This window comes from Centroberyx gerrardi, chromosome 20, assembly GCF_048128805.1.
Source record: "Centroberyx gerrardi isolate f3 chromosome 20, fCenGer3.hap1.cur.20231027, whole genome shotgun sequence".
Taxonomy (NCBI): domain Eukaryota; kingdom Metazoa; phylum Chordata; class Actinopteri; order Beryciformes; family Berycidae; genus Centroberyx; species Centroberyx gerrardi.
In genome coordinates this window covers 12909892-12965299 of record NC_136016.1, presented here as the reverse complement: position 1 = coordinate 12965299, position 55408 = coordinate 12909892, and the positions used below count along the sequence as shown (strand labels likewise).

General features: G+C 40.0%; 4 protein-coding genes across 4 annotated transcripts in view; 3 read left to right on the top strand and 1 right to left on the bottom strand.

Moving 5' to 3' along the window:
- The first annotated feature begins 7386 nt into the window (after positions 1 to 7386).
- Positions 7387 to 11389, top strand: ghrhr2 (growth hormone releasing hormone receptor 2). The gene is made up of 13 exons (XM_071925185.2): positions 7387 to 7471; positions 7772 to 7895; positions 8050 to 8157; positions 8529 to 8638; positions 8890 to 8987; positions 9239 to 9371; positions 9668 to 9821; positions 9906 to 9966; positions 10086 to 10152; positions 10542 to 10633; positions 10837 to 10966; positions 11165 to 11206; positions 11297 to 11389. Exons 1-13 carry the CDS (start codon positions 7418 to 7420, stop codon positions 11387 to 11389), a joined length of 1266 nt encoding a protein of 421 aa, XP_071781286.2. The 5' UTR covers positions 7387 to 7417.
- Positions 11390 to 25122: 13733 nt separating this feature from the next.
- Positions 25123 to 42447, top strand: scn4aa (sodium channel, voltage-gated, type IV, alpha, a). Its single transcript, XM_078290701.1, has 25 exons — positions 25123 to 25374; positions 25737 to 25855; positions 26039 to 26128; positions 26242 to 26370; positions 26512 to 26603; positions 26901 to 27182; positions 27274 to 27337; positions 27557 to 27698; positions 27858 to 28055; positions 28467 to 28644; positions 29298 to 29417; positions 30291 to 30529; positions 30635 to 30808; positions 30928 to 31284; positions 34359 to 34823; positions 37048 to 37183; positions 37398 to 37552; positions 37641 to 37814; positions 37974 to 38096; positions 38661 to 38942; positions 39068 to 39121; positions 40024 to 40161; positions 40318 to 40422; positions 40738 to 41008; positions 41147 to 42447. The coding sequence occupies exons 1-25, from the start codon at positions 25123 to 25125 to the stop codon at positions 42445 to 42447; spliced, it is 5640 nt and encodes a 1879-aa protein (XP_078146827.1).
- An 8436-nt stretch (positions 42448 to 50883) lies between these two features.
- cd79b (CD79b molecule, immunoglobulin-associated beta) lies at positions 50884 to 54558 on the top strand. Its single transcript, XM_071925189.2, has 5 exons — positions 50884 to 51024; positions 51505 to 51813; positions 52242 to 52360; positions 52927 to 52980; positions 53743 to 54558. Exons 1-5 carry the CDS (start codon positions 50907 to 50909, stop codon positions 53836 to 53838), a joined length of 696 nt encoding a protein of 231 aa, XP_071781290.2. The 5' UTR covers positions 50884 to 50906; the 3' UTR covers positions 53839 to 54558.
- Positions 54559 to 54851: 293 nt separating this feature from the next.
- Positions 54852 to 55408, bottom strand: part of ifnphi4 (interferon phi 4) — a 1719-nt gene continuing 1162 nt past the window's right edge. The window contains exons 4-5 of the mRNA XM_071925184.2: positions 55230 to 55301; positions 54852 to 54950 (exon numbers count right to left, since the gene is read on the bottom strand). Of these exons, the coding sequence (XP_071781285.1) occupies positions 54852 to 54950; positions 55230 to 55301 (171 nt within the window). The remainder of the gene's footprint in view (positions 54951 to 55229; positions 55302 to 55408) is intronic.

The following is a 55408-nucleotide window of genomic DNA, read 5'->3' as shown; positions in this document are numbered from 1 at the left end:
TGCATGGAGCACTAGATCCAGGTCATATTTCAGAAGGTTTAGGCCATGTCATTCAAGTTAATGACTAATAATAATAATACTAATAATTTTTCAATTCAAGGCTTGGGATATAGAGTTTATAGTAGCTGCTGCAAGTAAATCTTTCAGGATATAACTACACTTTATTCGAAATGACACCTGTGTGTTAAAATGTGGCCAGATTGTTTACTTGGCATGCCGATAAATTAACTCTGAACTATTAATTAATTCATTCTTTGTGAGGGAGGAACCCACCTCAGACCTCACTGGGTGTACATACCAATACATTCCAACTCATGCCAAAAGCACTGTAGAAACTTGTAGCTGTCTGTGTCTATCAAAACATCACCATATTTACAAAAAGATGTTGAGTTATTTCATTCCTTTCAATAAATGATCTGGTCGATTGGAATAGCTACCCCATGAGCTTTGAAAATACAACATGCCATTTCCCCTTGTTGCAAAAGATCAATGTAGCCCGTGGCGCACAAGGAAGGGCTTTCTGTGCAATCTTCTTCACACGAGGGTGGCAAAGAGGTGTGTCCGCGTGGCAAAGAAAAGGAGATCAGAGATGTGCGGTTCATTCCAACAAAACCATCCACTCCACCAAACCTGTCTAAACCCACAGGTAGCCTATTATTAGTGGCATACAACCAAATTATTACGCCCCATTGTTTTAATTTGGAAAGGTAGTCGGTGTGCGAAAAGGGGCCATGGCGAAGTGCTTTCATGCGCGCGTTGTTTTAATCATACACCTAGATTAGATCCTATCCACCGACCCCGAAACGGATTATTTAAACGCCCATATGTGTCAGATGAGCAACACTGGTTCAATGGCCGTCCTCTGACACACTGGGGGAGCTGCATTGCACGCGACTCCACGGACAGTCTCCAGTATTTATCAAATGAAAAATGGGCTTGGCATTTGCGCACAGGCGCCGCATCATTCGGATTCCCTATGTGGTCTTTAAATAATGTAAGACGAACATGGTAATTAGTATACATGCACATGCAAATTAATGCAATATAGGAATATGTTTTGCATTATAGCAGATATAGAATTTCGCATTTTGAGCCAAGGCTGTGCTGGAAACCCTGTAGGCCCTCGGATGCAAGAAAGAAGCGAAAGATCCAGAATAACGGGAGGGAAAAAAAGCAACGCTGAAAGCGGAGTCCTGTAGCCACCAATTCACACTCACTCACACTGCGCTGAAATCAGACGACACAAAGCGGAGAATAATTCGCCGGTCTTAAATTGGAGCAAATATCACTGAAATATCGTTGCATTATTGTCCTCCCCCGATCCCATAATAATGAGATTAGAAATATTCTGACGGATTAGTCTCGTTACAGTGTGCGCGGACAATGTCCATATGGTTAAACCAAGACCAGGACCTGTTCCGGAGATGATGGAGCTATTTCTGCTGGGAATGATGAACAAACATGCAATGCCATGTTCATGGGCAGCCTGGCTGCTTGTGTAGCGTCTACTGTTGGAGCAATGATGGCTGCAACAAAAACACGTTTCAGTGTTTATTGTTGCACAAGATGAAGAGCGCACACAACAAATGCCCGGCCATGACTGATTATTTTAATATCATACACGTGTGAAATAAAGCATTGCAGAAGGATCTGAGGATTTTGTTGCTACATAATGGCAGAAAATATCCTCCTTCATTCATGTGCACAATATTTCTATACATGTAACGCAGAGGCCCAACCTCTCCCACCTCATGCAAAAAATATAAGTGACATGACGAATGCCGATGGAGAATTACGACGCAGCATTTGACCCGCATCTCAGCCGTTCGCCCTCATGCTTTAATGTAATCACACTGACTTTGAATTGTCCTAATATCAGAAAGATCTCGGTTTTCTTACCTGAGTGCAGACAGCGGTGTTGTCTCTTCAGCGGCAGTCGCTCACCGGGCGCACAGCTTCTCCTTGCAGTTCACCAAGCTACCACAACGGGGCGCTGCGGAGCGGAGCAGAGCAGAGCTGTCAGGGTGTCTTGAAATGCAACCTGTCTGCACACTGGATTACTCTACTCAGTCCATCCTGTTTCTCAGTGGTCATGAGGTGTTTTTTCTTTGTTTTGTGACTTGACAGCTGGTAAAGACCTAAAAGCTCAAATGTGACTTCTGCAAGGATAGACTTTCTACTAGGCAATAACAGGCTGTTTTCGATGCACTCTATCACAATGCACACACACACACACACACACACAAGCTTCAAATCTTGCCATAACCCTATGTTCTACTTTCCTACTCTTTCCTTTTATTTTGAACCATATGGGGAAATACATTTGAAATATATTTGGCCAAAATTCATTTTGGATAGCCTATACAGTATTTGTTATATGTTGCCAGCAGAGCATAAGAAGACAATATAATTCTAGTGTCAAAAAACGTAATTGATTTGTATATCATCTACAAATGTACAAATACAATTATTGGCCATTTTTTGTATATTTTGAAACATATCTCTAAATATACTAGATCAGAATGGGAATGCGTTTTTTTTTTTTTGCAGTATAGGAATATTCCGTTAACAAAATGTACAAAAAGAGCCCTTTAAAAATACAATGATTGTGTGTGAGAGACGGGCAAATGAAGAGAAATCATTGTGAGAGACCAGTGTAGTCACACAAAGGTCGAGGCATGGCACATAAAACAGTGGAGGGCGCGGGTAATAAACAGTGCACCCTTGTGTCACTTCTCTTTCACTGGCCTCTCTGTGGCCCCTCACTGTCACACACTCGGTGCCAACTTTTACACTGAGTCGAGAAACCATTCAGCTCCGGAAAACAGCAGGGGAATTATTGACGGTCAGATCTCTATGGGAATGTTGAAGTGATGACGTCTTGGCAGCACAAGACTCTTTTCGCCTTCTTTCTTTCTCTCTCTCTCTCTCTCTATTTTGCTCTCTATCTCTTCCCCTCTCTTCCCTCTTGGAAATGTGCCCAGGACAACAGCTGCCACTAGTTGTCTGGCTGAAGATGATTTGGATTTATCCTGCGGTGGGAGTTCACTGTGGGCCAGGTGTCTACCGTGGGATCCTACTCAAGCTAAGAACATCAAGCCACCCTTCTAATCCTCATTTGCTCAGCAGTCTGACGCTGCCTTGAGGAACCACAGTGACTGGAGGACGCTTTTTTCTTGGTCATGCAGCACATTACAGGAGTGGAGCTTGAAGGGGGCTTAGATGAAACTTTCAAGTTGCACTAGGCAAGATTTTTATTTAAAAATGCATCCGTCTTATCAGCCTAAATCACAAAGTAGGGCTGCAATAGAGAATAGCGTCCGGTCCCCCCTCACAGATTCATCGTTTTTGCCCAAATGAAATTCTGGTGTTGGGTATTGGACACTTCTCCACTCACAGGAAGGTGACAAATCAAAACTTAAGAGTGAAATGCCAACTGTCTCCTGAACTGCAGCGAGCGAGCGCTCTGTTGAAGGAAAAGTGGAATCACCAACGTTAGATCTTTTGCCTCTGTCATCCCTTTGTTCTGGTTTGGTATAAAACGATCACAGAGGGTGCTGAGGCTGAGGGTGCTGTGTGCAGCTACATGATTTCTCAGTACTGAGGTTCAAATCTTTCAAACGCTGCCATTTGTAGCTGCTAACATGCAAAGTTGCCTGGTGCATCTTTAATGGTCAATGTGGGGAAATTGAGTAATGCTACCAAAAGTGACATAAATTGTTTAAAAGTACACATTTTCCTAAAACTTCCATAGCTTTTCTAAGTCCTTTTCCATAATTCTAGATGTTTAAATTAAGTACAGGCAAATGACTGTTCATACAATTTTCTTTCAACCTTCTCAGACAATTTGACGACATCATAGGATTGCATTTTCCTTGATTGGAAGAACTTATGCTTAAAAGTTATAAAACAACAGAGAAAAGCTTGATGTTTATGGAAAAATGTCTTGTAATTCAGAATAACATCCTTAAAGTAAAATTTGTTGGAGGTCCTCTGTAGTATTTCTGTTTAGAAGCTTATTATTGTAGTATAATGATGCTGCATGGCAAACGTTTGATGGGTCATTTCATCCTTGACCACAACAGCCATGTTTGGTCACTGACACCAGCGGTGGCTGTTGTGTATCTACTGGCCATTGTCCTTGCTGCTGGAGCGGTGCCGGAGTGAAGTATTGTTGCACACCAATAGGTGGCTTGAGAGTTTGGGTTTGGAATGTGACAGTTGATTCATATCACTGTCAACTGAAGAAAGTATATTTATGACGATGAGTTTAAGCATCTCTTTTTGGAAAATACTTGTTAAGTATGTGAAGACTGACTGACCATCTGTTCCACACTGTGAAAAAAAAAGTTGTGTAACACTGCTTTATCCAAATCAATTGAACAAGTTGTTAATTCCTGGCTTACTGTTAAATTACTCTCTCTCTCTCTCTATCGCTCCCCCTCTCCATCAGGGATATGTTTTCATGACATAATCCAGTTGGTAAAAGATTTGAGGCTGGTCTCAAATATCAGTTATCTTCAGATCCAACTTTAAGTTGACATGAGCATTTTTCAACTACATGAAAAGTACACTGTTAAAAGATATATAAAATCATACAACTTTCAAACACATCTTATTCAAATGTAACATAATGATGCTGCATGATTTGTCAACCAAACATGAGGTAGTTTACAAATGATGGAGAATGTAAATGATAAATTGGCTGAATTGATGGTAGAGGAACCAAACTAGGCCCAAACACTAGAGGGAGATATTGAGTATCATCAATCTCCTCACCTTCATAGTTGAAGGTGAGGAGATCCATAAGCGACAGATCCACGTCTTCCTCAGACAGCCCCAGTCCTGCATGAAATCATTCTTTTGTTAATAAATAAACACTGGCCATACTGGTACTAGGGTATCAATGCAGGAGCTGCACAACATATCATTAAAAAAATCTAAAAGTCACAATTTTTCTGTTGCTGAGACTGCATTTGTCGGACAAAAGCTGTCAGATAGCTTCCAAAAAGATAATCTGGTGCTTTGCAGAGCCCCTGGTCAACAAAATCAAGGTGCATATTGGAAATACTATGTCCATTATATTGAGGGAAAATACTAAGTATTGGCATCTAATCCTCCCAGGCCCAATTTCTGGATTTGTTCTAAGTGCTGATAAGGAAATTGTGTACAAAAAAGCCATGTCCACAATATCAATATCATCCATCGCGCAAGCATTTTTTCATTTCATTTTATTAAATGACTGCTGTCAGCTGTCCACAGGCCTTTATTCTGTTTGCTGATAGCAGAGTCACTGTTGTTGTCTCATTTAATTGATACACATACAACACCCAGTGGAAAGTACAGGACAGAGCTCTGCTTCTGTCTTCATATTGAATAAATTAAAGATAATGTCTGAGATTCATTTTTGGTAAAAGACAACTAAAAAACCCACAGACTAAATGCATGCAAGTGCTATATTTACACTTAATATAAATATATGCTACAGTGGACTTGCTACAGCAAAGATTATGCTGTAAAGCTAGCAATGACACAGAGTGAGTAATGCTTAATTAAGACCTTTACAAGCTTTAACAGGAGCCATTTTTAGCCCTAGACAAGGCATCTGTTGTCATTGGCTGCTGAACCGGCAACACAGACAACACTGACATCAGTTATATTCTATTCTATCACACTGTGGAATGCTCCTTTTCACACAGCTGTAAGTCCTCTGCCCTCTAGAAGAAAAGTAGAGTCTGGAGATTGCACTTCCCAGTTTGATGACCTTTGAATTTGACCTTTGCTGTCAACACATCAACTTGTTGGTATGAAACTGAAAAATGAGCCACTACTTATAGTGGCACGTTTAAAAAGTAATAGGTGCAGTGTGGATGTCATGTTGATTTTTGCCGTTCATGTGAAATTGAAATTTAGAATGTACAACTGATATACTTGGGTTTGATACTTTAAGCTGTTATATTAGTCAGCTACACAGACAAAACAGGCAGCGAGCTTGAAACTAGCATAGTTTTCATGTTTAGTTTCTTTACACACTTTGCTGCAAATTCAACTGTTAAAATATACTCCTATGTTGGCAATCAAATAAAGAAATATTGTGGGGTTGGAGAACATATCCCCCTATTTGTTCTGCTTGTGCTTTGTTGGCACCATTTCTCTCGACAGATGTGGACTATGTCCTCAGGGATTGGAGGCTGTTGTACCACACCTTGGTTCTATTTTGGTCTTGTTACTGCTATATGTCTGTACGTATCATATATATACACTGTAAATCTGAAACATTTCACCACCTCTGCTCATGGTAACGAGAGGTATAGTAGAACAATAATGAAAATGTAAAGCTTCATCATACACAGACACACACTTTATGAAGCATGAAACCATATGTGGTCCACCTTCTGCCCCCCCAACATGCCACTGCACCCTGGGGACAGATATAGTAGTGTGCTGCACCATACATCCATGCATGATCAATGAAGGTAGAGACTCCTATGACCAAGTTTGGACAGCCAACTACGGGGAAGGATACTGCAGGGCCGGAGTGGAAGACATGCCATAGTGGTGGCAGTTTTAGGACTTTCCTCAATACGTTTAAATGAAAGAAAATGTTTTCCTCTATGTTACGACAAAGCTCAACAATTCAAAGCTCATGTATCTATGCAATACCTATTACTAGCCTCCACTTGTGCTCTTCGAACGGTATGAATCAGGACTAGTAGGTATGCCTTCTGTTTACCTTCCCTTTATTTGATTTCCACCTTCTTAGCATTTTGTTGAATATTGCATGATTATTCCAACACTGGGAAGACTTGCCCTTTTTCAATTATAGATAGACTACAAACCATGTCCTGTAGCTCAGATTACAAAGATAAAAAAATAAAAATAAAAAATAAAAAATACACTGCACTTAGTGCACATCTTTAACATGACACTTGGAAACCACATAGTTCCATTATGGTTACCATGTCTTTTGTTCTAAAACAGTCCACAATTACGCCTACAGTATATGCCATAAATTATGCATTGCATAAAAGTTGTTTTCTGTTTGCGTTTGTGTCATTTCAAGTTGGTTTGAATACTTCCCAGGTGATGTCATGCTTTTATGACAGAGATGTAAGTTCAGTCATGCCATGCATGATTTGAGGTCTGCAAAAAGCCCCACATCAGTTCACCTGCACGGAGAAAGCAGGTGAACAAATTCTGAAGAGGAAACATTTGAAAGCCATATCTTGAACCATAGAGTATTTTTTAAAGTGCAGGAATATGGTCAGCCATTTAAGAAAAATGGCCATACAACAGAAATGCGGCTATCCCATTTGGGATGTTGCCATGGATTTGTATCCTTTTGTTTGACAGATGGTGAAGACAACCACCTCAGAGACTGAGTGGAAAGTTGTTTAGTGTTTTATCACTGGAAACCATGGACATCAGGTTGGCTGCTGTCATTTACATGCTAATAAATGCAAGATACATGGTAAGTCACTTAACTTTTCAGAGGAATTCTTGTAACCAGTGTGCCATAAATAATGTTAACTGTGCATAACAAATATTAAGGTTGAGCTAGTGATTTTTGTTTAAAATTTGATCTCTACATGGTCAGCTTTCTTGCAGAAATATGCATCATTGTAATGGTTAATGGTTCATCAACCAGCATGATGCGCTGTAACTATCCCTTGTGCAATATGTAAACTAAGGTGTGCCTCCACGGAAATAATGGGCAGATTGAATAAATAACAAATTAATCTGTGGTTTTGTGACTGTGTTTCTCTGTCAGGTTAATTCAACTCATCCAGAATGTTCCATTGTTCACCATCTCCTGGAGAAAGAAAACAAATGTAAACTCAAGATGCAGACCACTAGTAAAGCATCACTGCGATCAACCGATAATAAAACTGCAGGTACATGTTCCTCTGGACTACAGAAAATGTCATAAATTAGCTGAAAGAAAAGAGGATGACTGACATATGTTCAAAACCGCAAAATGAATACAATCCTTTCTGTGTCAGTCCCAGCAGACATATGTAGACGTTTACTAATTTATTTGAGTGTTAGGTTGTGCGATGGAGTGGGATGGAGTGAGTTGTTGGCCGGCCGCCTCCCAAGGGGAAAGCATCTCCGTCCACTGTCCTCTCCCCCTGCTGAAGCCTGACACTCCTCCAGGTAAACATTACATCATCCATGGCTCCTCAAAACAACCAGGATGCTTAAAAAGTGTACTGATACAGAGATGGGTGGAGGTGCAATGAAGGAAATAAGTCAGTGGTATTTTCATTTAACTAAAGAGCGGTAAGCTTATAGACTGTATAATATAGATAGCAGTGGTGATGGTGTTCAATAGTATACTGTTGTCTTTTGATATTTACTCGCCATTCATTGTCAAATTTGCTGTTTAAGAACGATCCAGACCAGCTTAATTACTGAGGGAGTACCTGAAAATGAAATTAGACCTAAAGACTGTATTGCACTCGATGAATTGTACAAGTCTGAATACTGGCAGGGTCCCACTATGTCTTCAAATGTTTTATTTACAGTTCTCATCACAAGGAATTGTACAGTCCAAGGATGGAGTCAGCCAAGCATGCCATATTACATAGCCTGTTATTATGAGGGTTATGTGGAAGAAGAGGATACAGGGAAAGAGGTAGATACAAAATGGAGGGATTACTGTATACTTAAAATTTTAATTTCATCACTAAATACTGTGTGCTTCATTCTGTCAAATTTACTGGCTGCTTTTTTGAGTTCACTAATGCATGCAATCTCTGTGCCCAGCTGATCCCTTTTCACCAAAGGGGTTTCAACAAAATCAAAAGCACATCCTGTTCACACTTTTGCCAACAGGGGACCCATGACTTAGGTTCTGCCTGCTAAATATTTCATCTTTTGTTCCAGCAAAATTACTTTGATACTCTGAAGCTGATCTACAGTGTTGGATATGGAGTTTCTCTGGCTGCTCTCTTCATTGCCATTCTGGTTTTCTGCTTCTTCAGGTTGGCTTTGACATCTGAAAACTATTCCTTACATGGATAAGTAGAATCAGAAAATGATGATCAGGGTGTTTACTAGACTTTTAACATAAAATGATAGTGATCCACTTTAAATGAAATGGTTGAATTTAGTACAAGGCTAGAGGAAATGAAGTCAGAAAGATATTCTGTACCACCTCCTGATATTCTATCCATGTTTGTGTATGAAATTCACAGTCTTTGTATTTCTCATCCTTTTATACATTATATCACAGGACATTGCTGTGTACGCGCACCTACATCCACCTCAACCTGTTCTCAACCTTCATGCTCCGAAGCCTGGCTGTATTTATCAAAGATGCAGTGTTGTTTGCAGACAAGAGCATGGACCACTGTACAGTTTCCACAGTAAGGTTGGGGCCTATACGTGATTCTTGGGCCTGATACCGATATAATAGTGAATAATATAAACTATAAATCGTTGTGTGTAAATATCATGATTTTGTGCTAACCTTAATGTATATTTTTGATATATTACTGATACTGATATATTGGTGAAAGGTCAATACATCAATCAAGCCTTAAAACAAACCTAAAATGATCACAATTGGAAATGCTGTAAGCCTGTATTTACAATTTAGAGTTTAACTGTACTGTGACCTTCAATGCAAGAAACTCCATCTGTGTCCTTTGTTTCCCATCAGCTGAAGTGTAAAGCAGCAGTGACGTTCTTCCAGTATTGTGTTTTGGCTAATTTCTTCTGGCTGCTGGTGGAGGGCCTCTACCTGCAGACCCTGCTGCTCTTCACCTTCAGTCAGAAGAGGAAGCTCTTTTGGGTCTACACCATCACAGGTTGGGGTAAGCTGTGTATGTACATGTTCTTGTGTCTGTCTGTGCATCTGTGTTTGCCTTTACTTTAGCGTGTCTGATGGTTTTTTTTAGGTACTCCGTCAGTAACCATTGTAATCTGGGCCCTGCTAAAAAGCCAGTTTGATAATGAGGGGTAAGTAAAAGTCAACAGACAAATGTTCTATATACAATTGGACACACCGTATATACTACTATATTTAGACAATCTATTTCATTTGATGTTACTGCATGATATTGTTTCTGTATACGCAGATGCTGGGATAACCTGGATAGTGGTTTGTGGTGGATAATCAAGACTCCCATCCTACTCTCTATCTTTGTAAGACTTGTAGCCTACACTCCTTCATTCATTTCTTTATCTTTAGACTTGCTGAACTATATAAGGAGGAATGCGAAGCACAAACTAGAAAGAGAGAAAATAAGGTATTTCCCATCAGTCTAAATCACAAAGTGGGGCTACAACAGAAAAGATAATTCAACCCCGTGGATTGAGCCTAGTAAGGCTTTAAGTACAGTTTGGGGATTATTTTCATTTTTCATATTTCATAGCAAATATCCTTCCTATTACCTCTCTACATTCGTCTAGCATGCACAGTGACTAGTTACTTTGAAGGAAAAGGTTTCATGCAGAAAACATGCAAACAGAATTTGAAGCCTTCTCCCACCACAGGATACAGTTCTTTGGTATTATTGTTATGTGGTCTACAGATAAACCTTCTGATCTTCATGAACATCATCAGGATTGTTGTTCAGAAGACAAAGGCTACACATTTGAACCAAAGTGAAAGACCACCATACAAGTAAGACTGGATGTTTTAAGTGTGAATGCCAATCTGCTCATTGCCCCATTTTAGTTTATTCATTATTCTCACAAATTAAATTATTCGCTCTGATCCATTGAAAAAAAAGAAAAACACAACTGAATATTTTTTCTCCTATTCAATCTCTCGCTCTCCCTTTCAGTCTATAACACTCCTTTCCTGTTGTCTGCTGCCCTCTGCAGGAGGCTAGTTCGGTCCACTCTGCTGCTCATCCCTCTATTTGGCATACACTATGTGGTCTTTGCCCTGTTCCCGGAGCATGTTGGCATAGGGCCCCGACTCTACCTGGAATTGGTCTTAGGCTCCTTCCAGGTACCGGATCCTTCAACCTACCAATGACTCAATAGATACTGTAACTAGATGAGTTACTAATATATGATCCAAAGTCTTCACGATTCACTGTTTATTACAGGAGTTACTGTATGCTGAAACACGGTTTTTGATAAAGACTGTATTATTGACAATCTAATTACATTACTTACATAACTTGCATTTTTCATTTTGTTACAGGGGTTTATTGTTGCCTTGTTGTACTGCTTTTTAAATGGAGAGGTACGCTAAGGTAGCACAATACAGTACTATTTCATCAATGCCAAGTTTGTCAAAATGAACCAGCATTAAGAAATGTTTATTTTCTTTCAGGTCCAAAATGAAATTCAGAAGATGATGAGAGGATGCTGGCCTGAGACTAAAACCAATGTCATCAATCTGCCAACCCAAGAATATGTCCCCTAACCTCAAGATGAAGATGATGAAGTGGATTATTTTTTTTTTCACACTTGTAGCTTTGCACTTGTTCATTCTCTTTAAATGAGTTTACTCTCTTTCCTGACCATTACTTTTAATGTAGTTTCAATGTAACGTAGGGAATGTAAGTTATAACAGGTCAGGTACACAAGTTTACTTTAAAGGGGTTTACTCATTAAGTTTTTAGTTATTCCTTGACAACTATGGCTCAGTAAATTTAATTATTCTCTCACTATGTACCATTTATTACAGTAATGCTTTCTCTAGCAACACTTGGCAGGTAGCCTACAGGCCTTAACGCCCACCCCTTACAGCCATTAAGGAAGGGTACTGAGGCCTTTAGGCTTCAATGCAATCCTGTGAAGTGTGTAGTAATCCTGTGTAGTGCACCTGTCTTTATGTACCAGAGGATGGCACTAGTTAACCATAGAAAAAAAGAGATCAATAGTTAAGTTAGCAATGTATAAAACAAGCCAGATTTGTTGTGTACAGCACATGAAGCTACTCTCTAACTAATTCTTCTATTCTTCATTGAAAAGTAAAGTGTATATACGTGACTAGATTATTTATTCATCAGTTAAAATGCCATAGACTATTTGTGCAAAGTATAGGCCTCATGTCTAGAAGCAGTCCCACAAGGTAGTGCCACTGTGCTCATCAGTCCAACCCTTCCAATACACGCCTGTTCATTTTGTGTCAGTACTGCAACATTGTCATCATGGAGCAAGAGAGTCTAGGATTAGATTTCTGTTCAGCTGTTTTATCTAAATCAACACAGGAGGAAGACAGCAAATGGAAAGAGGACAGATGAGGTTGAGAGGAGGTGGCGTCTGTTAGTTGGAAAGTCATCCTTTATAAATAAGATATTTTTTTAGATATTTCTTTGATATTATGCCATGTTTCATACTGTAAATTATAGTCTCACTGACAACATTATTATTATTAGTCTGACCAACAGTCTTTTAAGAATCTCATAAAATTGCTGTGTAAACAAAGTTGTAAACAAAGTTGGCATGAATCTAAGAATCAGTTTTACGTTTCTGATGAGTTGTGAATGGATTAACAGCACCTTCTGTAATTTTATGTGCAATCCTTAACTGGACAGTTTGCACGCATGGAGAGACAAATATGGGAAAATTGCAGCAGGCTCTGTTTCCAAGAAACTGATGACACCCAGTTAAACGTTTGTAATCACAGATATCATTTTCCTTGTATAATCATGCTACACACCTTTCAGCCAAATATAGCCTTCACATCGACTGGGTTCCGCACCCAATCAAACTGTATGAAGCGCACTGACGCAATCCCCTCCCCTTTCACTGAGCATATAGTGGTTGTTTTATCAAGTCCAATCAAAAATGTTGGTCCCTTTTTCTGCCTATCGGCCCATGCGCAGCAGGAGTTGATTTAAACTGACCCAAGTCTACAGAGGTGTACTTGTAGTTGTGAATGTGTAAAAAAGATTTGCAAAAATAAAGCCAAATCCATAACCTGATTTTCATAAATGTTTATGTTGTTGTATATATCACCATTTTTGAATGAGTTAGGGATTGTAGTTGTACACAAAGAAAAAATACACACAACTCAAATCTACACGTGACATGCTGTCTACAAATTCTACATGTACTGAAACATACATGGAATTTTGACAGAACTTTCACACTTCCATGTGACGAGCCAATGGGGTCACTGGATTTTACGTAATTTTTGTCTATCCAAGCGATGTGGTCTGAGTAGAGTGCATGGTTGCAAGTTCTACCAATTAAAAGCTGAATTTGGCTTGTGTTTTTATAAGCCTTGAAAATGTACTGTAAAGTGACAACCAATGCTTTTTTGTTGTTGCTGAGCAGGTCCATATTCATTTTCAAATACAAAATTAATTTTCCTTAACAATTAGCTGGATGAATTGTAGTAGCACAGTTTCTTTGAAAAGATTAAATACTGTAGATGATATACAATAAATTTCATTGCAATAAAATACCTTGCATGCAGTGAGAGAGTAAAGGTCCAAGATCAGCCTTATGTTTATGCTCTTCTTGGGTACCAGGAAATAAGGAGAGTTCAGGCTCTGGTCTCTCTGGTCCTCCAACACAATATTGTCCTACTTCTGGTAGTTTTGCTATCGCCAGAGATATGGCTTCTTCATCTAGAATAGAATACAATAGAATACAAAAGATCTTTATTGTCCAACCTAGGCTGGAAATTTGCCTTCAGGCTCACCTCAGACACAGTAAAAACATCAATTTAAAGTACACACATATACAACAACAGTACCGATGCAGGGCAGACACAAACCAATTCAGTACAGTGCAGTTGCAATAGTTCATCTTGTTGAGGATGCTGACTGCCTTAGGGACAAACGACCTTACAGAGGTTGGACAACGACAACGCGCCAGGCTGAACGTTGGATCTCAAACTCATGGTGGAGGAGGTGACTTGGGTTATTTTCAGACTTGTTGTGTACAGTTGAGTTGTACTCATCCAGTTGCTTTTGCTGTCTGCCTATTATTTTTCCAGCTGTAGCCTATTGAGAATCCTGTTTCATTTACTTATCATTTTAATTTAATACTCCTTTAATACACACTCTCTAAAGGCAATCAGTTAAAAAGTCTTTAATCCAGTGTATGAGCCCCCCATTCAGACCCAAGTCGAGAAGTCGCTGCAGAAGTATATGAATTTGTATTGTATTAAAAGCTGAACTAAAATCACTAAAGAGAATCTGTGCATAGGCCTTGGCTTGTTGTAAGTGCTTGGCAACTAACTATGTATATTGACCATGATGAGAGTTGCACCCCCAGTCCTCCTGTTTGCTTTGTAGGCAAATTTTAAGAGGTCTGCTGTGGATGAGGTCAGATGGTTATTCACAACACAACTTTCTCTTAGGCAACATAGAGGTCAAAGCACCCCGGCGAATGTTAATGTTGATACTGGTATTTTCAACTATTTTTCCACAGGCAAAGGAGTGTGTGGTAGAATTGAAGGGTATAAGGTTTCTATCACTGTACCCAGATGTCTCTCTACGCCCTGTCTTTCTTATTTCAAACAGAAATGATCAGTTTCAAGCTTTAATTTTCTATATTTTCCTTCAAAATGGTTTTTAAACTACACAAAAACCATACTACATACAGTACATAGCTAAGCTGTTATCACATAAATAAACCAATAAAACTTCAGATTGTTGCTACCAGTCAAGCATGACTCGAATTCATCTCTCGCTTGCACGTGAACCACAAATGTCACCGGATGTGCTCGAAAATATTGGGTCACTACCACGCTCTGCAGTAATATTTTGAAACCGCGTTACCATAGATGGGTCGCTCTATTTTGACTGACTGTAGACGGGGCAAGAGCCCCAGATTGCATCTATGTAGCGGTCTCCTCAAGCTACAAAGTTTTGAACAGGTAAAACATGCATTTTTCGCTGCTCTATTATTATTATTGCCTTTTATAACAGCACGTGGTTATAATGAGTTAACATCAACAAAGCTAAAGCACTAATTAGGTAGCATCAATCAAAACTAAACAGAAAAAGACTCAATAACATTATTTCAGAGCTTACAATGAACCTCCACGATGGATTCAACCATTCTCCAAGCACTGTTTTGGTCCTTCAAATAAAAGTTGTTGAGAAGTGGGAAGCTTTGATAGCTGTGAGGAATTCTCGTCCATTTTGCATTTGCCGGCAAAGCTAGCTAACCTATATCGGTATGAAGACAAGGAAGTGCGGAACTTTGATTGGCTGTTGACAGCCAATGACCGCGCCTAGCTAGTTGGCTATTTGGCTAATATATTAACTGAGCTAACTTGTTTTGGTGAATTTGAGCACGTTGCTAACTCACATTTGCCAAAACAGCAGAAGTAACATCACTGATTTAAAAAAAAGTAAAGTAAATTGAATTAGTTATTCATTCCCATTTCCTAAACTCACCTGCCCTCAGAAGGGAGAAGTGGAGTTAGACAGAAAACAGCACTGGAAAGCAAGTTCAAGTCTGGTATGCTGTTGAGAGTAAAACAAGGTTATCAAATTATTTTCACGACAGTTACCTCGGGTGCTTAATGTCGGCCCTATAATATAAAACATATCAATTAAGCAAACTAACCTTTTCACTCTCGCTACTGAAGTATACACAGATGTAGCTAGATACTCTGAATCACCGTTTCCATGACAACAGTAACCGTTATGGTGGCTTCATGACTGATGGAAATATGGTAATTACAAATTCAATTAACTGAAAAGTGGGAAAATAAATAGTAGTTATGAATAGACAACCCAGGGGTATTTTTTATGGGCAGGGGCGAGGCTATACCCACCTAAACTCAGTTTACCCAACTCTTTATTTGCAAAATAGAGTTGTTTTCTGAAACAAATCTGTAGCACACATCATAGTATCAAACTGATGTATGCTATATGAAGATGTGGTATTTTAAGAAACAATGGAAAGTGCATATTAATGCTGTAGATGCAAATGCTTTTGTTTATATTGGTGCTTTATGATGATCAGTGATTGGAGGTCATAGCTTACCCACCTTTTTGTTTATGACTACATCACTGTATAAACATTCGCTGATTCACAACTGACAGGAGCACTACAGAATAAATCTTATTTTGGTAGTAGAAAAACACAAAAAACTTTCTGTGTGTCCAACAAGTCAGTCTCCAATTCAGGAGCAATAATCTATTTCAGACTGCTGATCCAGCAATGCACTGCAAACCATACAGAGAGGATATGCCAAGTGATTGGCCTTCTTTGTGCTCTCTGACATTGAGTCAAGTAATGGTTCCCAAAATGAAGGACAAATGAACAATTGACTGCACTGAGAGAAAGTGAAATCTGAGCATGGCCATCCTCTGCTACATCATCAAGTAGAAAGTTTTTTTCAGATGTGCATCTGCTGGCCAAAACCTTCTCAGATCTGAGTCCCTAGACAAATATCTATTTGAGGTCCTATGAACACTTTGGGAGCTGCTGTCAGTCTCCTGTTTATTCTAAGAAGGTGTATGGAGTTAAAAAATGTAATGTTGTGTCCATAATTTTTTCAAGACATGTAGGCCTATCTTTTGCTTTGAACAAGGGGATTGGGGAGAATGGGTAAGTCCATCAACAAAACATGGGACTGTCAAGGGAATTGAAAGCCACCATGCTGCCCTCTGGTGGTTGTGTTCACCGCTCAGCAACAAGGAACTGACTGCTCCATCTTTGTTATAATCAGAGTACAGACAAATCCATACAAATCAATTCATTTATTAACTGTAAGTAGGCGTGGGCTTCTTTTACAATTATTACTGCAATAATCTATATGATATAGCTAATTATATAGAAATTGTTCTGGTACAGTTCAGGAAGATAATTGTTTATGACAAATTTGTTTGTATAAATCGAAAAACCGAATCTAGAATCCCTCAGGAACTGACAGACCCAGCATTGGTTGTCAGTCACTCTTCCTCCAATTTTCCATTTAATTTTCCTCCGTTACTCTCTGAAAACATTCATCTTGTAATAAGAACAACTGGCAACCTGCTCAAACCACATCACTCCCCAGTGGGATAGTCAGAAATGATGTAAAATCCTGCGTCCCCATTGGCTCATCATGTGGAAGCATCAAATAGGCCTATCTGCCAAAAAAATACTACTTGTAAAATTGGGCTGTCTGTGTATTTTTATGTGCGCAAAAGTTTTTGTGCTATTAGCCTACAAATCTTTTTTGCACATTCACAAATATTATACAATAATAATACAATAATATACAACTACATGTTGCTAAACGTACGGTTTATTTTTGCAAATCTTCCTATTCAAATGTAGGTCCTACAAGTTGCAAAGTTCAACAACAAAAACGTGTGGATACATTATGAAAATGATAAATTATTTAATTAAGTGCATGTACAATAGGCGAGGGCGCAGTAAATTACGATCTTTCAGATGCATTTCCTTCACCTCATCTGAAGAAAGGCAATAGATTTATTTTTATTCTGTACCATCCTACATCTAGCAGCCTCATCTTTTCATGCAACTGCAACTGAACAGAAACACGCACTCGGTGGCAGCAGACTCACTATCCCACGTCGCAATCGGCAATTCAGAGAATACTTGATGACAAGAAAACTGTCATTCCTTACGACACACCTCTGTTCCGTTTAGGTGTTGACTGTAACCCAAATAAAAGAAAAGCCGACAGAAGTGCGTCGAGGAGCGACCAGCTGTGTGAGAACCTGTTTCGCAGTTGAAGTGTCAGAAGGTCCGGACGCGTTGATCCTACCTGGAGCAACTCTCAGGTTTCACTAAGACACCACTGCGTCAGCAACAGCTGTCCTGCAGCCCGCACTGGCTGCCAGAAGGGCAGAATTACGACCTCAGTAAAAAGGCTTGACGGAAGACTTGATATTTTTTTTTTCAGAAGTTTCCTAAATTCTGTGGAAATATTTATTTTGCAAGGTAAACCGCCACCTGCCCTCTTTGGTGTTGCATGGGTTGTGGAGTCTGAAGATGAGTCCTGCATGTATCTCAGAATATGAACATGTCCTGTCTGGTTGAAGGGGTTTAACTTACAAGTTTCGAGTAGCTTTGCTCGATTGTTTACCTTTTAGTGCTATTTTTAAATGTCTTCCGTGGTCGATAGATATCCGGCTTTTATATTTATGTTTCTCCTTCCTGGCTTGAGATGGCTTAATTTTGCATCATCTTAACTTTAAGGTAGTATGGTGAAAATAGAGAATGATTTTGAGTAATGGTTTGGTTTTCCTCCTAGTCTCATTGGACTGTGGTGAAAGTTACTTGGCTGCTCAGCTAAGTTAGTTGAGCAATAGTGAATTATTTGGCTATTGTTTCTGAAAGAGCAGTTGTCAATTAGAAGACAGAATTACATTTTATATTTTCTTATTGTATACCCTAGCAAATCTTTTGTTGTCTTGGCACACAAAATAATTAGTTGACCACAGGCAATGTCGAAGAAATGAAAGGCAAAAACACCTTTTAATATAACCACCTTTATTCTAATAATAAACATGGACATGTAATTGAGCTTAGCTCAAATTTTGGATTGGTAGATTTATGGCTTCTCGACAGTGTTTTCAAACGTGTGTATGTGCCAGTTTAGTCACATTTGTATACGTGCATGTGTGCATGCAGCGGTATGGGGCATATACTGTATGTGGTGTCCCAGTAGGTTGCCACACTGTTCCCACCATAGGGGATATTGCACATGAGCATCACAACAAGCCCACGTCTTCACCTGCCAGGTGAATGTCTCATCCAACGCACATGTAAGGTGCGAAGGTCCTTTGGCCAGTGCGGGCGATTTCAACCTTCTCAATCCCCACCATGCCTCCTCCCATGAGGGAAAAGTTTTATTTTTAGCCCGTGTCTTCATGGCAGATGGGCAAGATACTGTGATGCTGTGGATGCTCATACCCCACCATTTCTCTGCCGCTAATCCATGTTGCCCAAATCAGACGTGTGGGACTATGGAGACAGCCAGGCCCCAGGCGAAGCGGATCCCTGGACACCCTGGAAGACGTGGAGATTGGTGGTAGCCTCCTGTTCATATTAGATCCTGTCAGCAGTGCACCAAGTGTTATGTAACAGGATGGGTCCCTACAATGGAGCCCTAACAACAGGGCCCATGCAGATTTCAAGATGGATGGGGATCATCAGGTGGTGTTTTAACTTTCCTTTGTGCAAGTGGGTTTTGTTTGCACATTGTATTATTTTAGTCTTAAATGTTTTTCTGCTTATTATTATTTGGGTTGAATCTTCTCTAAACTGCATTCTCCACTAAAAATCATACTTTTATCAACAAACATACAATAGATGGCAGAAAATACACAATTTCTCGTAGGTTTCAACACTATATGATAGGTGCTACATGCATTTCTGTTTAAAGATGTAGCAGTGGTCTTCCTCTGCCTGAGTGTGTGTGTGTGTGTGTGTGTCTCGCATCACATGTTCTTGGACGCAGAAGGTGTTGGTTTTGAGTTTCTTTCACCAAGTGAACCCATGTGACTGCTTGGCTAGGCCTCCATATTTTCCAGAGTAGTCAAAGGGTGAAATAAGGTTAAAGATAAGGAAACCATTTTTCCTCTCGAAATTTACTGTCTCAGTTGCTGAGCTTTCCAGTTCATCATAGTTCTCTTCCATCCATGGTTTTGATTGATCCCATGAGAAAATTGTATGCCACATGATACATGAATAATATTTTGTACATGAGTGTTGAACTGTCTCTGATAACCTAGTCTGTTTCCTTTTAAACTGTATAGCAATCATAACAGGCCATCATATCGTCATGTTTGGTTGGTTCAGGTTTTACGAGCAGGTCTCTGGCCTTTGGCTTGACTTGTTGTAATACATAAGCAGCCACTTTCCAGACACCAGTGCCTTTCAAAGGACTTGATTGGTGTAATGAATATGATAATAGCTCCCCCTGGTCTCTCACAAGCTGGATGGAATATTCCCCGTATCACTTGGCCCTATCTAGTCTTCTCAGACTTCTGTGCTGTCAGTGCAAAGGGCCAAATGGGTCAATTTGAGATACAAGAAATCTATTTGGATTGTTGTATTAGATTTGTGTTGACATGTTTATACCAAAGCAGCTTAATTTCTAGCTTATTTATTTGATATGGCTAGTCATATACAAATTTAGATCCTAGACCATGTTATTTTAGTACCCTAACGATAAAAGCTCAGGTTCTGTTGGTAACATTTTATTAATATGCTCTCATTATCCACTGATGTTGCTGTTCTTCCATTTTTGCTCTGTACAGGGAACGTTTTGATCAAAGGCTTAACCAATAAATGGGTGTTTTTTCGCATAACGGTGTTATGATGAGATGAGATTCTGGTCACCAAGCTGGGAAACATTGGACTGTAGGACTACATGTTCTCTATCAAAAAGGAGAGTAGGCAGCAGTGCAGAGAGAGAACAGCAAAGGATGTACCACTCTCAAACCCATGCATTACATGGACCATATTCAATAATTATAGGCCTACAGCTGTCTTTCTAGCATGATCTAGGCTATTTGAAATAATTAGATTAAGAGAAAATGGTTGTGGTGAAACATTTAAGTCCGTAGTCAGCCAAACACACACATTGATGGCTCTGTACTCCAATTAAAGTCTGGATTTAATATTCAGTAGGCCTATATGTGTTTGATAGCCATCTGCTGTCTGCAGCAGGGAGATTACTCCGGGTCTTCACAGCTCCTCGGCATGCAGCGACAGAGGCATACCATGAATGACAGCAGCTGTCCTCTCAGCATGGACATAATGCATGTGAGAATACCATACTTGCTATTCCTACTGAGCCTACTGTGCACTACACCCATTTCTGCTAAAGATGAGTAGTAGCGAATAGTAAAAAACTCCAGGGGCATGTGATTCTTGACCCCATGAATAAGTTCATCATTTTCAGTCTCAGCATAACTCCTAGTTTGGCATAACGTGCAGCTATGATAGTTTTGAAGTATGTACCGTGCCTCCCACTGTATGTAGCAGCAACATACAATGCCACGGTAGGAAGTAGTAACAGGTGGAGACGTCTGTTAATGTGGCCCCCTATAGGGTTTGAAATACAAGGTTAACTGGTGGGTGACAGGGTGTTGAAGAGAGCAGGGAGAGAGCGAACTAGTGTTGCGATTTGACCCCGTGAGAAAATAGGGGAACAGGGGCACTGCAAATGTCAAAGGACGTGTGGATAAAAGCCCTTGTTTGCTCTGTAGATCTTTCGTTTACAACTTAGCCACATTCCAGGCATGGTAAGTGCTGTAAAGCTGTGGATTGAGATGTGTAAAGTTCAATGTTGGCATTTGACATGCCTGTACTTGCACTAAATTCCAGGCATCTTAGGGAAACCAGAATTAAGCTAACATGGCATTAATATTTTAGGTACATAAACCACCTATGGTATCACAATGCATAAAGCACTCAACACTTATCAGTTAAAATCACAGCTATCCTAGTAAAGAACAGCGAAGAAGAATTGCGACTCATCTCTCAAGATGAACCAGGAAGTAGTCTAGATTTTGAGGCAATATTTTTTTATACTTGTATGTTTGGAGTTCCAAAAGAAGCGCAGCGAGTAATTTTCTGTTCTCACATTTCACTGATGACATTTGGTAATTTGACTACTTAACACCCAAGACACAGAAAACCAATGAAATGAAGTTTGTCACATGTTGACGGGTATATAGCACATCATCTCTTGCTGTATGAACTCATGCTGCCCTTTTGACAAAAGCCCAAAGCTGGTTCAGTTAGTTTCCGGATAGGAATATTGGCATTCACATTCCGCAGCCGGCTAGTGTAACGAAGGGGTGTCTACATTACACCGTCTATATCCTCAACGGGAATGTCACATGTCACATGGCAGCATGGCCTTCACTGACATGCAAGGTGACATATATATTACTGTCCGAGGGAGCTTCAGAAATCTTGAATTCCCTCTCTCTTCCGCAGCTTGCCACCTGTCCATATAGTATTGGTCTCTGGGATTTCTCCCAGAGACCAAAGGAGCATTGTCATGAAACTGTCTTCAGTCAGACGCTGTAGATCATTTAATGACATTTAATATGTACTTCAAGTCGTTTGCTTCTGCTTATATCAGATGAAATTCAGACAGGACTATATTTTCTGGGCATTAGCACTTAATGTTGTAGTTAAATATATTTAATGATGAGTATGAGCCTGATATACAGAATCTATTTTGACTGATATTGAATATCCTTCTTTTCTAACTTTAGGCCCTTACCCTTGGCTCTTCAGTGTGGAGAAATGTACACTTACAGACGTAGCTACAAATGTTAACATGGTGCCAAAACGTATTATTTACTTAATTGACACGGGAGACAAGGCAGTACTGGCTCAAGTCCACACCAGCTATATCATCGCCTTTCAGCAAAGAGCTTTCTTTTTTTTTTTTTACCAGGCTTTCAACAAAGGCACCTGGATTTTTAAAGGATGACTTTTGATGGCCTCACTGTTAATGATGTGACATAATGTGATCAGGAAATGTTTCCCATAAGCCACGGAGAAACAAATCCATTCTCAGGATGTGTATTTTAAGGCTGGCCCACGGTCCAAGGCAGCGGGGCCCATGACTCCCAGAATGGGGGTCTTGAAATGGGATGATGAGGGGGAGGCTAGGTCGTGAGAAGGGGAGGGAGGGAACAGAAGAAGGAGATGGATGGCCCAGGATGCCTCGTTCACAAGTGACCGCAGTGGCACTGTGCGACCCGGCCGATATCGGTAATAAATCCAAAGGGTTGATTTGGGCAGGAAAAAGGAAATACAATCTGGAGTAGTGGTTTGTTTAAGGAGAACAGAGAGTGTCTATTTTGTGTGTGTGTGTGTGTGTGTGTGTGTGTGTGTGTGTGCGTGAGTGTGTGTGTGTGTGCATGAGTGTGTGTGTGTGAGAAAGAGAGTGTGGGAATTGGAAAGGGGGCGTTGCTGATGGGAGCCTGAGTGATGGGGCTTAGGAGGAATGATGGATGTTTGAGTAGTATGAAAGGTGTCATGTAGCAAGGGGTGGGGGGGGTGGATGGGTGTAAGTGGGGGTAAGGGTGTGGAGGCGGAAGCTCAGTGGGTTTGGGGCCCCGTGTAAAATAGAAGGTGGTGGAGCGAGGAGTTAGCCTGGTAAGTTAAGTTGGCACGCCGTCCTGTTTATCGGAGGGATGTGAGGCAGAGAGCGACGGCTCAGCCAGGAAGGAATGAGCAGAGTCATCGGGCTTCTGTAACATGACGCTCCGTCTTGATTGCCTGTAGCAGCTGGGCAGCCACCGTATCTGTGTGAGTGTGTGCGTGTCCTTGTGTGTGTGTGAATGCGTGATTTTCTGTTTAAGTGAGCTTGTGTGAGTGTGTATGCATGTATGCTTCATCAGTGGCTATCGCAGTGCATCAGTCTGTGTATTTCTTGTTGCCATGTTCATAGCCCAGTCTGCCCTCTGTATCTTATGTGTGAACTCAGGGACTCTACCCTCTACAGTCTATAGAGTCTGTTACCGGCTCCTTTATCTGTTTTAGTGTCTATATTGTTATCTATATAATCTCTGGTCCTTCTTGTTTTTTTTAATTAATACAATCTGTATCTCAGTTTCAGAAAACTCATACATTCAACTTTCATTTAATAGATATTACTGAAAGTGGTGATGTCACAAGGTGACAGCCAAAAATGTGATGCTATATGAATTTGAGTTGCTTTTATAAATGATTTGTGCTTTTAGAGGGCATTTGTTATACTACTGAGCATGTGCATAAGTACCCGCAAATCCATTTCCTTCTAAGGAATACGTCAAGTTTTAGCAAGATCATATTGTGTTTTGTCATTAAAATACATTTTGAAGTGTAATGTTCAAATGAACATCTTCATTAAAGCAAAATCATTTGTAATACATTTTTGCATAGCGATATTGTTACTAACTTGCAAATAGTTTTACACAATTCATTTAGTTCAGACACCTTCATACATAGTTCTTTATTGATAAAATAACACCTTCAGGTTAAATGTATATTATTACATAACAGTGAAGAACTAATATTGATACGATAAAAGTGATGTCTTTTGTTTTATATCGCAGTGTCCATTCTATGTTGACAGTATGGTTTCACCGTTCAGCTGCACATTTCAGTAGATTCCATACAAGGATTAGAAAATTGAGCATTGTATTATGATTCTGATAGCAGGAGCCTAACCTTAGCTGCTCCTGAGGAAACCAAATGGTCTCGACTGGTTGCTAAACACGTCAAGGATGTAAGCAAAGCCACTTGGCCAGGATACGGAGCGTCTGCTAAACGAATAAGTAATTTGATGTACACAAGTAATGTCAGGGTTTCTTTGGTACTGTGGGAAAGTATCGTGTCAAAGCCCTAACTGCCCGTCCTGAGCGCGACTCGTCACTTTGTCATTACCTTGACACTTTTACATGGGCCACCTTCCATCCTGCTCGTGGCGTAGTGGGGGGATGGGTGCAGGGTTAGGGATGTAGGGCATAGGATGGATAGGGTGGAGGGTAGGAATGGGGTGGGGCGGGGGGGGAGGCGGGTTGGACGTAGATCAAGGCGACTAGGCCAGTGATCGTTACCAGCACACACGGAGACATAAACCATAAGCACAGAAACACACACACACACACACACACACACACACACAATGCTACCTTTCACACATGCTCCTGCATTACAATCTTTATATCATGAAGACCACAATGGAAATAAATTGTTCTTAATGGTTCATGTTTTTTAAGTTGTCAGATGAATTAAATCAAATCAAATCAAAATGTTACGCCGCATTGCACACAAGCTTTAAAAGAACCAATTACTCAGCTTTTTGCAATACCCGATTAATACACTTTACAAAGTCTTTAATATGGTCTGCATTTGGTCTATTGTTTGAGGTTTGTGTCAAACTTGATGTGGTTTATTTACTGTATGTAAATGATATGTTGTGTAACATGATGTCATCTACTGTCATAAAGAATGTTTTGCTCAATTGTATTTTTGTGTCACATTTCTACAATATTAGCTGAGCTCTCTCTGTTGTGTATATACAGTACGTTTGGTGACCATATCATATCAGAGAAAATTATGGAACTGCTATCGGTAATGTTCTGTGGGTGACAGGGTATGACAGGGTATGACAGGGTGACTACTGTGCTCTCTGTATTCACCACTCCCCCTCTCTCCAGCTCCCTCTAGAGAGACCCCGGTGTGGTGGTATCCCTTCGCGATGCGAAGATGGCCCTGCTCCCTCACCAAGGCACCCATGCGTTCCACCTCTTCACCCCAGAATCGCTGGCGGAGATCGAGAGGCTCGTGGAGGAAAGGAAAAGGGCCGCAGAAGTAGACGGCCATGAGGAGGACGGGCCAACAGCCCCGAACACTGATCTGGAGGCGGGCAAGAGTTTGCCCATGATCTACGGAGACCCTCCGCCAGAGCTGCTCAACACCCCTCTGGAGGATTTGGACCCCTTCTACAAAGCGCAGAAAGTCAGTCCCGGCACACCCAGGCCCAGCTGATAGCAGTGAAAGCCCAGCTGAAACGCACAGCCACAGTGCACACTTTGGTGTTTAATGAGCTTGACTCCCATTCTATATTTACTGCCTTCCTTACATACCCTTGTAATGTGGCAGGATGTATCACTTGACATATATTTCCATTAGTTATTACAGCTGCAAACAATATCCCTCATGCAATGCATACGTCTACATAACTGGTATGCATGATTTACAGTTGAATCTTAGTGTATTATTTCAAGACTGTCATCACTTATTTATTTATTTTGCTGTTATTTTAGAAGTTGGAATATATGTGTGCAGCCATATACAAAATGTCTCTTTGTGTTTTTCAGACATTCATTGTAATCACCAAAGGAAACACAATCTTCAGGTTCAATGCTGAATCGGCTTGCTACATTCTGAGCCCCTTTAGTATTGTTAGGAGAGGAGCCATCAAAATTCTCATACATTCATATCCTTTCTGCTGCTCTTTCCAGTGTTTGCAAGTTATTTAGTGTGTTTAAGTTTGAACCAAATGTGAAGTGCTGTGGGTGGTGAATGATGAATGAAAGATGAAGTTAGGAGACAATTCTGCTTATATACAGTATACAGTATATATGTAATATCCAAGTCAGTTTCCTTAACTCTGAATCAAATTATTTAGCATGTTCATCATGATTACCATTCTGTCGAATTGTGTATTCATGACCATGAGCAACCCACCAGCATGGAGTAAAACTGTTGAGTGAGTATATTACTGTTGTATTTTTGCTGTCAGTTATGTTTGTATTAAATTTACTACAACTTGTACATGATGTTTTGTTCTTTAGAAACTTATGGTGCACACTTTCCTTCCAGGTATGTTTTTACTGGTATTTATACCTTCGAGGCAACAACCAAAGTGTTGTCTAGAGGTTTCTGTGTTGGATCTTTTACATTCCTTCGAGATCCATGGAATTGGTTGGATTTCATGGTGATCAGCATGGCGTAAGTATCTGAGCGCACATTTATCTAACCAAATTATTTTATTCAGTTCAGATATTTCAGTGCAGAATAGGACTATGAACAGGAATATATCGGGTTTCCTCTGGCTAATGACTTTGATTCATTGTGTCTGTCTCTCCTCAGATACATCACTGAGTTTGTTGACCTTGGCAATGTGTCAGCCCTCAGGACATTTCGTGTACTTCGAGCCCTTAAAACAATTACTGTGATTCCTGGTACATTTTTCCTTTATGTATTAAACGCTTGGTTGTTAAGCTGTTTTTTATGTTCTAAAGAAGTGGGAGATGTTTATTGAGTGTGAGTCAGTATATAAGTGAGTATATAGCTTCATATATGGAGTGAGTATATAACTTCGCCATTTCATCATTTGATTCTCATTTTTTCATTGAAATTTGCAGTCCTTATTTAGTGTGTACTATACAGTTTATTAATAATTTGTTATATTTGTGAGCATATGTTTTTGTTTTCAAGCTGTTTGGACGTTCGTTGACATGTCCCTTGTATTTCGTCAGGTTTGAAAACCATTGTGGGTGCCTTGATCCAGTCAGTGAAGAAAATGGTGGATGTGATGATTCTTACTGTCTTTGCCCTTGCTGTTTTTGCCCTTATTGGCCTTCAACTTTTCATGGGAAATCTGCGTCATAAATGTGTGCGATGGCCCATCCAAACAAATGAAACATTTTTCAACTCCACTATATTCAACGACACCCTGTCTTTCAATAATACCATGGATTTCAATAATACGGCATATTCCAACAGTACTTTCGACTTCATGGAATATATTGTTAATACTGGTAGGTTTAGCGCAAGTCATCTCTGCTATTTTAAGCATTTTGTCCTCAGTGGAATGGATTTGATTCTGTTTCTTTTCTGATTTGGTTATAGAGAATCAGTATTTTTTGGAAGGCAGCCCAGATGCTCTTATTTGTGGAAACAGCTCTGATGCTGGGTATGTTACTTTATATCATCCATGCTACCATGCTAATTTTGTCTGGTCAATTTTTAAAGCTTACATTTAAGCGATGCTTTTATGTATGTTATGTTAGTATGTCTGGGCCTTGGCTACTTACACATTTTTAAAGAGATGGAAGGGTGGAGGGTGGGGGATGGTTCAGAGGCAGGGAGGGATTCATAGCAAACTGACTCTTTACCACTATCCCATTGACAGAAAGTGCCCAGAAGGATTCACATGCATGAAGGCTGGGAGGAACCCCAACTTTGGCTACACCAGCTTTGACTCCTTTGGCTGGGCCTTCCTGGCTCTCTTCAGACTAATGACTCAGGACTACTGGGAGAACCTTTTCCAGCTGGTTGGCACTTCTTTCATTTGTAACAAATTCATTAAAGACTTCTGTGGGCATACATTATGAAACCTCACATCATTTTCATTTTAAAATCTAAACTTAGAACCTGAAATGATTTAAAATTGTGTCCTTAGTTCTCGTAGCTTCTTTTTGTTCCATATACAGATTCTACGGGCAGCTGGAAAGACGTACATGCTGTTCTTTGTGGTGATTATCTTTCTGGGCTCCTTCTACCTCATCAACCTCATCCTGGCTGTGGTAGCCATGGCTTATGATGAACAAAATGAGGCAACTCAGAGAGAGGCCAGAGAGAAAGAGGAGGAGTTCCAGCGGCTTCTAGAGCAACTCAAGAATCAAGAGCAGGTAGCTATCACAAGCAACGGTGGGACAGCTAACCACACAGCTAATCATATGTCTCTATTTAGTCTGACATCTGTTTACAGCCTCAACACTTGTGGCCTGTGTGAGCTACCATAATCAAAGCAAGCTAGCTAGTCGCCAACCTCCATGGTAAATTAACTAATTAAGCTTACTGCTAATTAAACTGGATGGTTGCCAGCTGAGGTTGCTGCCACCTGCTTGCCCAGCCAAAAATATGGAAATTATTTTTTTGTCCCCTGCACAAAATTACAATAAAATGGCTATGCTTATGCTTTTAGTTTGATTAAGAAGTAGTTGCAGTTGTGAGCTTGATACCAAGAGTGTTGAAAATGCTAAAAGGTGGAACCTGAAGTGTCCATTGTTGCGAAATGAGAAGTGTCTGTTACCTAGCAGGTCCATCTTGGTGGGAGCCAGGCAACTCTAACCAGTAGGAAGTCGCTCAGTCTTCACACAACGTCTGAGTTGGCGGATGACGAACGGAGCCTTGGAGACACTGAAGTTGTCAAGGATTGTAATGGGAGACTCGTTCCCCGTCTGATCATCAACCGAGTGCCCACCCTGGATGAGGTTAGTCTCTCACCATCCTGCCATAGTTTACTTGGTTAGGTTAAAATTTCAAAGGCAAGAATTTGGCTAGGTGCAAGTGAAAATGCAGGTGGCTTTATTTTACTCATGTATTGTTTTTAGAATGCAGCATAATTGGTCTAGTGGATTTGGGTGTTTCAAAAAGCCTTTGATCCATTTACCTTTACTTTAAAGGTCCAGTGCAATGAGAATTACATTTCTAAATTTCATTATATAATTTAACAAAGGACCTGTTAATGTAAAGTCACCCAAATTATTGTAACTGTCAGCACTGTGGAAATTTGACTCTGGCTTTCAACAGAATCAAACAGATTTAAAATTCAAATGTACTTCCTGGTGTAAGTGATGTCACCTACACCCAGCTTTTATTGAATGCTCTGATTGGTCGTATGCATAATTAAGGTGTCAGGTGTCCCATAGTCTGTCAGACAATTGCCAGCCAGCTACTTGCCAAACCAACCAAAATCTCTGTGTCTCCAGAGATTTTGACAAGTTTGGCAAGTAGCTTTATTGAGCTGACTTTGATTTCTGACTATGAGGTTCTCTGGGGCTATGAAGTTAGTGGTGAGCTCATGGGCTAGTAACTGACAAGTTTAGATGAATTCTGAGTTTATCAACGTATCTTACAGTCCACTACAGAGGGTGAACGCAGGAAGAAGTCATTAGGCTCTGTGCACAGCAAGCTGCATCTGGATGAACCAGGCCTGAAACAGAGAACTGCTAGTGCTTTGACTGTGCTGACCGCAGCAGCCATGGAAGGTACAGTACCACTGGAGAAAGAAACTTGGCATTGTGACTAATCAGGAATCATTTTACATATACTAATCATAAAGCATAGTTAATTGTCATACAGTATCTCTATATAGTTGAAAATCTTTTGCTCTACTAAGACTTACATTTTTGAAGATTTTATAGGCTTGATGGGCTTGATCACACTAAAATATCTATATTATCATACCACATTGTCTATTTCAAGGCACTGTTTTGTGGCTAAGCAACAGAGCATAAGTATGTAGGAGAAGTGTCAAGTCCCTTAGCGGACTGTAGATGGGGCTTAGTTCTGAGTTCATACAGGCAATGCTCTAATGTGAGCTGTAATTGCTTAGATTATCATGCAGTTGTTAACATTGTGCACTCCGTTATCCAAGGCCAATTCAGTAGCATTGTCTAGAGTTTGCCACATAGTTGTGTTAATCACATTGTGTGGGGGAGAGATTCCTGTCAACATTCAGTGACATGCCCTCAAGGCGTTAAGCCTGGGCTATTTCAGCCTAACTATGACTTGGCACAGACAAGACATTAATTTTAATGTCACTCATCATTGCATTCTGTTTCAGAGCCTTAACTGTATCCTGCATACCACCAAGGGATAAACCATACACTTATAAAGAATTGATGGTAGCCTACCTAAAATATCCAGTATGCTCAATAATCTGTCACTTATCAAGAGTTCATAGTGACCTGCAAAAATAATATTGCTTTACTAAATGCTGGTCAATCACCCATATCCCTCCTGGGGGCTTTTGAATCTACACTTACTGTTCCCTTGTTGATAATCCCTCTCGTTTATCCTGTTTTACAGAAATAATGAAACTACACACCTTTTTTTTCTCTCTGTCTGTCTTCGTCTAGAGCTGGAGGAGGCTCAGAGGCCTTGTCCACCTCGCTGGTACAAGTTCGCTGACACCTTCCTGAAGTGGGACTGCTGTGTGCATTGGGTGGTCTTTAAAAAGTGGGTGCACTTTGTGGTGATGGACCCTTTTGTCGACCTGGCCATTACCATCTGCATCGTGCTCAACACCCTCTTCATGGCCATGGAGCACTATCCCATGACCCCACAGTTTGACAACATGCTCTCAGTGGGGAATCTGGTGAATATGTACCACTTGAAATTTAATGTCGTATTGCAGAAAAGATCCAACGTCTCTGACTTTATTTTGTCAGTCCATGTAAAAGAACATTTATCCCCCTTTTAGGTTTTCACTGGGATCTTCACAGCAGAAATGGTCTTTAAGCTTATCGCCATGGACCCGTATTACTACTTCCAAGTCGGCTGGAACATTTTCGACAGCATCATTGTCTCACTCAGTCTGGTGGAGTTAGGGCTGGCTAATGTCCAGGGCCTTTCCGTTCTCAGGTCCTTCCGTTTGGTAAGACACACTGTTTGAATTTCTTAATAACCATTTACCACATTGACATTACTTCCCATGAATATTCACTGTCTTTCTTGTCACTCTGCTTGTTTACATCTGTCCTGTGTTGGAGGTAGCTTCGTGTCTTCAAACTGGCCAAGTCCTGGCCCACGCTCAACATGCTGATCAAGATCATCGGCAACTCGGTTGGAGCTTTAGGAAACCTGACTTTGGTGCTGGCCATCATCGTCTTCATCTTTGCGGTGGTGGGCATGCAACTCTTCGGCAAGAGCTACAAGGACTGCGTGTGCAAGATTGCCACGGACTGTGAGTTGCCACGCTGGCACATGAACGACTTCTTCCACTCTTTCCTCATTGTCTTCCGCATTCTCTGCGGCGAGTGGATCGAGACCATGTGGGACTGCATGGAGGTGGCCGGAGCTGGGATGTGCCTAGTCGTCTTCATGATGGTCATGGTCATCGGAAATCTGGTGGTAAGTGCAACAATGCTCATTCACTACTAATCACTGTCCTAACCCTTAAACCTGAATTCTCAGTCTGACCTGTATATTAGTGAACAGAAAGGACTGAAGTTCTGGTAGGCAATTCAATTTCTTTTGACAGAAATATTTGCTCCTTTAGGATATAATAAGAGTCAAATAAAATTAATTATTCATGTCTTGTGGCTGTATTGAAGCAGAATTAAAGTTAAGACTATGGTGCTCTGAGGTTCATGAATGGCAGTATAAATATATAGTCAGTGCTTATTCAAGATAAATCCTTTAAGTAGATGGTCATTCCATACACTGCCTTTCAACAACACATGCAATACCTAAACTCTGAACAACTGTCACTACTGTCAAGTTGTAAAGCTGGCAAACTGTATTCTAAAATCTCTCTAAATCTAACAGTTATCATATTATAATGCCAGGAGATTTTGTGGTCAGCAAGTCTCAGCAGTCTATTGTTAACCCCGCAGCCGCGGGATGCCAAGGACAGACGGGCAGCTGGGGGATAAAACTGTTTCCACTGGGGGGCATTACAGCATTATAATAAAGTACAGTATGAGCACAGCATATCCATGACAGAATCTCATCACACAAGAGAGATTTTTTGCCAGGTAATCAGAAACAGTAATGTAATTGACACTGCAAAATTACAGTGTGCTAAAAGAAAATGACCTGAGTTATACAGTATATGGACCCAGTTAACGCAGATATTATGAGGATATACTGTATATATAAAAGAATATTAACACCTATCATTCAGATAAATAGATAATAACTGATTGATTGAAATCAGTTGAATCAAGCTGTTCGGTTCACACAGTGTGTGGGTGAGTTGGCATGAAGAAACAGCAAAACTCATATGGTGCAAAGTAAAGAATTCACAATGTCTGGAGCATGCAAGAACTGTCCCTGACATTATATCTTGGCCTCACAGAAGGACATGCAGACGATCACATACAGGCATCATATCAAGCATCATATTTAATGACAAGAGCCCAAAGCATTTCCTGTTGGGTTATTCATAGAAATGAAAAGGAAATGTCTCATCGCCATGAGCTAACAAAAGCATTGCACCGCACTGTGCCAAAACTATCATGGCTTTTTTGTGTCTCATACTCATACCCCCCATCGCCCCCCACCATCGAACCCTACACCCATACTTGAAAGTTAAGCATAAATGCACACTGTCTGCACTGCCCCAAAGACAAATTACATACTTACACAGTTAACGGGAGAGGGTTTCTATTTAAATCAAATGACATGAGCCAGCAAACAGTGGTTTTGACCTTGAGTAAGTGCTAAGATCCAGCTCAAGTAAGCATGCCGCCACAGAGGGAACAAACATAGACAGCTGAGCGAGCAGAGTCAGGGGGCAGGGGACTGGCTGTTGGGGAAAAGCCATGCGATAGCAGATTGAACTCTAATTGATGGAGAGGTAATCGCGTTGCCTCATCAATGCTGCAGCATATTGAGCACAGTGGATTTACTCTCATTTTCATGGTCAACATACTGGTCATATTGTGCTGTTTGCTGTTATCTTTCTTGTTCCAAAACCATTCCTGAAACCCCAAGATCTCATCTCTATTCTTAATTTCGGCATCTGTTACATTACTATACTTTATCGGCTTTATGCCTGCCCCACTCCCCCAATTCCTCTTCTTTAAGTGGAAAACCACTCCATTTTAGAATTGCTATATGTAATTCCTAAGGTATAAAACAGTCCAATCATCATTTACGGACATAAGGAACTCTCTTTCAACACTAGAAACCTGAAAATGAAGACTCAGCCTCTGATGCTATCAGGCATGCTGGAACTGCTCCAAGCAGAATGATATTAAAGGCAACTGGGAAAGCACCCGGGGGAATCTTCTGGGAATCAGGGTACATTATCTGGTGACAACACTATAAAAAAAAGTAAAGCTTCTTCACGTATACACACAAACATTCCATGGATCCACAAAGTCAGTCCTCCATTCGTTGTCTGAAGTTGTTCATGATCATAAATATTGAACGGCTGTCCTAGACTATAGCGATAACATATATAAATTCTTTAATTGATGGATGTTCACCTTTAAGCTGTCCTTCTGCTCTCTTAGATACAACTGACGTTTTTCCCCAAAATTCCTCATCTCTGTTCCCACTCCCCTTCCAGCTCCTCCCTTCCTCGCTGTGGGGCTTGTGTTTTGTCCAGCTCAGCCTTTCCCTCAGCCCCCTTACTGATTCACAGCTCCTACACTGGAATGCAAGAGATCAGCCTGCCCCCGGCCCGTGTAACCATGATCTCCCGCTAAACCTGGGAAATAGGAAGCGAGAAATTGACTAACAGGTTTTAGACACTAAAGATAGCTGCCTCTGCAACAGGCGGCAGACAACATAATATTTATCGATGTGCCATCACAAGGCCAACTTGATACGCGATGTGTATTTGAGCCACAGAGTTTTGTGTTTAGGTCAGTGTTGTAGGCACAGTTTGGCCAAAGCGACCGATCAGTGATTAAAAACATCAGCATGTATCAATACTCAGTAAGTAAAGTGATTCCATGATACATTCTCTGTTTTCACTTGCAATTTGACTATCACATTTCCAGCAGGAATTCTTATAGGACCAAAACACTGCAAAAATGGAGTTGGTATGCACTGACTCTTAATTATAGAAAAATTTATCACATTTAGGAAAATTAAATTCTCAATCACTGACTACACACATAAGCAGATAAATTCTAGCTATTTGCTATAAATAGACCAACATACTAAAGAAAGACCATGCATATCCTGCATGGGAAAGTTTTTCTTTTCCAACTTTTCATGGTCCATCAGGTAACAATCAACTTTTCCGCTCATCTTTTGAAGGTACAAGAGGAACAGGCCTGATAGCATGAGCATCGTTGCTTCATGAGGCATTACTTAATGCAGCGTTTTGAATTTGTTTCTGTTCTGTAACTGTCTTTTGTTTGAAAATCTAACTTTATGCTTCCAATGTCAACTTTAAATTTTCAAGTGCATATTTCTCGATTCCTCCATCCCTCCTTCACATGTCCAGGCCACATCTTTGTCCTCAGGTGCTGAACCTCTTCCTGGCCTTGCTGCTCAGTTCGTTCAGCGGAGACAACCTCTCAGCAGGGGACGACGACGGAGAGATGAACAACCTCCAGATAGCCATTGGCAGGATCACACGGGGCATCGACTGGATCAAAGCCTTCATCGTTGGATTAGTCCTACAGATACTGGGCAGAAAGCCCAAGGAGCCTGAAGAGGGCCAGCCGGATGAAACGGACGATAAAATGGAGGACATTGAAATGAACCACTTGGACACCAGTCAGAGTTTGAAAATGGCAGATGGGATAACTAATTGTTTAGTTGAAGGCCGGCCTTCTGGATTCATAGTGGATGGAGAGCTCAGTCTCAATGTGCCGATTGCCCAGGGAGAGTCAGACTTTGAAAACCTTGGGGAGGATGATGAAGATGACAAGAATGATGATGACGCCTCTGAGATTTCAGATGAGGAAAATAACCAGCGGCACATGGTAGGAAAAATAGATGTAAGGAAGTCTGTCTGTCTATCTATCTATCTATCTATCTATCTATCTATCTATCTGTCTATCTATCTATCTATCGATCTATCTATCTAACTATCTATCTATCTATCTATCTATGATGGTGAGCTTGATAATTTCCCTCTATGGCATAGTACATCCTAAAATTAACAAATCAATCATCAGAAATAGAATTATTGCTGGCAATAAATCATGTTTCCTTATTCCTTTCTGTAGGTGGAGTAAAGACAAAGTGTGCAATATCATTTCAGGGTTTAAGATTGTACAGTCTAACTTTTAAGTGGCTGTGGATGCTTGAATTAACCTGGAATTTCTTGTCTTAAATATTTCTAGCATTTCTCTGCTGTACTTATCAGAATATAATTAATCAGAGTGGTCATATAGAAAGGCATTAAACCAAAATATATGTTTATGTGTCCCCCTGAATCATAATTTGCTTAGACAGTTCAGTTTGTGATTAGATTCATCAGCCATATTGGTGTTTTAGCTCATTTGGTAGGTCAGTGGACTTTCATGCAGGAGTCCATTCTAATACCTGGCTTGGCAAATTAGGCTTTTGTATTGGGATTCACAGAGCTAAATAGGTTGCAACTTATCACAAATTACATGCTTGATCTCTTCTTGGTTGTATAAGAAGAAGTGCCAATTTTTGATTTGCGTGTCCCTATTTGTATTACCTCCTGATATGAACGCTTCCATGATGATGTATCAGCATGGTGAGGACAGCCTAGACCGCCCATCATGTGTTGACAGCTGAACATGGCTGATGAAAACATCACACCAACAGCCAGGAGTTCAAACTCTTAGCAACCAAAGGAAAAATGTCTGAAAGCTGTTGCAGCGGCTTAAGTCTTTGAATTAAATGTCAATGGGGAACTTGCAAGGTGACACCATTGAAAATGTTTGTCACTTCTATGTTTAGTTTCTGTCAGTAGATTTTGATGTTCACTGGGCTGAAATTTGCAGTGGACACACAGCAGAAATGGAGAAACAGGACAGCTTCTTCCTGTTAGCAATATAATATCTCTAACAATGGAGGGTGTGCTCTTGTACCAACACTGATTATGAGCTTTGCTGTCCTTGTAATACTAACAGCTATGAACCATAAGATGGCAACATGCCAGTATCCCTGTAAACGTAACCTGGGTGCTGCTGTTACTGCATCCATAAAGTTGGCCTCCCATTCACTGTCAATGGAGCGGCTCCAGGATTTATCTCTTGATGACACCATCATCTTGAGTCTTGGCTCTCGTGTTTCTAGCTTTGGGAGAAATTCATTCATGTTCACAGATCAGGACTGATCATTGGATTTATATGTGAATTCTAATTTCGGCTAGATTTTCCCCATAAAATTTGAAAGTCTACATTAGGGCTGAAACTATGTATTTGTCTTGTGTAATAGCTGGGATTGTTAAAAAATATCAGTATGGCATTATCCCCTTATTCCCAGTTGCTATTTGTACAGACTGAATGTTCTCCAATCTCGGCCCTGGTCCTTTCTGTGTGGAGTTTGCGTGTTCTCCCCATGTTTGCGTGGGTTTCCTCCCACAGTATAAAAACATGCAAGATAGGTGAATTGTTGTCTCTAAATTGCCCCTAGGTGTGAGTTTTTGTGTGTCAGTGTGTTTGCCCTGTGATGGACTGGCAACCTGTTAAAGGCGTTTCCCTGCATTCAGCCCAATGCATGCTGGGATAGGCTCTTGATCCTCAATAGGAATAAACGGGTATATATTTTGAGGTTAAATATTTAAAATTATAGAAAGTTATTCTCTCAGAAACTTCATTTCAGCTTATAAAGTTCTATTTCCCATCCAGCCACGTCCTGTAAGAGGCTAGTTAATGTAGCCTTATTAATGCAGGAGGAAAAACATGTTTGAGTATTCCTCATTTGTTGCCTTGCTGCTCATGAACACTCATTAAAAACAGTTCCTTTCCTGCTCCTGTGCTTTTTCAGGAAATGTTACAAGCTGCACATCATTTACCAGGATTTGTCAAAGTGAGTAACTCTGTAGATGAACTCAAAATTATCTTGAGTGTCTCTACATTTATGACCAAAAGCAACCCTGCTACCATCAGATCCATGTGAAGATGATTAAACAGATTTCTGCTTGGGAAAAAAAAACATGGAAATAGTAATTATGTTTCATTTTGCTGGTGGCTTAGTAACTCAGCCCCTCTTTTGTCTCTTGGCTAGCTGATGGGTGTGCTGGATGATGATGGGGATTCTTCAGTGTGCAGCACAGTGGATTACCGACCACCTGAGCCTGAACCAGAGGTGGAGGAAGAGGAAGAGCCTGAGCCAGTGGAACCAGAGGCCTGCTTCACTGACGGTATGATAAACACACTGTATTTTGTTCATAGCAGTGCTTGTGTTTGTGCCCTCATAGACAAAAATGCAGAAATTGCTCTGAAATATAGCAAATCATTTGGCTGCAGGTATTAGTACCAGTGCTCACCTTTTAGACATCCAATCTGGCATCTTTTGGACTAATCATGGATATGACACTAGACAAAGAGTTAATTTTGATATCCCTCTCCCTTCAGACTGTGTGAGGCGCTGGCCATGTCTAACTGTTGACATCACACAAGGTAAAGGCAAGAGCTGGTGGAACCTCCGCAGGACCTGCTTCACCATCGTGGAGCATGACTGGTTTGAGACCTTCATCATCTTTATGATCCTCCTCAGTAGTGGAGCTCTGGTGAGTGTTGTCATCAGTGCAACAAATTTAGAAAAAGTTTTATGATACTGTCAAGACTTTAAGTGTCTCATGTATCTACTTTTGGCAGGCCTTTGAAGACATACACATAGAAAGACGCCGAACCGTCAAAATTATTCTCGAGTATGCCGATAAAGTGTTCACCTATGTCTTTATCATTGAGATGCTCCTTAAATGGGTGGCATATGGCTTCAAGACCTACTTCACCAACGCTTGGTGTTGGTTGGACTTTTTCATCGTAGATGTGAGTTTTGAAATCTTGTTTTAATGCTGGCCTGTGTGTGTAAATTCAACAGTGTTTTACTCTTCATTAGTTGAAAATTTTCAGTTTGGCATGGAACAGGTTTTTTCAGATAAACTCAGTGGTAACACTTGAATAGGAAATGTTTCGATTCTGCCACAGGTTTCCCTCATTAGTTTAGGTGCCAACTGGTTGGGCTACTCTGATCTTGGACCAATCAAATCTCTCAGAACACTCAGGGCCCTAAGGCCTCTTCGGGCACTGTCAAGATTTGAAGGGATGAGGGTGAGTTATTGGATATTGATCCTCATTTCATGTTGAAACTTATGCACATAGTATACCTGAGTACTGTATGACAAAGTTTGAATGATCTGCATGCCTAGCATTGATGTACAAGATGCCAAACATATGATGTTTAATGCACTCTTATACTAACTTGACTGGCTTTCCCTTACCATGTTTGTTGACTGCATGCTTACACCATGGGTGCTGTAACAGAGTTGACTGAGGTAAGCCTACCAGTGTGACTTTGATGGCATTGAATGAGCATAGTAATGGCTCATAGCAAGTTTGTTACTTACTCTTGCAAACAAAACTCTTTGGGGAATTAAATCTAACCAAAAATGTCATAAAGTTCCCTGACTTTTGACATATGTTGGCATACATAATCTATTATTATTGTGTGAATATTTTGAGATGAATATGCTACCTGTTGTGAAAGTACCTCATGGATAAACATGCATGATTGTTGTTCATATTGGTGTAATACAGTTGACTGATATTGTTTTAGAGTGTTGTTTTCACTGCAGTAACTGCTTACATTGAAACAACATCCTCTCTGCTGGGCAGGTGGTGGTGAATGCTCTAGTTGGAGCCATTCCCTCCATCTTCAATGTGCTGCTGGTGTGTCTGATCTTCTGGCTCATCTTCAGCATCATGGGGGTCAACCTGTTTGCTGGAAAGTTCTACCGCTGCGTCAACACCACCACAGAGGAGCTTTTCCCCATGACTGAGGTCAACAACTTCAGCGACTGCATGGCCATCAAAGAAGCCACGCAGGAGGCCCGCTGGGTCAACGTCAAGGTCAACTTTGACAATGTTGGACTGGGCTATCTGTCCCTGCTTCAAGTGGTGAGCAAGACTGGTTCAATGATATGCACAAAAAAAAGGTTGTTGTGGTTTGAACACACTGCTGGTACGATAGACTGTGAAACAGATCTATACATTTTCCTTGAAACAATGCTTTCTGTTTGCAGGCAACATTTAAAGGTTGGATGGACATCATGTATGCTGCAGTTGACTCAAGAGAGGTAGTTATTGTTTACAATTTCAATATTTTACTGTATTGAACATTCAGTTTGTTGGTAACTTCCTTTTACAGTCTTCCTAAGTACTAAGCCTTGAATGAAGCATTGTTTGTTCCCAGGATATTACCAGGTTCCTAACTCTTTTTTTTATGTCATTATTTGGAATTTCTTTTGTCTGTCTACATTACCCCCGTTTCATCAAATTGTGTCACTCTATATACTTTGCTTTTGGTGTGTTAGAAAATGACTTAATAGTATTAAGAATAGCCCTTGCAGCAATTATAGTACCTTTTTAAATAAAGGCAATTTATCTCAAAAAAGGTTGTTGCGCTTGAATGCAAGTATTTTCATTTTATTAATTCACAAAGAAAATCAGATTTTTCTCTACTTCTCTACTTTAAAATAATTCAGTAATTATCCAAGAATGGAGTAATTAAATCCCCAAATAACTGTATTTTGAAATGATTTTATAGAACAAGAAAATAAAGGGCAGTAAATAGTCTTCAGTGGCAAAGACAGTAAGTACATTAAGTCAATTTTTTTCTGGCCATATAAAAAAATTCTTGGAGTGCAGCCAAAAAATAAATCCTGCTGCTTAGCTAGGGGGTTCATATACGTTCCCTCCCCTTCGCCTTCTCTTGCCACTCTGCATTCTGACATAATTGGATATGTACATGATCAGACCTTGTAGTGCAGATGGTGATGGTGAAGTGAGTCCCATCTCTGGATCAACGCGTGCCTTTCCTGGCTTGGATTGAATTCCACCATAACCTTCTATACTGATCTCCCCTACTCTGTATCCCACTCATATTTCCGACCTAATAAAAAGAAAATTGTGAAGGGGCGGGCTGCCCACTCACCTCAAAAAAATATTTTAATAAGATGAAATTTCTTGTTCCTTTTAGGTTGAGGATCAACCTTCTTATGAGATCAACCTCTACATGTACATGTACTTTGTCATCTTCATCATCTTTGGCTCATTCTTCACACTCAATCTCTTCATTGGTGTCATTATTGACAATTTCAACCAGCAAAAGAAAAAGATAAGTATCACATTGCTTGAAATAAGGAATTCCAACTGTTGGAATACCAGATTTCTCTATAAAGTACACCTGTGTTTCAGTTTAAAGCATTTTTGAGCAGTTGCCATTTCATATTTTGATCCCCATAATGATCTTTGTATTCTGTTGTGTCTGCACTTTGGAGATAAAGACATCTTTATGACTGAGGAGCAAAAAAAATACTACGACGCCATGAAGAAACTTGGTTCCAAGAAGCCGCAGAAGCCAATTCCACGACCAACAGTATGTTCATTTATAACCACATTTTTATTTCAGTCAGTGATAATATTAGTAATAAGTGTGTTGTGATGCATGCCATATTTTCTTCTAATGAATCTAAACTGTTATATAACTGCATTGTTTGAGGTTTATAAGTATCAACAAGGGAAGCCAAGCCAATGAGACATCAGCTCGGCATGCGTGGCATGACGGTGTCATCGCTAACCTCAGCATTAACCTTTTCTGCACAGCAGTGGTGTGAACAGGCCAAATGACCCCATGGAATTTGTGTTTCTGTCCCCTGCCTTCCCAACCCCCCTGTCTCCCTCTGACCTGAAGAACCCAATCCAAGGCGTGGTGTTTGACTTAATCAGTCAGCAGTTCTTTGACATCTTCATCATGGTCCTGATCTGCCTCAACATGGTGACCATGATGGTGGAGACGGATGACCAAAGTGCAGAGAAGGAGGATTTCCTCTTTAAAGTCAACATCGCCTTCATTATCGTCTTCACCGGAGAGTGTCTGTTAAAGATGTTTGCCCTCCGACATTACTTCTTCACCAATGGATGGAACATTTTTGATTTTGTTGTGGTCATCTTGTCTATATCTGGTGGGTATCTAATACATTAAGATCACAGCTTTGAATTATATTGATTGGAAATTGAATTGCAATTATGTTCAGACTTTATTCAATGCATGGATGTAAACATATCCCCCCCTAACTGCAGTGCATCTCCTTTTATTTCAGGTATAATGCTTTCAGACCTCATTGAGAAATACTTTGTGTCACCCACTCTGTTCAGAGTGATCAGACTGGCCAGAATAGGCAGGATTCTGCGTCTTATTAAAGGAGCCAAGGGCATTCGGACGCTGCTGTTTGCTCTGATGATGTCACTTCCCGCCCTATTCAATATAGGTCTCCTGCTCTTCCTCATCATGTTCATCTTCTCCATATTTGCCATGTCTAACTTTGCCTATGTCAAAAAGCAGGCTGGAATCGATGACATCTTTAATTTTGAGACATTCGGCGGCAGCATTATCTGCTTGTTTGAGATTACAACGTCGGCGGGCTGGGACGGGCTTTTGCTCCCCATCCTGAACAGGGAGTATCCAGACTGTGAGCCAGACTTTGAGAACCCAGGCTCGGATGTAAGGGGTAACTGCGGCAACCCGGGCATGGGCATCATGTTCTTCTGCAGCTACATCATCATCTCGTTCTTAGTGGTGGTCAACATGTACATTGCCATCATCTTGGAGAACTTCAATGTGGCCCAGGAGGAGAGCGGCGACCCGCTGTGCGAAGACGACTTTGAGATGTTCAATGAAACTTGGGAGAAGTTTGACACGGAAGGCACTCAGTTCATCGACTACAGCCGGCTGTCAGATTTTTGTGACGCCCTGCAGGAGCCGCTGAGGGTGGCCAAGCCCAACCGGCTTCGTCTGATTGAAATGGACCTGCCCCTGGTGATTGGGGACAGGATCCACTGCTTGGACATCCTGCTGGCCGTCACCGAGATGGTCTTGGGAGATACGGTGGAGATGGCAGCGATGCGGGAGAGCATCCAGGCTAAGTTCATCATGAGCAACCCCACCTCAGACTCCTTCGCACCCATTACCACGACGCTGCGCCGCAAAGAGGAGGAGATGGCCGCCGTGGTCATTCAGAGGGCGTACCGCAACCACCTGCTAAAACGCTCCATACGCCACGCCTCCTTTATGCGCCGCTCCAAGAGGCTGAAGAGAAAGGATGAAGACGAGGATCCGCCAGAGAAACAGGGGCTGCTCGCGCTAAAGATGGGAGTGCTTTATGGGAGCAACGCGGACCTTGCAGAGGAGATGGAGCAGGCTGCTTTGCAATCCCTACCGAGCCAAGAGCCTGTCACGCCAGAGACACTGTCACGCGCCACGGGGGCCCAGAATGGTCCAGAACCCATCGGGCCGAATCTCATGGTTGTACCTGTAGAGATCACCAGTGAGGTTGTGTTACATTCTGCCCCGCACCGAAAGGTCTTCGTCTTACAGGAAAACTTACGAGAGTCGATTGTATAACAAACAGCACAAGGGAATTAACTAGGTCTTCCTACTGTTTTTTTCACCAATTGAGGAAGTAGTGTTAGCAGTTAAGGGAAAGTGTCGCTAATGTAGTTGACTTTTCCCACATGAGAGATGAAGAGATTGCACATGTCTAATGCTAATGAATGTTTGCATTTTAGATGAATAAACTTAACAAATGATTCCTGTTTTTTCATGTGATATTTAAGCGGCTTTTTGGACTGTGGGTAGTTAAGAACTAAGTGGAGTACATGGTTTGATTCTCTGCTGATAGCCATTGATAGCTAATGTAGTCACCAACTGGATGGGAGTGGTAAATAACCTTAAATCAACATAATTTTGTTTAATGTTAAATGAGAAGAATATTTAAGTCAAATGACACAGGCATAAATTCAGTGTACAACCCAGCAAATTTGGCTGTACAAACCCATTTTTCTGTGCCTGTGATGCTTGTCTCCTTGCATTCAGGTGGGGACAAAAAGTATTTTGATTGACATCTCAGTTGTGAATTAAAGCCATATTTAGTTTCTTCCACAGGAATTGAATGTACACTGGTTGCTTAGAGCTCTGCACCCAATGGCAAAAACCAGCTGCATGTTATAGCAGCATGCTAGTTTTTGTTGCTGTTGTTGGGTTGAGGCAACATCAGGTCACTGTGGACCAGAACCTGTGAAGCGATAGATTATGTCCAGTGAAAAAGCAACATTGAAATGGCAAGACACAGAACAAGGTTTTACTCACCTGACATTTGTGAGAAATCTAAAAAGTAGTTCCATAACATTTATATGTAAACTCAATTCCCAAATGTCTCTCAATAGAGTTGAATATGGCATTTTCAATTTTTTGTATATGGCATTTTCAATGGATTTTAATGCATACCATGGTTGTAGCCTTAATTTACCCTTAGCAATAAACTTTTCTTTTTGGATGGCTATTACTAGAGAACCAAACCATGCACCCCAATTTTTTGCCACAGAATAACCTGAATATCACATGAAAAAACATGAATTATTCTTTAATGGGATTTGATGCTGCGTTCACGTCATGCAGGATTTACCATAAATACCACCTGCTGAATGGGAAAAGCCGTTCATGTCAACCTCCTAGTGGCAATTACAAGTAGGATGTGGGATTTTTTTTGTAGTCTCCAAAATTTTCCACATGGTATTACAAATTGCAGAAGAATGTCAACACAGGTGTGCAACACTGCAGCGAATCCACTGATGTCAGTGGTCCAAGGTAACAAAAATCAAAATTATCAATTATATTCACAGTAATCCAATCAAGTCGACTTACAAAAATCCAGTAGTGTCTGCTGCAGTTTGTTTATGGTTGATTTTAGATTCATAATTAAAAATTATCATAAATGTAGGTGTGCCAACAAGTCAAATATAAACACGTCCAAGTTGTAGCAACAACATATCATCCCATTCTTTCGCTTCTTCCCATATGATGTGAACGCAGCATTATTTTCCAACTCTCTAACAGAGCTATATTTGAAAATTAAATTGGCATACATAAGGTGTTTTTAAAGAAAACCCAGCACTACTTTATCATGAGAGCTACACTGAAACTCACATTTCAGTATTTTACTGTAATTGCTAAATGGTACAATTGGAAGTCACTTTATTTGTTTTCATTTTTGAAAAATAAAACTGAGCAAATTCCTTTTCCTGCTTACTTTAAGTCACTTTTATGTGGAAGCTCATCAGTGTGAGGGATCCACATGCAAATTATTTCAATTAGCCGTATACACTATTAGCCGTATACACTACTACTTTGTAACATATAAATTGATATCTAAAAAGTAAGGCTTATCTGGACTGGATTTATCCCAATCCACCAGTGAAACCCTGATCTCTATCAACCTGACTGACTATTATTAGTTAACAATAATGTGGGCCAGCTCAGGCAGTCAACATCAATCAATGTCCCTTGATACATGGAGTAACATGCTAACAGGCTCATTCAAAAAGACCCAGTTTACATTGCACTATTTATATCCCCTTCAGGTCACGTTAGAGCAGTTGACTGTGTAACTGAGAGACCCTCCTGTCTCCAAGATGATCTCATCACTAATATATGCATGTCTCATAAATGTTCTGTTTGTGCTTTTTGTTCTCTCAGATATTAGATTATCTCAAAGTTACTGATCTTATGCATCTCCCATTTTCAGCAAAGCAAGCATTCACTTGTTTTTCCCTTGGGTGGGTTTCCATTTCACTTTTCAGGCTGTGAGGCTATCTGTGACTGTCGACTTTATATGTGATGTTTACATGAACCTGGTTGTACAACAGATGTTTGTTTTATCTGTTTTCTATGTCTACTAAATTACTCAACTACAGTAATGTTACTTTGGTACGTACATGGGAAATGGACTTTTGTCTTGTGTGTGATCAAGTGCAGTGTTTGTCCATTGATTTAATTCAACATTTTGCTTGCCAACTTAAAGGAAGCTAACTGTAGTTTTGGATAAAATACATGATTTCCTTGCCTCCTGAAATTAAGGGAAAATGCCACTTTCTAACATTTAGATAATCACGCTTATTTAGATATTTACAAAATAAACTACTCCATAGCTGAAATATGACAAATTTGCTTTTTAATTACACAAAATGTATAAAATTACAGTATATTTCAGTTTCAATAGAAAAAGCTACTTTAAGCCCAATGGATCTTTGCATTTCAAGTCTGTCCTCATGTTGAAAAGTTGCTTCACTTACTGTCATGTAAGTCTTAACTGATTTAAAATGTCTTACTCTGAAACTATACAAATGAATGACATAAGCACTTTTACAGTTTTCTAGCTTTGTTGTAAGGAGGTTGTCTCTCTTCAGAAACAGAGCACCTTGTTTATGTGCTTCACTCTGTTTTAACATTTAACCCTGGGGAAAAAAATGAATGTATCAACTGCAAGGGGGTCTCTTTGTCTTATCGTGCTGCCGCAGCATGGAAGTTATTCCTGTCAGAAGTGTGTAATGAGACCGGCAGCGATCCCACTCGAGATCCACTGCGCCGCTGCACCATTCGGCTGTATTCTCCTCTGATGGTACAATCTTATGAATTATCTAGACGATATATACACCTTTGTTTACATTTTTGATGGAGGGAGAGCTTAACTGGTACACCCACAGTCAGTGTTGCCTGTACATAGCCTACTTATGCGCTCATTGGTGGAAGTTTTACTTTTTTTAGACTTTTTCTTCTTCTGTATTGTATATTTATATTATTTTATTATTGTAAAAAAATGGAACTATGTTGTTAGAATAAAACATTACTCATGGGGAAAAGTAAGCGGTGTGTTTCTATGTGTTGTCAGTACTAGCGACTGTATGTGCTGCTTGGTAATGTTTACACTGAGGCCCTCTGCTGGCCCTGTGGACTGGCAACTCTCAATTCTTTCACACCTTTTATTTTTAACTCGGCAGTGAGATGGCTTTCACAGGTAACTAGTAGTCCTGTCAGCAGTGTCAGTTGCTCAAAAGAGCCAGGTTGAATTGTGTTTGTGTTTGCTTTTTAGAGTATTCTTCCATTTCCCATCTTTTCATCTTCAGTACAGAAGCATTGTCTCCCTGAGTAGAGGAACCATGTTTTTTCTCCTATTACACTCTGTATCAGTACACAACTCATTTGCCCTATTTGCCCGGTCGCTTCCTTATTTTTTGTGTTGAACTGTCCCCATGTCAACAGTCAAAATAAGCACTGCCTTTTACGAGAGATAAGGGGGGCCTCTCTGTGATTTATTTGCATATTTTGAGGTTGCACACTAAGCAGTGCCATGCCCGGTGCCAGGACACTTTAGATAGAAGGATGTGCGCTCAGCTGGATTAGTGCTTTGGAAATGAGTTTGGCTGCTTTCAGTCCTGCAGCCAGTGACTTTCAGCATGCTGCTTAACTTCTTCACCAATAGTCCTTGATGTAGGGCTGGGCAATAATATCGATATCGTGATATGAGACTAGATATCATCTGGGATTTTGATTTTCATAATATTGTGAAATAACAAATGTTACTTCTTCCTGGTCTTCATGGCTGAGTTACAGTAAAGTGACACAATTTTCTGAACTTATTAGCCTGCTCTGGCTGAGTAAAATGAACAATGATTGGCTTTACCTGCTCATCATATCCACATTACTTATTACTGATTACACATTCCTGATTACTAATGATCATTATTCATTTTCCATATTTCCTTGTGTGTAAATATCTTATGAAAGCAGGAATATTCATCCCCAAAATATGGTCACATTATCGATATCGAGGTATTCGGTCTAAAATATTGTGATATTTGATTTTGTCAATATTGCCCAGCCCAACCTTGATGTCCATCAAACATTAAGTACAGTTCCCACCTGTGGCTGCTGCGTTTACAGTGCTTGTTTACAGGTGATGCTGAACGGTTCACCACTTTAATTTATCCCTATTTTTGCTGCTTCTGTGGATGGAAAGGTACAATTTACATGATTTTTGGACAGCCACTATCCCCAATCGAAAATGAAAGGTTTGTATATTTTCAGTGGACTCTGAACTGTACCCTATCCTATCTAAGCCTGATCCTCTGAATCATCTTTTATTACCATTACTGTGTGAGAGAGGTATCCCCCCTCAACATTACATGGTTGTTATCTGGGCCCTGGCAGAATCTGACAAATGAAAGTTGGACGGAAGCAGTGGTCTATCACCTGCTCCCATATGTAAATCGACCAGACTCCATACAACAGAAGGTGGAAGCTGAGACAGTGACAGTTTGGTACATATCCCCTTTCAAATTAGGGAAACGTGATCAGCTTGGATGACCTGGTTATGAATAGTTCACTCATGACTGCACTTGCACTAAAAGCACCTTGTTTGTTGATGAAGTTGCATCCAAAACAGTGTCATGGACAGACTAACATCGCACAAGGCACACAGTTTGAGTTAGTGTTAAGTTACAAATACCTGGGTATCTTAATTGATGATCGTCTATCTTTTAAACCTCACATTGATTGTCTTTTTAAAAAGTTGAAATTCAAATTTGGGTTCTTCCTGTTTTACTTTTGATTCTAGGAAACGATTGGTTGTAGCCACAAGTTGTTCCTGTTGTCTGGTCTGAATGTCTGTACTGAGCTTGGTAAAAAGACCTTCATGTATTCTGAACTCATTACAGAATGACCTAAAGCTTTCGAATCTGATCTCTGTGGGAGAATCTAAAATGCTCATGAAGGGCCTGAAGATGGACTCTATTGGAAACTGTCTTTGTTCTGTTTATTTATGAACCTTGTAACAGTTTGATGCATCTTTCACTTTGGACTACTTTTAGGCTGCTATGTATTTACATTGTTTTATGTTGTTTGTAACTTTTATGAATGTTTTTGATGCTGTTTTCTTGGCCAGGTCTCTCTTGGAAACGAGACTCCTAATCTCAATGAGATTACCTGGTAAAATAAAGGTAAAATGAAAATAAATAAAACTCACAAGGACAGGTGCTGTCAAGCTATAAAACGGCACTAAAGACTAAACGTGATAGATATATTATAACAGGCCTAGTCGCTACTTGCTCAATCTGAGTCGTCACTAACATGTGATTGCTTTTTGCTTACCCAACATCAGCTCTTCCATCTAAGTGACCCTTACTTAAGCCTGTTTTATCCCCAACCAGTTTAACAGCAGAGAAAAGGGTCTAATGGTCCTGATTGCTAGGAATTATCACAAATTGACAATGTAATACGTATTAAACTCTTCATTCAGTAGTATGCAATTAAATCCAACTATTTAAGAGACTTTTGATATGATATGGTTTTTCACTTACACATACTTTACACCTTCAGTTCAATCCAAAAAGTAGCCTAATTAAACCACGCCATTTCAACACAATAGCACTCTGGGACACACAACGGGACCTGCCTCCTCCAATGTACCCACTGCCAAGTAACTATATAGACCGGTCAAGGGCTCTGATGCTGCGTTCATCGGATGTTCTGTAAATATGGGCTTCCCAGTGGGAGAAAAACGTTTATGTCAACCTCCCAGTGGTAATTAGGCCTATAAGTAGGATATGTGGGTTGATATTTTCCACTCGGCATCACAAATTGCGGAAATGTGTCAACACAAGCAGCAAATCCACCGATGTTGGCAGTCCAAGGTATTAAAAATCACAATTATCATTCAGATTCACACGAATACAATCAACTACACCCACTAAAAGCGAGAAATATCTGCGGTTGCTCGTTTATGATTGATTTTTAACTTACAGTTTTTCTCAGTCGCTTTGGTACATTTCTCAGATCAGAATTGAAATTCTCAAAACTACTTGTTCAACCTCCACATCATCTAGTCACTTGTGCACATCATAAAAGCAATTTCTCATTCTTTTGAACAAATTGCAAATGCTTTGGCACATTCATGCAAATGATTATGTACAATTGTCTGCTGTTTCCTACATTATCAATTGCTTATGTCATGTTGATCAAAATGTATTATACTGGTTCTCTGTTGAATAGTCTTACCCCCCAAAACATCTAGGCATTAGTTCTTTGCATAAGTCATTACATGCAAAATGGTTGAACCAGTTGTCATAATCTGTCAAGCATATTTTCTATACATTTCTATTAGACTTTTTTTGTAAATGTGTCCTGAATTGATGAATTGCTCTCAGGTGAATCTTGACTTTCACTAATGAAGGGGAATGTGTGAAGCATTAGATCAACCAATGATCAACCAGTTCTCTAAAATAGCTCAGAGGTGCATCTCATGAACCTTCAATTGGCAAGCATATATAGCCAGAGCACAACACAACACAGTGTTACAAGACAGGAACGTCAGGAGGTGTAGAAAGACTGTACTATAATTCCCCATACAGCGCTGCATGTACGGTTCTGCCTAAGGGGTGTTTCCTATGTTTACATTTCTAATTTTGTATTTTTTTCCTTTGTGCTATGCAGTGTTGTAAAACAGTCTTGTCTTTTTCTTTTCTGTATCGCAATGACATGGTCTGTCAACAAATTACAGTACAAACAGTAAAAGCGTAAATGTGAATCTTGTCCAATCTCTTGCAATCAATCTCCCACATACAGTAATGTGTAACTTTGTACTGTTGAAATTGAAATATGCCATACAGAAAAAGTGCAGCCTTGTGCATTTTCAATCATTGTCATCAAAACCTTAGCCATAGTTTACATCAGAAAATACTTACAGAGTCACTGTTATATTGACAACATGGCTAAGCATTTTGACTATCTTGTTTGTAAACAATGACACCAGGACTTGTCATTCTGATGGCACTGACATGTTCATTGACATAAATATTTACTTTTGAGAGATAGACTAAGGATTTTGAGCAAGTTACGGGCTTTTGCAGGTAATCCATTGTGTGGTGCCGTTTGTACGAATTGTTTCGAGAAATGCACTTACTGTTTTGCAAATGTTAAGGATGATTCGAGAAACGTACCAAAGCGACTGAGAAAAACTGTAATACATACAAATGATTGTGGATGTGGACGTTCCAGTGATTAAAACCAAGTGAAGAAAGCTTTCGGCACAAAATACTGTTACAAAATACTTCCTATATGACTTGAACGCGACAGAAGACCGGCAGCCAGCAAAATAAATAAGGAAGTGTGAGAGCAACGCTATGAAAAGTTTCAAATGGATTATTATAACCGAAATGTCGTGATAAGTGCTCAATAGCTAATTAGTGAGTGTTACTGTGTTGAAACGACGAGTTTTAATCGCTGCCTGGGCTTGACTGTTGGAGTGTAAGGAGGAAAAAAGTCACGAATCAAAAGATCATCTGATCACAAAAGGGCAGGTGCTGCGCGCCACCGGTCCTCGTGCACGCCATTGATGCAGTCTGATGAAGACAAGATGATAATATGCTATAAAGACAAAAAACCTCTCTAAAATATAATTTTTACTATATTTCTGTGAACATCAACAGTCTATTGCAAAACTAGATATGAGAGCCAAGACAGATATCATGAAATCGTGTAAGTCATCCAAAGACAACTCCTGGAGCTACTCCATTGATGATGAATGGGAGAATGACAATGTGGTAGGATGGTTTTGCATGTGCACATTTACTGGCTCATAACTGTGGGCGCAGTAATAAATAAGGCCCATTTGGATCTAATAGCTCCAACATTGTATGGATTTCCAGTCAGTCTCTAAATTACCCTATTGTCAGTGAACATAGGCTTCTCCAGGTTTTATCTGTCAGTGCCACCATCATCATCGTTCTTCTTGGGAAACCATTGATCAGGTTCTGATTAATATATCAATGTTGGAAATTGGACAGGATTTTAATGTAAATTTTATTGTCTTCCAAGTTTGGGGCTCATTAGGAAGTTACATGTTGTTCAGAGTTGTTGTGGTGGGACTCTGGTTCTTCCCCTTATTTGCCTGCCATTAATGGGTGTGTAGAACCAAGCAGTCAACACACCCAGTGGTGCAGGAAGCTCTTCCCCCTGCACACAAGGCTTTCATGACTGTAGAGGAATGCCAACTTGTATACATCTGCATTAGGAATATTTTACTTCTGTTTGTCACCATGCGCTGGCTGCTGATTGGATGCTATGGGCTTGCTTTGGTCAGTCTCTCAGGTAAATGTAAACTCTCACTAACATCATTTTGATTAGCGACAGGAATGTAGCAAATGATGCAAAAATCAATATCAAAATTAGCAACAAATATTGACATTACATGCAGAATATTGTTACAGTGTTATTATAGTCTAGTGCATACCATTGTGCCACTACTTCACACAGTAATTTAGTTGTAATTTTATTTTTTAAGTCTGTATGATCACATCTACACTGCATACAAGTGTTTTGCATGTTATTTTTGACTTGGCTCCATTACCAGCACTTCCTGGCCATCTGGGGGCAAATGAGGAAGTTGCCTTCTGAGACAAAGAGTGTATAAGAACAGTCATTGTCATGTTAATGAACTGATGTCTCCTTGGTTATTTTAATATATTTCTGTGAAAGACACTAAGGTACAATTAAAAGTGACTGTGTCGCTATAACTGTCTCGTAATGTCCAGAAAGTGTTTAACAATTCACCCTCTTTCGCCCCCACAGTGGCTCTACTGGTCAGCCAGAAGCCCCGGTTCTATGGGATGAAAACCAACCAAAAAGTTGTCATTTTCTGTGTGGACTCAGAGCAAAACAAGGAGGTCCAGGTAGAGTGGTTCAAGGCCTCCAACTACACTGTGAAGGCTGAGGACAGAATCCCAGTACAGGCCGGAGGGCAGATCGACATCCAACACCCAGTGAATAACACCTGGATCAGCGCCATCACCATCTACAAAGTGCGCATGAATGACAGCGCAGTGTACTACTGCAGGATGAATGATACATGGGGACCAGGGACCGAAGTGCAAGTTGCCAGTAAGGGGCTGGAACAATATTTCAGCTATTGTAACTGTATGGAGCATGTACTATCTATGTGTGTGTCTTTATTGGTTGCAGAAAAAAAAAAGCAATCTCCACTCCAATCTCAAACCCCATTATATCATCTGACATTTCCCCATCAAGAGGATCAATAAAGTGCTATCTTATCTTATCTTATTTTATCTTATCTTATCTTATCTATCTTATCTTATCTTATCTTATCTTATCTTATCTTATCTTATCTTATCTATCTTATCTCATCTTATCTTGTCTTATATAAGGTCTTATTCAGATCTGATCTACAGAAATACAATGGATCACTACCTTAAGTGTTGCTTTTTTTTAACTAATATCTGCACCAGTATCTGCCATTAGACTTTTTCCCAACACCCACTTCACACACATCTCTCTCTCGCCTCACACAGGAGCCGTCAACCTTGAGCAGGCGGTCTACAGGAGCAAGATGAAGGACGGCCTCATCATCCTCCAGGGCCTGCTGTTGGCCATATGTGTCGCTGCCCCTCTGATACGCAACCATTTACTGGTGAGTGACAAGACGCACTGAACACCAGAGTGAAGTGATCGGACAATGTAAAACTGAGCATGTGTATAACAGTATTCATATCCATTTTATGCATCAAGCTAAATTTAAAGGCTAGAGATAAGGACATGAAACTAATCAACCAATCAGCCGCAGTGGCTGGTGGATTCAGAACTTCATTCTCACCATTCATTTTAATTACTGTTCTGCCAAAGCTGTTATTAGAATAGAACAGAACAGAACAGAACAGAACAGAACAGAACAGAACAGAACAGAACAGAACAGAACAGAATACAATACAACACAATAGAATAGAATAGAATAGAACAGAACAGAACAGAACAGAACAGAACAGAACAGAATAGAATAGACATAGCCATAAAAATGGCTAGTAGAAAAGACATACTCACCAGCCACTGCAAATGTACCTTTATTTTGCTGGTGGTTTGTGTTAATTTCAAGCTTAACTTAAAGATTTTATTTTCATAAGAACTTTATATTCCCCGTTACAGTTATGTTGTACATGCCCTTATTTACTTACGGTTTTCATTTCTTTTTTTTTTTTACAGATGAAGAAAAGGGATTCCATTTATGAGGAGCCTGAAACTGATCACATCTATGAGGTTGGTTGGAATTGCCGTATTAATAATAATTATTATAAAATATAAATCTAGAAACCACTACTATTCATGATTCTGTTTTAATTTTCATACGTATTCTGTAATATGTTCACACATAAACATGTACACACACACACACCATGCTGAATAGCCAGGTTAGACACACACACACACACACACACACACACACACACACACACACACACACACAGGCACACACACACTTCAGTACTTGCTTCAGTGAGCATGCAGCCACAGTCTTTGTCTTATTCTAACACAGCAGGTCTTTCAAGGCCAAGTGTTTTCCTGTCATGTCACTTTATTTCACTGCATGGATGTGAATGTGAGACCCTCTAGTTAGCTCAAATGTTTTTCTTTAGAATGACACCAGAGCTGTGCAAAGCAGCAGTAAAAGAAATGTGTTTTGTATTTTTGTCTTTTTGTAAAACTCATATTGCAAGACGACGATTCAAGATGTTTAAATTTGAATGTGAGCTACTCTGCCATGGCATTGAGCAGCTGTACATCTTTATCTATCAGTCATGCAAATGAAAGCTACAGTACATAGGCCTTAAAACTGATGTACTGATACAACGACTTTTACTGTGCTTTGACTCTTGAACCTTGAAAACCACAAAAGCAGATTGTTGCTTTTAATCTAGGATTCCTCAGGTTTCCTCAGGTTTGTACGCCCTGAATGGGACTCACGCAAAAATAGATGATACGTACTAAAACACCGTCTTCCCATCCCTCTGTCTGACCCAGGGCTTGGCGATCGAGACCTGCGGAGGAGGTCTGTATGAGGAGATCTCTGCATACTCCCAGGCCGGAGGAGCTGAAGCCCCCTGGGAGCAGGACTGAGACCGCTGAGCCGCCCACCGGCTCCCCGCCTCAACACATTTACCATAAGTTACTCAGAGTCTCTAGAGATCGCCCCGGTCAGACATGGACAGGTTTCATTTTCATTCTCAACAAATGAAATGAGTTTTTATCGTTAAAAAAAAACAGTATACTTATTCTACAGTGTTTATATGTGTCATTGTGGTTTTATGCTATTCAGAAGTAGTGGAATGAATATATCATACCTTTATGTGTTGGTGCTGCTTATTGGTGAGATGCTATGCTGAACTCGCATCCGCATGCTGTAAACAAAAATCCGTTTTGCTATGAAGTCCCTTAAAGTGTAATTTAGCCATTCTGCAGCTCAGACTTAAAAAAAAATGTCTTTTTTGGTGCTTCAAGAGGCTTTTATACAAATTGTGTGTGTTTATATGTTTATATGTTGTATCTATGTCTATTTTATCTTGTAGGTGTCAGTACATGGTCATCACAAACCTTTATAAGAGGTAATATTAGTTATCTCTATGTGTATCAGAGCCCCTAACTAAGACCTACATATTCCTTTTGTAAATAAAGAAAATTAGTATCCCCTTATTTTGTGTAAAAGGAGTAATGTAACAACAATAAATCCATTTCCATTTTTCAGAGAAAGTCTTAAATTTTTTTTATTTGCTATAACAGCTGAATAATATAAAAATATTTTCCCATTTTGTTGAATTCACATTCGTTAACTAATCAAGTACGTCAACAAATTAAATTATAAAGCTACAGTATGTCTCATTTGGTACATCAAACAATAAGTTAATTAATAAATACATAAATACAAAAGAAAACAAGTAAACAAACCAACAAATAAATAAATACATAAATAAATAAATACATAAATAAACAGACAAATATTACAGTAAACAAATAAATAAAATAGCAGATAGAATAACAAGTAAACAAACCAACAAATAAATAAATAAATACATAAATAAACAGACAAATAATGAACAAATAAATAAAAAAGCAGCTCGACAGACAGATGGATTTTAGGCGGTGTTGAATGCAGATGAGGCCAGCAAGTCAATTTTCAATAGATGCATTCTGATTTCCTTCCTGATCAGCTCCCATGCCTCAGCACTGTGGCCCTGCAGCAAGAAGATCAATATTATAATATTATCATTAGAAGCATACAGTAGACATTCAACTAAAGCGTCCTAAATCTGATAGATAGATATATAGATAGATAGATAGATAGATAGATAGATAGATAGACAGACAGACAGACAGACAGACAGACAGACAGACAGACAGACAGATAGATAGATAGATAGATAGATAGATAGGCAGACAGACAGACAGACAGACAGACAGATAGATAGATAGATAGATAGATAGATAGATACAGAGGGATAATGCTGACTCACCTTTCGTTTTAGGACGTGTGACAGTCTCTTGAAATACATGTGCAGCTTATTGCTTTTTTTCTGGCTCACCATCTAGATGAATCACAAGTTCAAAATAAAAAAAAAAATTAGCCTATGCCAATTTGCTCTGCATTGCATTCATTCAAAGAAATCTCAACCAAAACGTCTTTTTTTATTAT

What these genes read in the sequence shown, in the direction of transcription:
- cd79b (XM_071925189.2), top strand. Translation starts at nt 50,907, where the DNA reads ATGACTGTAGAGGAATGCCAACTTGTATACATCTGCATTAGGAATATT. An exon ending in GACCGAAGTGCAAGTTGCCA is followed by an intron (nt 51,814 to 52,241) that starts GTAAGGGGCTGG and finishes CGCCTCACACAG; the next exon opens with GAGCCGTCAACCTTGAGCAG. An exon ending in AAACTGATCACATCTATGAG is followed by an intron (nt 52,981 to 53,742) that starts GTTGGTTGGAAT and finishes TGTCTGACCCAG; the next exon opens with GGCTTGGCGATCGAGACCTG.
- scn4aa (XM_078290701.1), top strand. Translation starts at nt 25,123, where the DNA reads ATGGCCCTGCTCCCTCACCAAGGCACCCATGCGTTCCACCTCTTCACC. An exon ending in TTCATGGTGATCAGCATGGC is followed by an intron (nt 26,371 to 26,511) that starts GTAAGTATCTGA and finishes GTCTCTCCTCAG; the next exon opens with ATACATCACTGAGTTTGTTG. An exon ending in TGGACTTTTTCATCGTAGAT is followed by an intron (nt 37,815 to 37,973) that starts GTGAGTTTTGAA and finishes ATTCTGCCACAG; the next exon opens with GTTTCCCTCATTAGTTTAGG.
- ghrhr2 (XM_071925185.2), top strand. Translation starts at nt 7,418, where the DNA reads ATGGACATCAGGTTGGCTGCTGTCATTTACATGCTAATAAATGCAAGA. An exon ending in TAATAAATGCAAGATACATG is followed by an intron (nt 7,472 to 7,771) that starts GTAAGTCACTTA and finishes TTTCTCTGTCAG; the next exon opens with GTTAATTCAACTCATCCAGA. An exon ending in ACCACTGTACAGTTTCCACA is followed by an intron (nt 9,372 to 9,667) that starts GTAAGGTTGGGG and finishes GTTTCCCATCAG; the next exon opens with CTGAAGTGTAAAGCAGCAGT.